At 35.6% G+C, this 60,948-nt stretch overlaps 1 protein-coding gene and 1 long non-coding RNA gene across 3 annotated transcripts; one reads left to right on the forward strand and one right to left on the reverse strand.

The window, feature by feature from the left end:
- Positions 1-12,116: 12,116 nt before the first annotated feature.
- LOC128868084 (calmodulin) lies at positions 12,117-43,892 on the forward strand. Of its 2 annotated transcripts, XM_054109816.1 has the most exons (5): positions 12,117-12,252; positions 13,007-13,144; positions 24,206-24,380; positions 35,825-36,067; positions 43,101-43,892. In XM_054109816.1, the coding sequence occupies exons 2-5, from the start codon at positions 13,142-13,144 to the stop codon at positions 43,127-43,129; spliced, it is 450 nt and encodes a 149-aa protein (XP_053965791.1). In that variant the 5' UTR covers positions 12,117-12,252; positions 13,007-13,141; the 3' UTR covers positions 43,130-43,892. The 2 variants fall into 2 exon arrangements, with proteins under 2 accessions (XP_053965791.1, XP_053965792.1); XM_054109817.1 differs by lacking the exons at positions 12,117-12,252; positions 13,007-13,144 and adding an exon at positions 23,341-23,364.
- LOC128868085 (uncharacterized) lies at positions 24,323-30,898 on the reverse strand. Its single transcript, XR_008455059.1, has 3 exons — positions 30,681-30,898; positions 26,219-26,528; positions 24,323-24,411 (listed from the first exon to the last, which is right to left on the reverse strand). It is a non-coding gene; the product is annotated as an uncharacterized LOC128868085 (long non-coding RNA).
- Positions 43,893-60,948: the final 17,056 nt, after the last annotated feature.

The following is a 60,948-nucleotide window of genomic DNA, read 5'->3' on the forward strand; positions in this document are numbered from 1 at the left end:
AATTAAACCAAAGTTATACACATTGTTAAGTAGGTATTGAAGATGATTTCCGTATAGTTTGAATACGTATTGGTAGATAGGGTTTCGAGATATAGGTCAAAACGTGGACCCGGGTAACCTTCGGACGTGTATGTACAATATGGGTATCAAATGGAAGCTGTTGGTGAATGCTTTAGTTCAGAGTATTTCCATCCGCTCCGTGACTAGGGTCTCGAGATAGAGACCAAAACGTGGACCCTAGAATGTGTTTGTACAATATGGATATCAAATGAAAGCTGTTGATAAGTGCTTTAATACGGGGTAATTTTCATACCTATTGATGACTAGGGTCTCGAAATATATGCCAAAACGTGGACCCACCGTGTCTGCACCGAATTAAACCAAAGTTATACACATTGTTAAGTAGGTATTGAAGATGATTTCCGTATAGTTTGAATACGTATTGGTAGATAGGGTTTCGAGATATAGGTCAAAACGTGGACCCGGGTAACCTTCGGACGTGTATGTACAATATGGGTATCAAATGGAAGCTGTTGGTGAATGCTTTAGTTCAGAGTATTTCCATCCGCTCCGTGACTAGGGTCTCGAGATAGAGACCAAAACGTGGACCCTAGAATGTGTTTGTACAATATGGGTATCAAATGAAAGCTGTTGATAAGTGCTTTAATACGGGGTAATTTTCATACCTATTGATGACTAGGGTCTGGAAATATATGCCAAAACGTGGACCCGCCGTGTCTTTGCACCGAATTAAACCAAACTTACACACATTGTTAAGTAGGTATTGAAGATGGTTTCCGTATAGTTTGGATACCTATTGGTAGATAGGGTCCCGAGATATAGGTCAAAACGTGGACCCGGGTAACCTTCGGATGTGTATGTACAATATGGGTATCAAATGGAAGCTGTTGGTGAATGCTTTAGTTCAGAGTATTTCCATCCGCTCCGTGACTAGGGTCTCGAGATAGAGACCAAAACGTGGAGCCTAGAATGTGTTTGTACAATATGGATATCAAATTGAAGCTGTTGGTGAATGCCTTAGTACAGAGTATTTTTCATACCGCTACGTGACTGGGGTCTCGAGATATAGGTCAAAACGTGGACCCGGGTAACCTTTGGTTGTGTATGTACAATATGGGTATCAAATGAAAGCTGTTGGTGAATGCTTTATTACAGAGTATTTTTCATGCCGCTCCGTGACTGGGGTCTCGAGATATGGGTCAAAACGTGGACCCGGGTAACCTTTGGTTGTGTATGTACAATATGGGTATCAAATGAAAGCTGTTGGTGAATGCTTTATTACAGAGTATTTTTCATGCCGCTCCGTGACTGGGGCTCGAGATATAGGTCAAAACGTGGACCCGGGTAACCTTTGGTTGTGTATGTACAATATGAGTATCAAATGAAAGCTGTTGATAAGTGCTTTAATACGGGGTAATTTTCATACCTATTGATGACTAGGGTCTCGAAATATATGCCAAAACGTGGACCCGCCGTGTCTTTGCACCGAATTAAACCAAACTTACGCACATTGTTAAGTAAGTATTGAAAATGGGTTTCGTAAAGTTTGGTTGTAATTCGGACCACTGGCAACGGGTACAGCGTTCTTTTGAACCAGCCATAATGTCGCTTACTTTTTTAACGCTTGGGGCGGAATTGAACTGTCAAATTGACAGTGTGAGTTACAATGTGTCAATATTTCTTTCTGATTTGGATGCCATAAGGAAAAAACGTAAGTGCAACATGTAAAAATTGTTTGTGAATTTTTTTGGAGTAGATTTTGGAACAGTGAATAATTTCTTACGAAATTTGAGAATTTTATGTGAAATCCGAATGAAATTATGTGTTCGTGGAAAAAACAATTTTTTTCGTTTTTTTTTTTTGAAAAATATAAATGGATAATGGTTAAAAAAGCTCCAATGCTTAATAAAACATATAAATTGAAACGAAAAATTCATGGATGATCAGGAAAAAAGACGATTGTTTGTTAGTTATTCATATGCGTTGATTTGAAATTTAAAAACAATCTTCTTTTTTCCTGATTTTCAATTTATATTTTATATTTACTCAAAAACAAATAGAAAAACAAAAAATATTGTTTATGCCAAAGCGCTTGAATAAAGAATAAAGAAATAAATAATATGAAAACCATATATTTTCTGTTCTAAACCATATCTATTCTATTTTAGTGTGCCCAGCGAAGGGGGCCGGGTTTGCTAGTGTATTTATATATTTATATATATGTATGTATATATAAATATATATATAAATAATATAGGATTATATTTCCATTTCACCAAAAATTCGCCAATTTATCACATACATATATATGTATATATGTATTTGGCGAATTTTTGGTGAAATGGAAATATAATCCTACTAATATTATAAATGTAAAAGTTTGTATGTTTGTGTTTGTGAGTTTGGATGTTTGTGACGCAATCACGCGAAAACGACAGAACGGATTTGCATGAAATTTTGCATACAGTTAGTTTATGACCTGGATTGGAAAATATACTTTGTTAAGAAAGTTGCCAGCTGTTAAAAAATTAACTCTTAACGGTCGAGAGCTTTCTTTTGTAATACTCTCCCATAAGACGACGAAAAATTAGGTGAAATTCTAAAACGCTTAAAAGGATGAAAACTTAAACTAAATTTAAACTGATTTATTTAGATATGAATTCACTATATTGTCAGTGTATGATCAACAAATCAAGGATGTACAAAGTTGCAATATTTGTTAAAGAAAACTACAGCGATGATAAATAAATGAAATGAAAACTGATTTCTTTTCATGTCCCCGCATTGGGGCCTTCCGGTTTCTATCGCATGAGGATCACGAGTATGTTCCCGTAATAAGTTCAGTCAAATATTGTAATATAGATGTAAAAGAGCTTTATTTCGAAAATATTTTTGAAGAGGGCTGCCAGCTGTGTGAAAAGTTAAGTTAAAGGTAAATTAATAAAATAAAAGAAATATAGTAATATAGTAATATGACTAGCAAAGGACAGATATATTAAAAACCTGAATTTCGAATACATTTTTAAATGGGGTTGACACCTGTTTACAAAATTAATTTCAATAAACTAAACTATTAAAGAAATACAGTGTGGTTCTCAAATGCAAAAAATTAAGAAAATTTATTTTAGAAAATATTTTTGTAGATGGTTACCACCTGTTTAAGTTAACCCTATTCAATTTAATAAATAAGTCAACTGGAATATCTACTACTGTATGAGAGCAAAAAGAAAGAGGTATAAAAATGAAATAAAAAGTAATATATTTTTGAGTAGGGTTACCAACTGTTTAAAAAATGAATTTAAATAAAATAAACTATTCAAGTAATACAGTATGGCTGTCAAATGAAAGAAATTTAAAAAGCTTATTTTGGTAAATATTTTTGGAGATTGTTGCCACCTGTTTGAGTTAACCCTATCCAACTTAGTAAACATGTCCGCGGAAATACTAGCATACGGGTGCAAAAAGAGAGAGGTATGAAAATGAAATGAAAATTGATAGTGTTGCCACTTGCTAAAATAATCTAAATTCAGTGAAATGAGCTTGCTATTGAATTCAAATAGAAATTAATTATCCGTTTGCGTTATTCTTATACAGCTCGCAATTTACATAATTTACACGTATTGGTTGAAGACTAGAGTCGGTAAAAAAATATTACTATTAAATTCGAAGGTCACCAAAATTATGACTTGAAATCTGTTTTTTCTCATTTCCAATTTTAACCCATTATAGCTTTCAATGTTGAATTGTTAGTTTTCTCAATATCAGTGTATAACAAAAACATAAGAATGGCATAAACAAGATTGAGCTCATCAAAGAGTACGTGACGTCACATTGGTGCAGTTGTGTAGTGTTGCCAACCCTTTGGTTAAATATTTTTTGAAGGGTGAGACAGAAGGGGGAAAAATCACAACGAATTTCGCATGCAATTTACGCCGCCTATTTGCCAGTATTCTATAAATAATGTCATTGTCATCCCTACTGTTCCACAGAAGTATTTTACTCTTAAGAAAGTACAAAACTCAATCTACAAACCAACGATCATAATAAAAAACGATTTCGTTTAGTTAAACAATTTTTAAGTTACAGTTTAAGAGTCTATGAATTTAGTGAAAATGAAAATGTTACTCATTCAAAAATTGTTGGAAATCTTTATTTTCATCTTTACGCGCTCCATTGCTTGTTTGTTTGTGTACTGCAGCTGTCTAGTTCTTCTTCTTCTTAATTGGCGCGAGTTTAACAAAGGGCGCTAGTCGTTTCTTTCTCGTGGTAACCGGCGCCAATTGGACACACCAAGTGAAGCCAAGTCCTTCTCCACCTGATTTTTCCAACGCAGAGGAGGCCTTCCTCTTCCTCTGCTACCACCAGCTGGTACCGCATCGAATACTTTCAAAGCCGGAGCGTTTGTATACATTCGGACGACATGACCCAGCCAACGTTGCCATTGGATCTTTATTCGCTGGGCTATATCTATGTCGTCGTAAATCTCATTCAGCTCATCGTTCCATCGCCTGCGATATTCGCCGTTGCCAACGTGCAAAGGTACAAAAATCTTACGCATAATCTTTCTCTCAAACACTCCAAGCTTCTGCGCCATACGTTAGGATGGGAATGATGAGAGTCTTGTAGAGGGTTAGTTTTGTTCGTCGAGAGAGGACTTTACTGCTCAGCTGCCTACTTAGTCCAAAGTAGCACTTCCTCGCAAGAGAGATTCTACGTTGGATTTCCAGGCTCACATTGTTGCTGGTTCCTAAATAGACGAAGCCTTTTACAACCTCGAAATTATAACTGTCAACAGTGACGTGGGTGCCGATACGCGACTGCGCCGCTGTTTGTTTGAAGACAGGTGTCTAGTTCATTGACACATATGATTGACGTACGACTACATTTATTTGCAAAAATTATAAATTACCCGATTATTTGTACCACTAACAATCAATTTGCATGACTAAACCTTTTGTAGTTGTAAAAAAATAACCGTACTAAAAGACCTAAAAATACGGGCATCCCGGAATACCGGGATTGACATCGTTAGTACCGAAAAATACATTATATTATTAATTATTTCGAATATCGTCATTCATTTACAGTTGCCAAAAGATCAAAACCCCTAGCTCATAATGGGGTACTTTAACAGCAAATATCGTCGTACAACAAATATTTTTTATATTTGCTTTGTTGTGCCGCTGTGAGCAGGAGAAGCGGCTTAACTTAAGCTGGTAAAGTACAAGCGATTGTGCAAGAAATGCAAATGCCAGTGCACATGGACCTTTATTTATATAAATATATAAATATGTGTATATGTAAATAAAAGCAGATAAACTTAGTTTTATGTATGTGTGCGTGTATGTATGCACATATGCTGGCCTCCTTAAATATACACCACTAAGCTAATATGCACACACATTCACATACACACAAATATGCTTATTTCCCTTTCCATGCACCTACATACAAACATATGCATGCAGTAAAAATACACACAAACGCACACGTGCACTTGTTGTATAACCTGCTGCGATGTTTATGGAGGAAAGATGTTAAGAAAATCTACGCTAATTCGCAATGCGCAACTACAAACAGTGGCAGTTGGCTCATAAGTAACCTCGTCGGTGCACGGCGAGAATGAATGTTCGGTAAGTGAATGAATGAATGAATGAATGCAGCAACAGCAAAATCAGCAGTAGCTCAGCATAATGCGGCAAAAACTGTGTCCGCCCCGCGCAACTACATGTGCTCTTGTTTGTTCGTATGTTTGTGTGTAGGTATATTTACCTATGTACCCATTCTTTTAGCGCTTGCGACAGTGCGATGATGTGGAATTGCAACAAAATTTAATAAAAAACGCAAGAACACTTTTAGCTGCAGGAGAAGCAATTGCTGTAGCAGCAGCAGCAGCAGCAGCGATGCCAACTAAACCAGAAAAAAATTATAAAAACAAAAAGAGAAATAACACCAACACCAACAGTTATTTCAAGAACACATTAAGAGCCCTTCGCATTGGACTGACTGCGTCGTTGCGCTTCCACTTCCACTTTGCTTACTGGCTTTCGCATTGGTTTGGTTTGGTTTGGTTTGGCTTGACTTGGCTTGGCTTTGGCTTTGCAGTGTTTTGCCTCGCTCTGTGTTGTGCTGCGCTGCGCTTTGTCTTAAGCTTTGCCGCATTGTCATCGGGTGACAACTGCAATGTGGCAAAAGAAAACCAGAAACCAAAGGAAAACATGTAAAAAAAGAACTAAAGAAACCGAGTGGGAAGAAGGAGGGGGAAAAACGCAAGCCAGCAAGCAAGTAAGCAAACAAGGCGTAAAAAAGAAAATGTCTCGCCTGAGTTGAATATTTGCACTGCCGCATAACCGCTGCATTGCAACAACCACAGGCATAACTCAAAGCGCCAACGCCAGCTAACTGATCAACCAGCCAACCAGTCGACCAGTCAACCAATCAATGTGCCACGCATTTATGCATTGGCAAGTCATATTAACTCTTTAGCGCAACAATTGAATACTCGCATGACGCGCCATGTCCATATCGCTGCGTTATTTGCAACCGACTCGGCAGTCGCCGCAGTAGGGCTACGTCTGATGAATGCGGTGGTGCTGCAAAATGGTGGTGGCAGAGAAGTGGATTTTGAAGGGAAATGCGTTGTCGTGTTGCGGCTGTTACTGTTACTACTGAATTGTATGTGTGTGTATTCGTGTGTATGTGTGTAGATGCTAAAAACAAGTGGGCAATAACAGCAATGCGCCATTTTTCGCGTCCAACAGCTACCGCGCTTCCAATTCAGGCGCAGTACTTTGGCCTTAACGACACAAAACATTGCGGACAATTATGAGGCGTCGCACTTGCAGGCCGCGTCGCACATGACCGTTTATTGTAGAACGCAAATCCTGACATGATGGCCAAATATTAAATCCATACTGAAGTTAAACAATCAGCTCATAAAAAAACTGCTGAGAAACTTATTGAAATCTGCTTCTCTTAGTTCAAAATAAGTAGTTGCAGGAGCCCTTTTGCCTGCTGAACCTATAATTTTCTTAGCCTTATTTAGCTATCAATATCTTAGCTTCAATGCACCAGTTACGCCAATTTTCAGCAAATTCACTTTGTTGTTGCAGCAGTATAAACATTCCCCATAATGATCTCAAGGTCAAGCCTTATATGATCCAAAAGACGCATGATCTCACACCAAAGCAGCAACAAGTCAGACTTGAGAGAGCAAAGAAGTTGCTTCGCTTGGGCGAAAGCGGTTCATTTCCGAACATTGCGTTCTCTGACTAGAGAATTTTCCGAATTGAGCAATTCATAAACTCCCAAAACGATAGGGTTTATTTGATCAACCGTTCATACGAGAATTTTAGTCATCAATTGGCCACCGGGAGGCAGCACCCGCCACAGGTAATGGTTTGGGCCGCTGTAACCGCAGATGGGCGCTCTCCAATCGTTTTGATCGGGCCTGGCGTCAAGGTAAACGCGAAAAATTATCGGGAAAGTATTCTGGAAGTTGCTTTGAAGCCATGGGCAGACAAACATTTCGGTGGCAGACCATGGACGTTTCAACAGGACTCGGCACCGTCTCACAAAGCTCGAGTGAACCAAGAATGGCTAAAAAGCAACGTTCCGAACTTCATAACGTCCACGCAATGGCTCTCAAATTCAGAAGACGCGAATCCGATGTATTATTCTATTTGGGCCATTTTGGAGAGCAAGGTCCGAGCTAAAAGATTCACCAGTCTCGAGGCGCTGAAAAAAGCCATTGTCCGCGAGTGGGCTAAATTACCTGCAAGTCACATTCGGCCAGCTTGCGATTCGTTTCTGGACCGTCTCAAGGCCATAGTCAAGGCAAAAGCTGGTCATATCGAGCAAAATTAAATTGATTCTTAATTTTGCCTTATTTCCACACATTTCTTACTTTGAATAATAATAATTTTCCAAACAAAATCTGTAGCCTTTTTAATTGGTTACACTTTGAGTGCCGGACCCTGAGTGCGTTCCGTGGGAACGCTTACTGGCAAATTGACTTTCTTCTCATCTGCTTAGTTCATTTCTGCAGACTACAGCTAAGTTTTAGATCAGACAAGGTTGGAATCCCTTCCCAATTTCTAAGTTCATCTCTAAGTACAACTGTACTCGCACGTTTCCATCAGTGTAAAAAAATCATAGTCGGTTTTAAATACATTTCCTTTAGAGTAAAAATTTTACTCCTAGTTTATTCAGAGAACTCACGAACTTAGTGCGATCTTCTTTTCTAATTCACTGCCGCAGTAATAGTCCAAGTGATTTTGGTCGAGCTCAACAAAGCGGAGGATGCAGTGTGAAAAGTTGTCTAAAATAGCTCGCGCATCTTTTCGGGGCCGACGAAGTGCAACCTTTAAAGGTGATGGCCACCTTGTCGTTATGCTTACGGTAGACCAGAGCTTACTCACCCCAGTGGTGAAGTTGCAGGTCCTCAGATGCTCAGCCCATTTGGTCCGCTCGTTTTGATTTACCAGTTGCCGGATCTCCGAATTGAGATCCCTTATGCGGTGATCCCCGGGATCGACCTGGCGTAGATAGTCACGCTTGTTTGCTAAACTGGCTTCTTCGGCTGGGAATTGACTTTTCTTGCATGCTGCTGCCTCATTATAGTAAATTCGGTGGCACTGTTCCAATTACAGGTTGAATAACAAACTGCTAAGCCATCCCGTTGAAGAATATGCCGCAGCCTGCTATACTTTTGTAATTGTTCGTGACAGAGTTGTTGTTCTTCTTGTAACTTTATACGAGACATTTCACATATATTTTTTGGGAATTCTGCCGAAGTGACAGTTTATGAGCGAATTCATGTCCGGGTCGTTATGATAACGCAGAACCGATTGTTTGAGGAACAAAGTCAAGCGTGTTCAGAACTGTATCGGCTGTCAACAACACGTTACCTGTATAGTCGTCAATTCACCTTGAAGGCTACCACAATGGACGTGTATGCAGAACGAATCCTTTGATCTTAACTGTTCTGAATAAACTCCGAGCATGCATTTTAAAACTGGTTCTGAATTTAAACAATTTATGAATAACAAAGGCCTTCAAAGCGAAACTTTCTGAAATATAATAAATTAGTTCAAAATAAATTTCTAATCTCAATGTGCACCATAAAAGACAAATATTTTAAAATTATTACTTTTCGATAACTTTTCAAGATAATCTTATCAATTTTATTATTACTACATAGCTGCCTATACAAGCACACGGAACAATGTATGACCCTTTATATGTGTGCAGTCAAGTGTATCAATTGCTTGTTTGCAAATTTCCACTATAAAGATCTAAGTTTACATTGTATATGTATGTATGTATGTATGTATGTATGTAACTGCACACGTAGTTATTAATATGTGCGGAATGTTTCTGCTACATTGCTACAATATTTTAATAGTTAAAGATCTGAGTCGATAACCATAGCCATTTTTATTACACTATGCTACATACGTGTGCGTATATGTATGTGTGTGCTAATATATGTATGTATGTATATAGATTTATAATAGTAGATGCCCGGCGCTATAGCCGAGTGGTTCTGTGCGTGATTACCATTCGATTTGCTTGCGTTTGAATGCCCACTTTGGGCATGAAACAGTAAACGACCGACAATGGTAGGCAATGCAAACCTCCGATTGCATTTCTGGCATGTCAAAAGCGTATTATACAAATCACCTGCAATAGGGTGTGGTTAGAGGGGTGGTCAAACACTATAATTCTTGTTGGCGTGCTTTTGATGCAATTTTCGAATATTTTTCTAGTTCAACGTCATTACTTCACATATCTTTGATGTTTTCTTTTAAGATTGCTTTTGTGGGTTTTCGGAATTGGTAAGCTTTGCTTTTAAAATGAGCTCAACAATTTTCAATAGGATTCAAATTCGGAGCATTGCCGCGCCAAAGCAATACATCGATACTCAATTAATTCAAGGTATTCATGCTTCGCTTTGTGTAATTGATGTCGTATGTACTGTAAAAATGGGATTATATTAGCATTTTTGTGCATTTGTGCATTTTTGGGCGCCCACGAAACCAACCATATTCGTAGAAACGAGTACATAACGTTGTGATAGATATTTCTTTGCAGAAGTCCCTAATTTCCTTCAAACATTTTTTCATATGACGCCTTTCGCCTTTGCAAGGAATTCAGATTTATTAAATGACCTTCTCTTTGCGTGCTCTTTGTAACACCCCGCTAGTTCTTTTGCTCAGCCATATTTTGTCACTGAATTTTCTGCACTTCGTTGAATTTTGAAATCCCGCTACAAGCATTCGTTATAACAGGACTTCGCCTCTCTAAATAATGCTGCTATTTGTTTTGTTTTTAGAAATGCTCTTAGGTATACGAATTTAAGATGCTTAAACAAACAGTCATCAGTCATTAGTAGAAACGGCTCTCGTAAAGCTGTTCATCTCTCCTGTCGCATTTGTCTGTATTGGCATTATGCTGTTAAAAATGTGCTTAGTATCTGTGACATTCTCTTGTACAAATTGGCTTGGACGCAGTTATCCTTAGAACTTTGATAGGTGACTATTCACAACAAAACAAATTTTTTATAGGCGAAGGTCCGTCATGTCCGCAAATTCTCGAGCTTCAAACAATGTTTGGGGACTGCAGCTTTGGTATCAGTCCTTGGCAGAATATACATCACTGCCTTTGCGATAATGTAGATAATACTGTTTTGGAAACATCAAATCCTTTACAAATCTATCGCCAGAAAGAGACAGTTGTAAAGTTTGTGGCTGGTTTGGGTGCAGACCGTCTCTATCTTGCAATGACCCAGCCCTATAGTTCTGGAATACGAGATTTAACTTCCTACATTCTACTATTGCCTCCACAATACGTAGCAAAGTGCATAAATCTGTATGTAGAACCGAAACCGGAAACGGAAGCACAAACCATTATTTTCAGATTCAGGCCACATGCGCACTTATACACACATACATACGCATCAGCAAACATGTGCATAGTTTTTTTACTCAAAATCCCCAAATTCGACTTTGTACTTGTATATACAGAAATATATATACTATGTACATATAGACGCGACTTTACACACTCGTGCATGTACACACATACATAGATATGCATGTATGTGCAAAATAAATTCTAATAAGATTTCCTATGCTAAGCTGCTCACTAATAACTCGCTTACGCATTAACACATCCTTATCCATCTTCTCCAACTTGTTAAAGCTGCATGCTCTTTCCACCTAATCTTGCGCCTTCCAGAACATTTACACATGGCCAGCAAGAGGAAGCAAAAGGCATTGAGAAAATGCAAACTTCGTGAGTTGGCAGCGCTGTAAATCTCATTTTGCAGAAATGCAGAATGCGAACAAGCACTTAACATGTACATATGTACATACCTACATACATGTACTTATGTAAGTATACATTTATATGGAATGTAACACCGTTTAGAGGGGGTCGGGCCAGTACACGATGAATGCCACAGCGGTGTAACAACAATTTCGCTAAAGTTAAAGCGAATAATGCGAATTGAACATAATAGTCTTTGCTACGAACCATTCAAGCATTAAAATGTACGAACAATAAAAAACGAAAAGAAAATAAAACATACCCGAAGCAGTACTGCAATGCGTTTGAGGCGAACGAATTTGGCGATCTGGGTGGAAGTAAATAACCACGTTAGCATTGTACGATAGGTGCGAGAGCCGAGCGGCTACCCGCAGCAGAGACTCAAATGAAGAGAGCGTAACTTAACGAAAGTTAGGGAAATCGACAGAGAGCAGATACCAAACAGAATGAGTAGAAAATAAACGAACCGCAGCAGAGCAAAATTAGTGGCGGCGAATTGTGCGAAAAGTAAATGTTGAAACGGTAAATAAAGAAGAAGCAGACGAATGCGCACTTGAATCAATAATCAGCACGAAGAATGAGAAAATAACAAGAGGCCATCAAAAAGCAGAGCGAAAACAGGCAGGAAAATGGGAAAATGACAATAGACCGAAATGAGGCAGCAGCGATGGGAGCACAAGCGCAGAGCCGTAAAAGCGCAGAGAACCAAGCTAACAAGCGTTTGGAAGAATTTTGTGTAGCTGTAAAGTGACTTGGCGTAGCCAACCGCTAGCGCAGTTGCAATTGAGTTGTTAACCGTGTCGGACTTAAAAATTAAATAGTCTCGTCTGTTTTATAAATACAAGAAAGTATTGAGCCAAAAAAGTCAAAAAGCTGCCAGGAATATTAATTAGGCAACGGGTATAATTTCTTTCTTCTCACTTTTTTAAAGTCCTAATATTATACCAAATTAATTTTTTTCTCAAGTTTTGGTTTTAAAAATCACAAATAAAAGTATTAGATAAAAAGTTTTCAAGTTAAACCAAAACGAGCAAAAAAATTTGAAAATTTGAACTGGAACATACGCGAATTCGCCCTCGCCCCAACTTTTGGCTCGACTCGTGTTCAGTGCTGCGAGTACGTGTGAATGTGTTGATGTGGCTAGGTGGCTGACAAAAGCAAATTTGCTGTAAAATTTTAAACAAACAAGCAAAAACAAAAAAAAGGGAATTAAAGAATCGGGGTTTGAGTTACCGCAAATTATACGTAAGACACGATTAGCCGCGAGTTGTAGTAGCTTTAGATGTTTAGCAAACGCCCATATACCAATTGAGATATTTCGAAGGAACTCGACTCTGTTTCCGGCACATGTTTTTCCAGCAAAAAAAAAAAAAATACTAAACAGTGTTTTTATCATAATACATGTACTGCCAGATTCTTTATGCACTAAATAAATTTTGAAAATTTTAGAAAAGAGGGGTAACTGTTCAACTTAAAACGTGATATTAATTGTTAAAGTAAAAGAAAAATGTATTAAAACTACAAAAGTAATATGTACAAATATTTATGCGAACGCTACGCAATGTTTTAAATAAAAATAAATATTGTAAAAAAATGCGAAAACAACTCGAAAAAGTATGATTCTCCAGATCTTGTATTGGTTTTGATTTTCCAGGCAAAGGATAACCAGTTAGAAACCACCCCAACAGCAGTAGCAGCGGTAACAGCGACAGGAGAAATCAGCAGAATAAGCAGATAATTAATTTTAACTTTCCACCTTTAACCAACTAACAAAAACACAACAGCAGAAATGGTAAATACATATTTTTATTATTTTCGAGTAATAAACTTTGAAATTTTTTAAAATAGCACATCATCAAAAGTCGGTAATAGGTTCCGTCATACACTTTTTTATTTCTGTACTACTTTCTTGGATCAAGTTATCGGGTTTCGATGTAGGGAATTTGGGATGATTAGATTTTTATAAATTATTTAATGAGTAGATTACTCATTATTTGCACTAGTTAATTACTCATATTCTAATTATCCAATATTTCAATTTAATTTTTAAATACGAAAATGTCAAATTCTGTTGTGTAAGAATCAAACAACAGTTGACAGCTGTGCAAATTACAAAGAGCCTATGCAAAGTCAGCACGGCTAACTGAATAGCGTTATAAATGAAATTCATTTCACTTTCTTTTATCTACATACATATATGCCCAATTGTTTAAATTCGCCAAAACGCGAAAAAAGTTTTTGACTCATCAATATAATTGTTTTTATGTTCTAGGCTATTGTACTTTTTGTGCAAATGTTTCTTTTTTCATTATTAAAAGTATTGTTTCTTTTTCATTAATTAGTAAGTATTCTAATTCTTTCTAAAAAAATTCAATTAAATAAAAATTTTACTACAATTTTTTTTATATTTCTATGAGTGTTTTCTTAATTAGCCTCTTCAAAAAATTATAAATTTTAATTATTCATTTAGTCAATTATTTCAACTACATATGTACGTACATGTGTTTGGCATACATGTTTTTAAATCATTTTATCGCCTCTTACTTTATTAACAGCAACTTGTTCAATATATTTTTGCGGACATGTGGTCTACATACAAATGTATATTATGTTTACTGTTAGCATTACTAAAAAGTGTTTGCATGACGGCTATGTGACTGTATGGCTAGAGCTAACGGCGCGAAGAAAATTTAATGTGTCATCCACTATAACGTTTCATTTTTGGCTGCAAGTGTGAAATGTGTCAGCAGCGCGATAAATAACAAAACGCAAACGTTTACATTATGCAGCCTAGAGTGCGCAAAAATATGTTCTGGCCGAAATATAATTTAATAACTGTAAAAAGATATTCGAGTGCATATCTGCCAACACATTTATTTATATAAATCTATGGTAGATCCCTATACATATTTTTTGGTATAAGTGAAAGAGTACTATATTCAGTGTTATTATAATTGATAGTAATTTTACTCAAGTAGGGTATTTTTACTTTGCTACCTGCTTATTTCTGTGCTGAGTTCATTGCACGTTTTTGTTTATCAGAAATTGTGTGTCAAAAGCACTAGAAATGATTTAATAAAATTTCCACGTCGTATAACGTCAAGCAGTTAGTTAAGGAATAAGATAACTGTTTAAACGAACTATTTTAAAGAAGTTTCCCTCAGTTCTAACGCCTAGAAGTTGTATTTAGTGTGCCTACCGTTGAATGGCCTCATTCTAAAAAAAAAAATGATAGTTGCGCCAACTGAAAACAATCGATAATATTCCTGTTATCGTGGTTGCTATAGACATGTAAAATTTCATTTCGTACTAATATTTTCACTCAATTTGCTATAACTAAAATTATTGCTCTTATTTCAGTAGTTTTTATTATAACTTATCTGGTTAACCATTCGAGTTAAGTGATAAAAGAAAATCAAACCCGCGCTGGATACAGTGAGGACTGATTATTTTTAGTAAAATTAACGTTGTTTGAATATTTGTAACGGCCATTTAAAGTAATTAACTTTTTTTTATGGAAAGATTACTACTTTTCAGGCAATTTGGAATTTATAGACGGAGTAGCTTGCCAGACAAGTCAGTTAAATCCACCCCTCTGTAATCTCGGTACATTTTTATTATCTATCCCTTGATAAAAAACCACTCATCACAATGGTATCTCGCGGTCGCCACCGCTTTTTTTTTGTGCCAACCGTTCTCTCATATTTTTCATTGCACGCTTTATTTTCGCTTAACTACTCTCGTTTCTCTCGCGCTCACTGCTAACCGTTTCACACACATTTGCTTGTCAGTTGGGTATTTTGTTGCTCCCGTGTTTTCGCCACTTTGGTATGGATAAAGCGCTTTTCGGCTTTTCTGCTTTTGCAATGTTTCCATCTTGCCAACTGTCCAACTGGCTCATTGTGGTTGGTTTTGTTGGCCGTGCAACAGGGGCTATTGTCATGTGTCTTTAGTGTATACTTTCTGTTTTCTCTGCCTGGGTTTGTTTGTTTGCTATTGCTCCCGTGCATTCATGTAGATATGTACATATATATGTGAATTTGCTTTCGCTACGATGCGCATGTTCTTAGTACATCCGTTTCATTCACCTCGTTCGCTTTTGAACCGTTGCCTACCGCTACTTTGCCGCATTGCGGTTATCGCCGTCTGCGGCTATTTCAACATTTTTCGCTTTATGTCGACGGCAACAACGCAACGGCTGATATTACCGGCGAGCAAATTTCATTGTGCTTATTTCGTTGTTGTATATTAGTTGTTGCTGTTCATCATTAGGAAAATGATGAAGGGGAATAAAATGTTAAAAGGGGCGCAAGGAGAGTGAAAGGTCTACAAATCTAACGGACGGACAGACAGTCAGTCAGTTTGTCGCATGTTTGTTGTTGTAGAAATAAAAAAGGGTGTTGCAAAGAACGAATGAAGGAAACCAGTGATGAAGTACGTCGGTTACGTTTAAAATGTAAAGTAAACATTATTTACAAAATATGTATGTACATATGTATGTATATACGAAAGGTAGAGATGACAAATGGTGATAAATACTACTGTGCTAAATAGGACATGAGTGTATGCCAATTTTTTCGATGAACCAATTGGAAGCGACAACAAAATAAGAATAATGAATGGAAAAATTGAAATCCAAATGCGGAGTTTACGCGGCTTCTCGTTTATGTAAATAGATATGTAGTATATAAGCGCGCATAAACGTTTTTTTGCTTTTATTTTGTTTTACATACATACATATGTATGTATGTAACATTTTTTTTTTTTTTTCATATTTATAACGTAACTTTTCGCTTTTATTATCAACTATTTTTCGCAATTTACAAGTTGGCATTATTACTTACATTTGGCGTAATTACTTCGCACTACTTCGTTTAAATTTTTTAGTTTGGCAGAGTTGTAATCGGATATCTGTAAATAGTTCACGGAAGTGAATTCAGGGTGGAAATGTGCGTAAACTTGCCATTAGGTTAGAGCGTAGTGGGTTTATTATTTGCTTTGCCTCGGCCCTTAATTGAAATTTAATATAAATATTTTAGGTCACTTCATCTTGTTACAATATTCGCGATATTTTTCATGCAAAATTTTTCCCTTAAAATTTAAAAAAAAATATTGTACATACATATGTATTTCATTGTAAAACAAAAACCTTATAAAACAAAATTTCAGACTTTGTACAAAATTCACAAATCTACCGGTTAAAAAAAATTACATATGTATACATATATAAATTTATCTGGAAACTGATTCCAGTATACGCATAATTTTATTTTATGTTTTTGCTGGAATTGTCCTTTTTTTCTTATTATAAAAAATTCTTAGTACGCCAGGTATTAAATATTGTTAAAAAAACAACCCTGTATTTCTTCTATCGTACCCGTATCCTTCTGGCTGTTATGGTACGGTTAAACATTCAGCTGAGTCGAAAAAAATACTAAATTACCTAAAAGTTAGAATTGTGTGAATGGGAACCATTTAAGTTTTTATAAGGATTTGTGAATTAAATAGCCGTATTTTTCCCCCAAAAACGCGATGTAGACGACTTTACAGATATGTAAATGAAAACTGCTTTGCTATAAATGACACTCTTGAAATTAAATTAAAAACAAACATTTATGTATATACATATGTACATATGCAGCTGTAAATAAATACATACGTATGTGCACGCAACGAAGACGCAACGCCCACCACAAATCTGTTGGTTGGCTGGCAGGTGGCGTGCTTCTGGTGAAAGTGCTCGTGAGGGTGCTGACACTTGATTTCTTGATTTGGTGCAGTGGCATTTCTACTTTGGTAGATTATTAATATAGCATTGTATGTAGGTACTAACGTTTCTCTGCCTTTACGCTACAATTGATTCTATGTACCTCTTAACAATTTATTTATACATATTACAGTTGGAATGTAACGTAAAAAAAATGTCAACGACTTTTAAAGCTCTGCAACCCAGCAAGTCTTTATCTGCCTGCTATTTACGCTTCGTATATGTATGTATGTATGTACATATGCAGACATTAGGTACTTATGACAACTTGAAGCTTTTAATGCTGATAATGTGGCTTTCAAAAGTTATATAAATATGTACATAAATACGTAAGCAAAAATACATAATGCAGGAGAAAATAAACCCAAAAGTGATATATGCCATAGCTGTTCGCTGATAAGACGGATATTTGAAATTGGAATGCAAATAACAACGTTCAGGCTTTAATTGGCATAATTGAATTTTTTGGCAGTCCGCTGATAAGATAACAGTCACATATTGACCACTTTTGAAAGCGTTGGGCGGCCATTTGTAACTGGGAATTCGTATTCAGTAAACATTATTACCCAATTGCTAAATTCAAATGAACGTATGTATTATGAACATATGTGCTCGAATGTTTATCATTTTATATGCTGTTCATAAATAAGTCTGGTATCGCTGGGGAAATACAACTTTTTGTTACAGCACCCACCAGCTACAAAGTTTTAGTTCATGTTACCAAGTCGTCGTCTACCTTACAATATCGCAGTATAAAACATTGCACAAGCAGTGTCAGCTGCTTTTGTGCTGTTCACAAACAAATGAAGAAGAAAATACAGCTGCTTTCTGAGTATTTTAAATATCCCTGACGAATGTGCGTATGTATTTGAATACTTTGTGGAGATGGGTTACACAAATGACTTAGAAGTGCGTACAAATTAAAGCAAATAATTGTATTTTACTGTTGTAATTACTAAAAACCAACTATTTTTATGAACTTGTTGCAAAATCTATTAGAAACACAAAAATTGGTAAAAAAAAGCAGGCAAAAGCAATTTTTTTATTATTCGCTATGAACTTGACAAATAGTCGGCTGTATATAAGCTTATGAATACATATGTATACATACATGTATCTGCAGATATAATCGCACATACATACATATGTATGTATGTATATGCATGTGGTAGATATCTTTTTGTGCGCTTTTATGAATAAGCCACATGCATACATATTTATGAGTCATGAATGAATGGCGGTTACCGATGTCAAGATCGCCTTAGCTAGCAGCAGAACATTTCAATTTTGCCGGCTGCCTTTTGTTGTTGCCTATTATTTTTTATGCGCTTTGTGTAGATCTACTTGTTTGACAACATTTAGGAAATTTGTATGTGTGTGTGTGGAGACATGTGGAGACATTATTATATTGATCCCTATTTATATACCACATACATACATATGAAGAGTTTTATCTACCCATGAATCATTGGGTTTTTGAGGGCATGGCACGTGACGTAAGCTAGCATTTACATATATGTACATACATATGCATTTTTGTATAAGTTTGGATGTATTGAAAATCTCAAAAGTCTACTTACATATACATATGTATGTATGTATAGGTATGCATGTACATATGTACATATATTTATTTTGCTTTACATAAAATATTAATATATAGAGTAGAATGGGGTAAGATAGGTCATTTTATTTTGGAGAGCTCTTGCTATGGTGTTTTTGCATTGATTTTGAAAAATAAGCAAGATTTTGAAAGGTTATTTATCTGCTAACATTTTGGTTATACTGACTTATGTTTGGCTAAATATTTTGGAAGCTGCATTCAATAAGACAAAGGTACTTTTTTTCGATATTTTTAAAATCGGGGGGCACGATAGGTCACTAATTGTGAGGGGAAAATAACAATGTACATGGCTTGGAAAGTAACGTTTTAACTTTTATTTATAGAGTATGAACACTGCACATGTTATAAAAGTTAGGAATTTTTCTTTAATTCATCACGCGAGCACGTGATGTTTCGAACGGAATTTTAAATTGTTTAGAGGCTGATCGAACACTAGCGCCATCTCGGACTTCCGCGATTGCGTTTTTTACGTCCTCTTCACTTCGTTTCGACGTTTTTCGCACATAATTACGCACCATTTTGCTGCAAAAACATTTAAAATTTATTTTATTCAATTAAAAGTAGTGACCTATAATGCCCCCAGACGGCTGACCTATAGTGCCCCCAAGCACATGTTTTATGTTAGTGTCGATATTTTTTTTTTAAAACAAAAATATCAAAAAACTAACACATTATTCGTGTTCAGCATTATTTTCTACGTAAAATAAAACTCACCTGACAAGTATTTACATACATTAAATGCACTGCACCGTAGAATAAAAAAAATGCTATGTCGGAGAAAAGCTCACAAAAAACTAAACGACGCCAGAACTAGGATAACTAATCAATGGTGACGGCCGAAATGACAGTCGCGAACGTTGTTCCCCACCAGGTATTCAATTCACATAAGACGAGTGACCTCTGCAAAAACAGTGCGACGAAAACCCCACCTACCTATTGTGCCCCCATACCTATCTTACCCCATTCTACTCTACAGCTAATTTCCAACCTAACCACCTTAAACCTAGAACTCCATACCAAGCGATCCGATACTATATGGCTTTCCTCGTTTTATTCTGCATTTATTCAGATTCGTCTGACACTTTGAAAAGCCAATTATTGTAATTTTTTTTGTTTTTTTTTTTTGCCAGGGTCTCATTAAAAAAATTAAATACCTTGTGAATACCTTAACCGTCCATTGGGCACTCGGGTCTGACCAGATTGGCTTTTCGATTTTGGACATGAATTTATATTTTTTTCTAATATAGCTAACGACTTGAGCTTTCAGGTAGCTTCCTAAAATATAATTTTCTATCAATTTATGGATATAAATTCTTAAAAAGGATCCTCGAACAGAACGAAAAAAGGCCAGACCCGGGTGCCCAATCGAAATTTTAAAAAGGGTGTCTACCAAAGGGTTAAAACTTCACATAATCGGGGTTTATTTCTTTACAATATGTGGATGAATGTATGTTGTATGTTAATTGTAGTAGAAAATTGAAAAGTAAAAATTAGGCTAAGCGCCTAAGGTTGATTTTGTGAGGAGAAGTCAAAGGCATTTTAAGAAAATCTTAAGAATGTATTTCAAGTCCCATAATGAAATATCAGGCTGGAAAGAAATTATAGGCTTGGCACAATGGGTGTGGCGTATAAAACGTACCTGTGGTTGTACAATGAAAGTATTGTCGCATATAAAAAAAACAGTTGTTCTTGTGAAAGTAAATATGTATTGTATGCAAGGCGCATTTATTAAAGGTGGTAGCACTAGACCAACAACAATATTTTGTACGTTTGATTGTCAAAACAAAGTATTGGAAAAGTAGAAAACAAAAAATGAATTCGCCTTGTTTCATTCTGTCCTGACAGCCACATGGACAGGGGAAAGAAAAAAAAAAACAAATCAACTGATTCGCCGATACCACCTTTAATAGATTCCCCGTGATTGTATGTCATTCTGAATAAAGATTCTTTGCTAAATTAAAAAGCGTTTTTAAAAATGGAATCTATTGAAATAAGAATAATAATTTTAATGCTTATTGAAGCAGAAAAGTGTTTTATTAGAATTTATGGTATTCGTAGATGGTGGATGTTTTAGATATGGGAGTTTTTCAGGGCCAATTTTGGGCTAACTGAAGAATTCAAAAACAAGTTTATTGCATAGACATAAGGCGGCGTTAATCGGTATACGGGATGGTTAAACCTGATTAAAATGTACTGTGGCAGACGGTTGTTACGTGGATTAGTGAACAGCTGTCGTGTTTATTGGATAGTTTTGTCAGTAAAAAATGGATCGCAGGTGACAAATACCGGTATTAGATGCCCTGATACTAAAAAATAATTATTTATTAAAAAAAATCTTAAATTGCATTATCTCTAACTGCTCCAAATATTAAAACAGAAAATATAATTTCGAATGTGTAAGTGCAAATTAGTATTGCATCCAGTTTTTCTTGTTGTCTTTAAAAGTTTCATTTTTTTTCAAACACAATAGAAAATAATTGCTATTTTTCGACAAGGTTGTCATCGCAAATTCCTCTAATACATTTTTTTCTTTCGCCGTGTCCATGTGGCTGTCAGCCCAGAATGAAACAAGGTGAATTCATTCTTTGTTTTCTTCTTTGCCAATACTTTGCTTTGACAATCAAGCGTTCAAAACATTGTTGTTGGTCTAGTGCTAACACCTTTAACGAATACGCCTTGGAAAAAGTAAAAATATTTATTTCACTGGCACTCTTACTTGACTCCAAGGCAGGTGATGTCTCTAGAGCGGCTGATTTTGTTTTTTCTTGCGAATTGATATTTTGAATGTCAAAGTGACCTTCTTCTATGTTGCTGCTTTATTTGTTTGTGTACAATCTGAAAGAAATTTTGACATTCAAAAACCCAAATTGCAAAGACAAAATACATTTAAGTGTTTTCTTTTCTCTAATGTTGTGTGAATTCGTCTTCAATCTACTCATTAAAATCTAATTAAGCTCTTAATCTGACTTTTGGCAAATGGACCTAATTAGCGTTTTTTTAAATAAATATAATTGTTTAATGAAGCGCCTGTAATAAGTATGCTTGTTTTTGTCTAATCGACCATGGCAGTCGTTCAAATGTCGTTTGTTTGTTTCCAACTTCTCGACTGAGATATAATTTAATTGTAGGTACTGCGGTAAAAAGAACGTTTCAGTCAGGGAAAACTGCGAATAACAAATTTGAACAGCAGCTTGACCTAAACCATTGAATCTTGTGTTCATTATCATTTTATAAGTTCCATCCAGACTAATTTTTATTTTATTGTATGTGCTTCGAGGGGGCCGATCATGAATAAAGTATTTCCACACATGCGCACTCTACATACAAATATGTATGCGCATGTGCATGTACATGGTTATTGTTTCTATGCTACATGTTAAAAGAGATTCGTTAAATTTCCTTTAAAGTTATGTATTGAAATAACATTACACGCATACCCAAATGTGGGCGTGTGGGCTGTATGTACAACATACATACATATTTGAATATGATTAACTTCTCAGTTACTCGTTCTACATTCATGCATGCATTCATATGTATGTATCATACATTGGTATTCACAACTCCACAGCCGGTTGCCTCATCCGTTGACGTCAGCCAGTGTGTGTTGTTGTTGCTTTCAAAAGCGCTAAGCGGAAACCCAACACCAATTGGCGTATAGAGTTTCAGCAAATAATAAGTATCTGTTTCAAATTTTTTCACCCATTTATTTTGTGCTTATTTGCATTGCACATATTTTGTTTCGTATACTTATTTATACATTTATTTTATTTCTTTATTTGCTTATATTATATTTACTTACATATATTTGACGTTAGTCGCCATATTCAGATTGTCTTCTACCTGTAAAACTCCATTCTTTGTTTTTTTTTTTTCGTTTATGTATTCACATTGATTTACATATCCACTCGCTCTCAGTATTGAGCACATTTTCTTCTCGTCATCGAGAGCTTGAGTGCAAAGCTTGGTTCACTGCGCTGCAAGCATCAAATTTGTCAGCAATTTCTAGAGTTTTCACAGTTGTCAATCAGTCAGTCTGCTGCAGTAAATATCGTAAAATAGGCATATAAGTGAAGATTAAAAAGAAAGCTTTGCCTAAGAGATATTACCGATAAACGCACACACTTATTTAAATAGCACGCGCAACGGAAGTGCTATCTGGAAGAAAATAAAAAATAAATAAAACAAAATAATATATTCATTGTGGCATATCAAAGATAACAAATTATCGCCGCATAGCCCTTGAACTCGCTGCTGCCGTTGCAAGCGTTGTGTGTGAGAAGAGTGCAGTGGTTAGGCGTGAGAGTGGCGGCGAAAAAGCTTTTTAAACTAAATCGTCAAGTTTGACGAAAATTCTAATTAGTAGTTTACTTTCATAGCCGCTTTGACGTACTTGGAACAGTTGATTTTCCATAGCAACATTTCCACTATAGATCTACGAAATAGAAAGCATAAAAGCGTATTTTTTAAAGAATATACACGAAGGCAATTAAATAAAATACGTATTATATTTTGAAACATTTATCGCTCGGTGTGTGCTTTTGCAATACATAGTTGCATATAGTATAAATTCATAAAACACGGGATTCGATAATTGATATTATTTTTATTTTTTACGATGGTAAGTGTTTTTTCATTATTGCATTGCTTCAAACATTTGCAAGTTCTCAGCCGACAATAAAAATATAAAACTTTCGTTAGTCGCGCAGTTGGTATAGGAATTTCTGCAGTCATGAAGTAAACTATTTACTTCTTATCAGCATTGTTTTTCGGTAATCTTAATTTAAGCATTCGAAATAACAAACATTGACGCTGTTTTTATTTTTTATTATACTGCTGAGTCCTCCACTGACGTTAGCTAGTAGGTGTTTTTGTTATTTAGTGTCGAGGGTTTGTCGTCAGCAATTCTAAGCTTAGATTAAGCTCATTTTATAAAATGTGGACAGTGAAGAAGTAGTCATTTGCTAGTAGTAGATTCTTAATCTACTGTAAGGCACGTATTTAAACTAAAGTTATTGTAAGATTTACATAATTATTTGTGATTTAGTGCCAAGGCTATAAGTAATTATGTGCGCAATGAATGTGATAACCAGTAGTAGGAATTTACTTTGAAATGAAGCCATAAAATGAATTGTTGTTGATTAATATCGAAAATGTGTTGAAATCGCCTGAAAGGGTCGAATTTCAGTAAATTGTTTGATGTACCCGTAAATGCAAGCTCTCAATTTCCCATTCAACAGGAAATATTACGTATTGATACTGAATACCCACAAACTACGAGTATTAGATTTCGTTCAGTTCTCTTAAGCCAATAATACATTTGCCTTATAGTTTATTTTAAAAGTAAAAGTTCTTATTATATATTCACTTTAAGAGAAACAAGTTTTTATTTAAAATATAGATACATTTGTGCAAATATGTGCAATTAATTTTTGAACTTATTTTTTCTTTCCTTTTTCCAGGCTGACCAACTGACAGAAGAACAAATCGCTGAATTCAAAGAGGCATTCTCGCTCTTCGATAAAGATGGTGATGGCACTATCACGACAAAAGAATTGGGCACAGTGATGCGATCACTGGGACAGAATCCAACAGAAGCCGAACTGCAAGACATGATAAATGAAGTCGATGCTGACGGTGAGTGTTGAAAACAAATAAAATTTAAATGCTAAAAATAAAATAAAATGAAATGGAGTGAAATGAAATGAGACAAAAAATTAAAAAAAAAAACAATACTCGTTATATAAAATTCAATAAATAATAAAAAAATATTATAAAATTAAATAAAAAAAAGATAAAAAAAAAAAATTAGGACTAAGTGAAACAGCATATGAAATAATTTTAATTTGATTAAAATAAACATAACAATTTAATCAGTTTATAGTTATATGCATAACTCTGAAATAAAATAAAATAATAAAAAAAATAATAATAAAATATATAGGATAAAAAGCAATAAAACGAATGGATTAAAATAAACTAAAAAATAAAATACAATAAAACGAATGAATTAAAAAAAACTAATAGAAAAAAAATATATGAAAATAACCTAAAAAAATTACTATATAAAATTTAATTATTGAAAAAATTGCGTTTGTTTTAGAAGTTTATTTTTCTGGCTCGGATTTAAATCCGGCCAAGAACCGTTACTTCCGCTGTATTCCCAAAAAAATGTTGGCGAATGTTTTATGCTGCTACAACAACAGTTTGTGAGCTGAATAGCTGGGTTGCGCTCAAAAGTCTTACACCAGAACAACTCGAATTGTGCAAATTTATTTCTAATCGTGATTCAGTTCGCACAACTTAACGTGAATCACGTCCAAAGGTTTTGATTTAAGCGCTAGTCGAATCAGGGACCCAATTAATAAAGAGCGTTATAAACACATGATTACTAATCTTTTCATTCCCCAGTCGAATGACGTGGACAATGTGGACGACCTGTCCCAGCGAATAGTTTAAGGACGCACTATCTCAGAATTTGATTGAATAACGTCCCATGTATGATAGAAAAAATTCTAATAGGTTTGAATATTTGCGTATTGCTATTGCTGTCAACTCGTTCCGCTTAAAGAAGAAAATAACTCCTGGCAAGCTTTTTTCGCGGGCTTAAATCGCTTAACATTTTTATAAATGTAAACACATTTTTTAAACAGAATAAATAACTGATTGGTACGTATACTTCTGCTAAGTATTTGGCCAAGCTCATCCTCCTATTTGTGGTGTGCGTCTTGATGTTCCACAAATGGAGGGACCTACAGTTGTTTCCCGACTCTGAATGGCAAATGGTTTTTATGAGGAGCTTTTTCATGACAGAAATACATTCGAAGGTTTGCCATTGCCTGTCGAGGGGCGACGTTATAACCTTAAAAAACTGTACAATTTTAGTTGATGATATTCACTCCGGTTGGCTTCAAGGTTGGCAAAATATATTTATATACTAAATCTATTGTTTGTTTCAGACCAATAGTTTCTTAAAAAATATGAATAGTATTGAGCTCTAAATCTATTTTCATTCCTTACGACGCAGAATTCATTATTCATTGCTATTTACATATGCTCTTATTTCCACTAAGTAATTTAATTAATCTTGAATTCCTGTTCGTTACTAAAATAAGGCGTTTCTATGGCTTCTTAGCACATAAATAAGGATTCGAAGTGGAAGGTTAAAAAATGGACAGTGAGCAATAAATTCATTGCGTAGGAGGAGCAGCACGCGCTTTTATACATCATTTGGTAGGAAAAAAAAACAGAAAAGCTATGGAAAAACAAGAAAAAAATTGGAAAAAACAAAGAAAATAAAGATGAAAAGAAAACAAAATCGAAAGATTAGAGAAATACTAAAAGAAAAATAAATAAAATATACACAAAAATTAAAAAAAAAATTAGATCCTAGAAAAGAAATCCAACATACAAAAAAACTTTAATTCACACTTGTTTCGTCGTGCTCTATTATATGTATATGTATAGGTACATACCTCGGTCGGCCGGCAATTCTTTGCTGCATTTGCTTTGCTGAAATGAATTTTGCGTTGAACTGAGTAACATCATCTTTCCAAGCATCCACATATTTACATAGGCATATACATATGTATAAATGCATGAATATTTTCATATGGCGTACGGCCAAGTTAAGAATAGCATACTAAGAATTTTAATCATGAAATAAAATATCAGTTTATTTCTCCCTCATACTCAGCGGTATGTTTGACTTGCCATTGCCGCCTCGTTACCGTTTTTTATTGTTTCATCTTATTTTTTGCGGTGTTTGTCAAGCTGTCTAAATGTCTGGTATATCTCTTAAAGTTATATTATGCGAAGTAAATATACATATGTACATAGATGCATATATATGTATGTATGTGTGAAAGAAAAAAATGAATAACAAAAAACAAGCGAAGAGCAGCAGCAAACAGGAATAAACGTAAAATTGAACGTAGCAACAAGAATAAAATAAAGAAAATAGAAAGAAAAAAACATATTCAAGTAGCGGAAAAACACTAGATTATTCGCAAGTGCAGCCAGCCAGAATGCTTGTGGGAAAGTGGATGGCGGGCGAGCGCCAAGTGCCGACAAGTAGGTACTAAGTAGTTGTTCGTAATCTAATCGTATCTACTAAATTCCAACCAGCTAAGCACCTTAATATTGCCATTTTGCAATTTCTCAACAGTTTTCTGCCATTGCCTTGCCGCCTCACCCAAGTGTGTCGCTTGTCATTCGATCGCTGCCGAGGACGAGTGCCCTTTCGACCAAGGGAATATCACAATTGTACTGCAGAGCCGCGCCCCTTTATCAACCAACATGCAACTCCAAGAATTTGTGGTGTATATATGAGTGTGGCGTGTATATAAACATGTATGTACGTATGTGTTATTACACCTGCGACTTACTTCTTGTTGCTGCGAAACATTTTGTACTTGTCGATGCGGTTTTCTTTCGCTGGACACTTGTGCTCTCGCCAACGTCTGCGATGACGCTGGCGGCAGTGGCATCTTGCAGATTGTGGCGCATGTTATAAATATTTTTGCAATTTTTACCATTTCCACTTCACATTCTTTCGCTTGGTTCAATGTAGATTACATTGCCATGTTTCATGTTTCGTTTATTTTCTTTAATATCAACGCTTTATGTTGTTGCGCTGCTCTTCATTGTCCCCATTCGTCATTAGCTACATTTTAGTCTCGTTTCCATGTCGCCGCATTACCCGGGATTTTGCTGCTGCTTTACGTGCAGAAGCAGCACATGCGCAGTGTCGCTGCAGGAACGAATATTCCTTATGTAGCAGCCAAGCAGAGTGCCTCTGGTTGGTGAAAGTCACAACAGCGAGTTCCAAAATACCTTGTCGGCGGTGGCGCTACATCACCATGACATGGCAAAAATTGTGTAAAACAACTAAATAAGCCTTTTCGAATTGGTACGTGCATACATACATATGTTTTTGCGTTTATATGTTGCAGTTTACTGCTGCTATACTAAATGAGTCCTTGCAGTGCTTTCTCCTTCTTGTGCTCTCTGCTCTGCTCTTCTCAGTGAAAGCGTTGCTTTGGTGTCTCTACTTTCCCGACAGCTTTTAGAAGCAGAAAGAGTTAAATTTAGGTGGTCTGAAAAATTGTATATTTAACAGAGGTGAAGTTTATTTGAACCTGTATATCTGAAATGTGTCGAGTGGATAGCTTAAGCAGCGATAACGATACATCATTTTTTACTTGTAATCTAAGTCCACAAATAAAGCCTTTCAAAGCTAAAAAAAATCTCCACAAAAGCAAGTCTGTAATGAATTTGAATTTTTTTTTTTCAAAATAGCGTTTCCAATAAATTTATAAGCAAAAGCTAAGATTTTATTATGTTGTATCCAACCTTTCCCTCATTGTTTTGAAACTTCGCAAAAGAACGGTTGTGTTTTCCTTGAAATGTTTTTTTTTTGGTCTTAAGCTTGTTTTGTTAGTTATTCTATTTGTAGGCACATTAGATTAGCCTATGCGTATATGGCTTCCAAGTGGCGAGCAAATACATATGCAGACATACAAGGTGGCGCAAAATTAATCACTATATTTTGCTTTTGAATAATTTTTTACTAAATAAAAAAATATGATTGACGTACGTCACCATTTGCAAAACTTATAAATCCTCCGAAAGGGTGATTAATCTTCTATAATATATCTGGTGTGCGATATATTGGGAAGATTTGACAATTTATCCAATTTGAACTATTCTGTTTTATAAAGATTAAACAGTTAAACTATATACATAAATCAGAGTGAGCTTCACACATTGTGCTAAATAAAAAAAAATTAAAAAATGTTCATCAAATTTTAAACTTTTTATTCAGAATTGAAAAAAAAAATGGGTGTATGCTGCCTAACATAGCCCATTTATTTCTAGTATAATAAAGAGGAAAAGAGGTGGGGCTAAACATTTTAATTGAGTTATGATAGTTTTTTTTATATTTTTTTTTTATTATTTTTTATTTATTTTTGTATATTTAATTATTTATTTATTTTTTAATTATTTATATTATTACTTTTTTTAATTATTTATTTATTATGTTTTTAATATTTATTTTTTTTTAATTATTATTTTTTAATTATTTATTTATTTACAATTGTTTTGGATTTGTTTTAATTAACTTTTTTTATATATATTTTTTTCATTGTTTTTACATTTTTTTTTTATATTTTTTAAATTTAATTTTTTATTTATTTTTACTTTTTTTTTAAGTTATTTTATTTTTTTTTCATATATATATATTTATATTTATATTTCTAATTTTTTTAATTTATTTTTTATGTTTTTATTTTATTTTTATATATATATTTTTTTATATTTTTCATTTTGTTTTATATTTTTTATTTTTTTTATATTGTATTTTTTATTTTATTTTTTTTATATTTTGTATTTGTTTTATATATTGTATTTTTTTTATTTTTTATATATTTTTTAATATTTTTTTTATATTTTTTATATATTTTTTTATTTTTTTGTATTTTTTTGTTTTTTTTATATTTTTTATTTTTGTTTTATTTTTTGTAGACGTTGGTAGGTCATTTTCTTCCACTTAACGAACTTTGGGCATCGTTTTGCTATCTGAATATGATCCAAATTAAACTGAAGTTGATCCATAAATAGTTCCTAAGTTCGATGTTTGACTACATCACTGCTTGGTATTTATGAACTCATTTCTGAGTCATTCTTACATAGCATTCAGAAGTACCCCGAGGCTGCTTACAAGCTTGCCAATTTGCGGCCCATAATTCACATCTAAGCTTTACTGCTCAATTTACAGATGCTGAGGGCACTGATCGATAGTTATTAAAGTCGGCCGAAATTCATAATGTGTTTTCCTAGCAGGAAATCTGCATGAAGTGCTCCATTATCGTTCCCACGTCATCCCGTTTGGCGTTATCTGAACGACCGGGATTTATATCCGGCCAAGGATTGTAACTCTAGCAGCATTCCCCGTACATGTTTATGCTACTACAACAACAATATCAGCAACAAGTGCTTCATTATTCTATTTGTGTCATGAGGATAAACGACGTGAAGAATTAAAATGAAACCCCCTTTTTCTGGAACCAAATGCGGTTTTTTAATTTCCTAATATACCTTTGAATGAGTCTATAGTAAATGCCCGTTATATGGAATTCGTTATTAACATCACTGATTTTCTATATAACCGCTCTGGAATTCATGACTCCATATGTCAGCGTGAATAATTTATGCAAAACTATTCAAATGTAAGCACTCAACTGCCAATTAAGTAGCACTCACTCACTACACTAGCAAAGTAATTTCTAATGTTGGTGTTTTTAATTTGCAATTATTTTTTCCTGCTACGAGAGTACAAAGTTTTAACAATGCATGTAATTTCGTTAAGGAAATTGCCATTTTCCCTCAGCGCATTTTTGCTACTCATTACACGCGCTGTGGGTGGCTATTAAATTGGCCATGACCTCATACTTCTACCTGCCTGCTGTTTTCACTGCTGCTACTGCTCCAATTAGCTGCTGCTGCCACCGCCACCCCTATTTAATTTAGTTGTATTTTTTTCTCTTAACAGTTTTTGCTACAACAAAATAAATATTTATCCAGCAGTGAAACGGGTAAGTAAAACAAAAAAAAAGCGGGTGTGTGTTGTGATGCGGGCAAGTAAGCGGAGGTGTTGTGTTGTAGCAGTGGAGCGTGTTTAGTGCGAGCAAAAAAAAAATTATTTCGAAGAAAAATTCTCTATGTGGTATGTCCATGTGTTAGTTAGTATGGCAAATTATTGCCTTACATTAAATACCGGCTAAAACGCGCAGACACCTGTAAAAATTAGTGACGGGAGAGAAAGTAGCTGGCACGCGCTGAATTTGAAAATGTTTAACAGAAAAGATGGGTTGAAGGCATAAATATATTATACACACATACATACATACCATATACATACTATATGCTAGCTACCTGTACATTTTACTGCAATGTTTGTATATAAATAAATATGTATCTATCTGTGCCTCCTGTTTGTTAGCTTTGCACGTTGCTCTTTAAGGTAGTTTATAAAATATTTGCGAGTAAAAATAAAGAGTGATAAGTATTTGCGCCTAACTCTTCTGCTACAAAAGCATATATTTATTTTCGTGATTTTTTAGAAATTCCTCCCGCGCACTTCTACGTACACACACAGCACAGCGCAAATACAAAACTGGCACTGGGATGGTGGATTGTTGTATGGACGGTAATGAATTGCGCGTACCAAAAATAATTGTTACCAAAAGAATTTCAAAAATATTTAAGAAAAAATAATTTCACAAATGAAATTGAGAAAAAAGAGCAATGGCATAAAATACAACAACAATTAAGAAAATATTTATAAAGTTATAGGAAGGTAAGCAAGAGCGCAAGAAAGCCAACACCTGCAGGAAAATCCACCAGCACCGAACTCTGGTGTGTTTGTGGTGAATTTGAAACTAGGGCTAGTTCGAATTTTTCATATCTTTTAAATATAGTAAAGGCGAATTTAACTACATCGCCATGCCCCAGAAAAAGTCAATTGTTCAAGAGCTGCATTCCTTTTTCTAGAGTTCAAAACTATTGCCATCTGCATCGCTTTTTTGAGTTTTCGTGGCCAGTATTAAATTCTATACATTTTCTGTGCGTGACAAAACTGCGACCGAGGTTGCGGTTGTTGTTGTTGTACGAATAGTAACAGCATAAACCTTTCTCATAAATCTTTGTGGAATGCTGTTGAAATGGTCGGTTATAAATTCGGGTCGTACCGATAACATAGAGCCGATTGTTTGCGGTCTGGTCGCGATAGATTAGAGCTTTGGAATTATACTACATTGGAGGGTTTGAAGATAAATATAACTGCTTATGCAGCAAAGTGGTTGGAAATTCACAAACTAGCGCTATATGGTTCTGAACTAAACATTTTTTTTTAACTAGTTCAGGCTTTCCCTGCAGGGCAGGCAAACCAGCAGCCGCAGCAGCAGGCACTAATGTAGACAAGCGGCGCAAATGAGGATTTCCCACAACAAAAATTTGACTTTTGCTTTAAATATATTTTGCTTACATACGTACATATCAGCATACACACATCTGTGGCACGTACTACATGAAGACAGCAAATCGATTTTCGACTAGTGTTTGGTGTGTTTGTGTGAGTTCCTCTATGGCGTGGACCCCGGCGGCGCCTTTTTGCACAGTATATGTGTTAGTGGTAGCGGCGGCGACGGTTAAGCAGCAGCCAAAAAGTGAGGGGGCGTTGGAGAGGAGGGGGAGGGGGAGCGAATGGGGTGATGTTCGACAGATTGCTGCATAGACGGCCGATAGACTGGCGGTGTTGATGGACCAATAGCTTTTGAACTGCTGTGAAAATTAATTTCATATAGTATGTCACGATTTCAGTAAGATATTCAACACCGAATAATATTGCAAGTCCCGAATGTTCGGGACTTTAAAATGCCAATGTGGACGCGGGATTTTTCGGGACGAATTTAAATTTTTATTTGCATGGCAGTTTGGCGTGTTGTTTGCTCGTTAAACGAATCGCGTATTGCCCAACATATAAAAAGGGGGGGAGTCGAGGCATATGAGTGCCTGTGATTAGGTATCCACCTGGGATTAGAGATGCCTAACCCGCTATTAGATGCCCTTGTGCTCATACAATAGCAAAGTTTCATTTCTATCAAAGTTTTGCATTTTTCAATCAAACGCACCTGAGTGCTCTACAAAAACAAAACACATACCGCCCTTTTTAAACCTCACCACACACTGCAAGTGTTGCTTAATTTTTTGTTAATTTCCATTGATTTATTTGTTTTATATACTAACATACCTACATACATACGTACATGCATATGTATAATAGTATAAATATTTTTTTTATTTTTAAAATTTTACCCAAATACTCGGCATTCGCATTCGCTGTTTTGCTATCTAATTTTAACACAGCACTGCTGTTGTTTTTGTGTTATTTATAGCAGTGCGACGTACTCTCATCAAACAACTGCAATTTTTTGGTAGCGTCGTATGTGCCATTCGGGTATACACATACATACATATGCACACTTCTCTACATTTGTATAAATTCTTATTTTTCATTTGTGCAAAAACGTCGCACAGTAAATCAGCGTCGTCAGCGTCAGCGTTCCTTATTTGTTGGCGTCTGTTCCTAAGGCGTTTTTCGCGATGTAAAATTCCTCAGTTTATGGGGAATACGATGGTTGGTGGCTGGTTTTAGTAGTGGTGCCCGATGTCTACTCGTTGATGTTTTTGATTCTATGGCGACGAAGGGTTGCAGGCGGTGCATTTCGTATGTCGTTTGGGGAAAGCCGCTGTGGTCACAAGACTTCCTTGTTCGGCTGCAATCCCCTTCTATTAATTTTCTGTCATTCAAGCATTCAATTGGACAAAGTTTTTTTCGTTGCTATTTGGTAGAATAGAAATAATGCTAATGACAGGCTGCTAAAATTAACATCAAGAAGAAATGCGATGTAAATTTATTTATAAGAAAGTGGTTGTTTCGAAAATAAATAAATTCAATACTCGTGCTTAATTATTATTATATTATATTAGTATTTAATGCTGAATTGGGGCGAAAGATGAAAAAATAAATAATTATAAAAAATGTTTTATACTTTAATTTTAAGTTTAATTGCCAAAAATGTATTTTTTCCAATTAGATTAGACTAAAACATCTACCAAAGGGCGGCGTTGCGGTGCCGCTATGCAAGTCTGTCATTGTTAAAAACAATCTGGCTTGAAAATAATATTCTTGTGTCAGCTTCTCCAAACGCAGATTCAACCGAATTGAATACAGATTTCATTCTAAGAGAGAGAGAGAGAGTTGTACAGCGCAAGTATCGGTGAATAGCGAATAAGGCGGGGTGGTATATGTATTTATTGGTAATATTACTATAATGACCGCTGTAGCTGAATGGATTGATGCGTGACTACCATTCGGAAGTGCACAGGCTCGAAACCTTTTGCATACAGCATTAAGTGATAGAAAAATTTCTTCTAATAGCGGTCGCCCCTCGCCAGGCAAGGGCAAACCTCCGAGTGTAAATCTGCCTTCAAAAAGCTCCTCATAAAAAACCAGCTGCCATTCAGAAGCGGTTTAAAACTGCGCCCCTCTATTTATGGAACAACATCAAGACGCACGTCAAAAATAGAAGGAAGAGCTCGCTAACCGCTAATTATTACTGAGATGGTGCTCTATACTTGACTAAAAACGCCTTTTCAGACAATGCCGAAAGTGTCGGCGTAACATTCTGTTTTTTTTTTATTATTTCACGTATAACTGAATCGAATTGATTTTAATGTGAATGTTTGAAGTTGATTTAAAAATTCGACTCGCTGATTCCAGCTTTGTTAGATCTCGATGAAATTGGGTTCTTCGAGTATATCCCCTATTTTAGAATTTAATATTTTCTTCATAAAATAAAAAAGCAACTAACCTTGCGAACAAAGGCTATAACTACGCTGATTTGTTTATGGAAGCGAGAAAATACCACATCCGAAAGAGAAAGAGCTTCATGTTAAGGGGTTATACGCAGTTATGAAGCAAATAAAAGACGGGTTGTCAAGGATTTATCCTGAAGAAACTTCAGAATATTTTAATTTGAAAATGTTTGGCGGTTATAAAAGCATCCTTCAAGAACGTAACAAAATTTTTTATTTATGAAAATGTTGATTATAGAGCGCGCTGCAGGCGATTTCTGGAACCTCCTTTAAAAAAAGACGATTTACGGTGTACATCGTAACTCAGGATTGGATTATCTGAAATCAAAAAACCAAACAAATTTTGTTAATATATTAGATTATCTAGTAATTAATCGTTCGGCTAATCAAAATAGTGAATTTTCACAAAATGGCAGCTTTTAAAAGAAATGATTTCGATTTTTACGTTAAAATTTGGCCGTAAATTGATTATAAAATGGAAAATAAGTATCAGATTTACAAAAGGAACGATTAATTACTAGAAAATGTATCTTTAAAGATTGAGTTAAAACGGTTGACCGATCAAACAAACCGTTTTCGAGATATCGTGTACACCGACTTGAAAAATGCCGTTTTGAAAAAAACACGTTTAAAGTTTCAATACCTACCTTAAAACGTGCCGAGGCATCTCTACATATTTAGGTATAACTCCGAAAGTATTGCTTAGATCTACTTCAAATTTCGTGCGTATACTTTTGAATATATGTACATTACAAAAATGCAATAAAAAAAAAGTTTTTGAAAGTCATAACTGCGTATAACCCCTTAAGCAGCTGATGGCCACTGGCTGGGAGTTTATTTGAGTTTAGTGGAAGAAAATTTGAGTAACTTTTGCAGGTAATTGTTAAAATAAACGTTACACTCTTGTGATCAAATTGAAAAGTGACTTTTTTTATAAATTTTACTATATTTCCAAATTTGCACGAAATTTGTTTTCTTTTCTGCAAAGTTTTTGGTAGAAACGCACTTGACCGCCGCCACAAAAAAATTTTCTTTGAAAAATTAATGCCCTGAATCAATTAACCAAACACTTTTAAATATAAATTAAGTAAAAAGAAATAATAATAAAAATACAAAAAAAAATAAAACAAATAAAAAAAAAATGAAATGAAAAAAAAAATCGAAACAAACAAAAAATAAGAAAAAAATAAAATAAAAATGAATAAAAAAAATAAACAAATAAAAAAAATAAAAAAAATTAAAAAAAATTAAAAAAAATTAAAAAATAATTCAAAAAAAAAATAAAAAAAAAATAATAAAGAATAATAAAAAAATCATAAATAAAAAAAAAAAAAATAAAAAAAAAAATAAATAAATAATATACAAAAAAAATAAAAATAAAATAAAAAAGAAAAATCCAGACATAACCAAGCGTCATCAAGCGACATCTGACTGAATTGAAGTCGAAATATCAGCAAATAAATAAAAGCAATAATTTAATTTAATAATGAAATTGAAAATAAACGTAGGTATAAAAGAATGCAAAAAATAATACATAAAACAAAATAAAAATACGTAAATTAAACTACAAAAACAAAATATTAAATTATAAAAAATAAACCCTAATTGTTTTTTTTTTAATTTTACTTTCCCTCCTCCAGGCAATGGCACCATAGACTTCCCCGAGTTCTTGACAATGATGGCACGCAAAATGAAGGATACCGATAGTGAAGAAGAGATCCGAGAAGCCTTTAGAGTATTCGACAAGGACGGCAATGGCTTCATTTCAGCGGCTGAATTGCGTCACGTCATGACAAACTTGGGTGAAAAGTTAACAGATGAGGAAGTGGATGAAATGATCCGGGAGGCTGATATCGATGGTGACGGTCAGGTCAATTATGAAGGTATGTACGCACGCCAAGCGCTCGAAAACTTTAATTTTCTACTATACACATACCACAAACAAAAAACATTTCACTTGGTGTTTTGCTAAAAAGAGTATCTAAATAATTTCGTTTTACATCTTCCCCCCAAACAGCGCTCGGGTGAGCAGCTGATAATGATGTGCGAGGGTGATGATGATAGAGTGGCATGAAAATGGAATTCGTGTTCTGCCATTTTTAATAACATGCTGCAGCTGTGTCGTTGATGTCGGTTGACATTTAACAAACTTGCTCGTTGGACAAAAACACAAAACAAAAAAATAAAATTGAATGCACGCAAATGAGTGGCATGGGCAAATGCTTTTCCACAAAATTGCAACATAATGCTGTGGCCACACCTGCGGCCAACAGTCGCGTTGAACACTTTATCATTTCGTTTTTATGCCGAAATTTGTGCGCCCGGTTATTTATTTAGGCGCACGTGCGTGTACACAACATCACACCTTTTTTATGTTACCTTTATTCTGCTTGAAATTCCGTCTTATCAGCCTATTTATTTTATCTGGCTTGTTGGTCGGTGTCCTTCACACAAAACTTTGCGGTGCTTTATCTGCGCCATATCTTTGTTGCCGCCAGCGCATGTGCGAGCCCGGCCACTGCACGAAATCTCATGCCATGCTGCAATCAAGTCCTCTTCAAACACTATGTCCAAAAATAAACAAAACCCATTTGCAAATGGTTTGCTAATCAAACACATGACCCACACAGGAGCATCAGTGCAGGCACGGCATTGTATAACCTAACGGTGGCGCTAGTAGCCTGCTATTACTCCCTGTAAAATTTGATATATTAGCTGGAAGTGGTTGGTCCTGTACATTCACCAGCTATCACTATATCGGCGCGTTTATTTACATTCACCAGGTGGGTGCAAACGTAAAACAATAGAACACGGTATCGCACTCACTCCTACCATGCCCAAAACGATCATTAGTTTGTATTAGCCTTGCCCGTCCATCAACCTTCATGTTTGTTCTTCATTTCTGTGTGGCGTTTGGCACGAGAATTGGCATAAAATAATTGATGATTGTCGTTAGAGTCTTCCATTTATATACATAATTACATGTGTGCATATGCGCCTGCACATACATATGTACACAACGGTAAATCTAAATTTTAACAACCGTGAGATTAGTTGGCTGGATGATCGGCGAAGTGAGTAAACCAAGTGTATATCGGTGTGTAGGAGGAGGCGGCTGTTGTGGGTAGCTGGTTATGGATTGGCATTAAACAACTTGTAAGACTATCCCGTTTCCCCTAACATACACAAACACACACAAACAAATGAGCTCGTAAATGCTTGTACTTTGTTTCCAAAGCAAATTTTATTAGGTCCTCTACGAATTTTTGGCACTGCGCCAAGTGTGGAAGGTTTGCTTTGTTCCTTACTTTATATCGCATAGATATATTTTAATTTATTGTAGATATGTTTTTTGTTTCGTTTTTGCCTTTTATTTGTTATTTTATGTTATTGTTGTACTATACGTGATCGTCGCGAATGCGAAAAATTCCGCGTAATTTACTTCTTATATTACCTCCGAGACACAGAAAAATTCAATGTTAATTGGTCACATTCGACACAATAGTTTCGCCTTTTGATATGCCCTCTAATTTTCTGACTTTTGTTTAATGTTTGTTGTTGCCACATTTTCCCAATCTCTGTTTATTGTCTTCTTCCACATGCTTAGACATACAATTGTGTTTTTTTCCTTTTTTTTTTTTTTTTTTTTTTTTTTTTTTTTTTTGAGTATTTCGGTTTTATTCCTCTTTTTGTTTTTTGGTTTAGTTTTTTCCCCTTTTTTTTTTGCTTTTCTTTTTCTTTTTTTTTCTTGCTGTTACTCATTGCTTACTTTTTGCGCGATCACACGCCATTGGGTGAGTTGAAGTCGCTTAATCAGGCGGTTGGGCTGTAATGTATGAGTAATTCGAGATAAATTCAATGTAAAGCGAAATTTCGTAGTTTCTAATAGTACAGATTTTAATTAGAGATCACGAGAGGCATGAATATAGAAACGTTAAACAATAAAAAAAAACAACAAAAAAAAAACAATAGAATACAGAATAGTTGATGAAAACTAAAGCGCACTGCTCTTAATTTATTTAATTTATTTTTTTGTGTCTAATTAGTAATCAACAATTAAATTCCGAAGTAAAAAACATTGTTTTTTATTGCGCTACACTTGCTTTTTTAAGTATTTTTTTTGCTTTAAAAATCTCGATCAAATATTACAGTGGACGATTTTGAGATTTCGAAGATAAAATTTGTTTTCGAAATTTTTGAATAAATGTGTTTTTTTCTGACCCTTAATAGTTATTTAATTGTCTATATATTTTTTTGGAATTTCAAGCAAAAAAAAGTTCGAAAATTGCGAAGATAAAATTTGTTTTCGAAAATTTCGAATAAATATAATTTTTTTCTTATATTTAATAGTTATTTAATTGTCTATGTATTTTTTTGGAATTTCAAGAAAAAAAAAATGTTCGAAAATTTCGAATAAATGTAGTGTTTATTTTCTGATATTTAATAGTTATTTAATTGTCTGTATAAAATATTTTTTCGAATTTCAAGCAAAAAAAAAAATGTTCGAAAATTTCGAAGATAAAATTTTGCTTTCGAAAATATCAGTGAAACATTATACTAGTGGTTTTGATAGTAAATTATTTATTACCATTCTCTTTAGCTCAAATGTAATTGAGCTTTCGATTTGGTGACGAGTCAAACGAGTACCCATGGCATATCCGTTCAGTCCCCTCAATCTTCTCTATTATATCAACAGCTCTGGCTGTAGATATCTGCCTGTTGGAGGTCTCATAATGGTATTAAAACGGCGCTTTATTGCTACTTGCCAGAGTGCCAGACTGGCACTTAAACCACATCACCTACCTACCTACCCATGGCATATCCGTTCAATGGGCATTGCTTGAACATTTTCGTGCATCACCTCGAGTATATTGAGCTTTTTCGAGTAATTCGGCCGAAACTTCGATAGTGTTGACTTGACTTTGCTGTCAGCCCTATTTTTAAGTTTTACAAATTTTATACACATCTTTGGAAAACTAAAGTAATGCTGACAAATAAAATTTACAATTTAGCTGCTCAAATTGTTCAAGAGTTCCGTAAATTTCCAACAAACATTTGAGCAGTTGAATAATGAACGAGTTTCGAATGAGTAACGAGCTACTCGCACTATTCGATGCTATTTTTTGAAATTTCGAAAAAAAAATGTCGGTTGCAAATCTCAACCGTAATTTAGTTGTCATTTTTAGAATGAATTGTAACAGTAGTTACACTGCTTACATTGAATTGAAAATTTCCTTCTATATATTTTTTCGAATTTGCGGAGTTCGAAATTCTGGTACAAATACTACAGCAGTAGTTTTGCAGTAAATTAGCAATTTTAATTGTGATTTTTTAGTTTATTATGATTTTCGCTTTTTAAAAAAAAAAAAAATCTAAAGTTTTGAACATAAAAAGCACTATTAATCAGGGGTTATATTTAAGTTCACCTTCCAACTTATTATATGTATTATAAGAAGTTTTTTTTTATAAAACTATATAATTATAATTGTAATTGCAATTTTTATACTGAATTTTAGAGTTCCAGATTTCTTCTTAAATTTTTGAAAATTCGAAGATACAATTTTACCTTCGCAAATCTGGAACAAATACTGGAATGGTGAATTTTGCAGTCAATGATTGATTGTAATTGTGATTTTGTATCATACATTTATTTTTCGAAATTCAGAAAAAAATGTCGAATGCGTAATCAACACAATGCAATTTACTAAATTATGATATTCATCGTCAACTGTGAGCTCCCTATACTTGGTATCCCAAGTGCATGTTTTTTTTTTTTTTTTTTTTTTTGATAAAACTTGAAAAATTTTCTTACTCAACATTGAGCCATTATCTTCAGCCTATCGGGATTTCTGTACGAGACTTTTATTGCTATGTAGGTGTTTAATTTTAATGCGAAATGTTTATCACAATGCCTAGTTTTAGTTTTATTATTCATGCTTCAAAAAATCCCGTGTGACTCACTTGAAATATTAGTTTCTTCTTATATAAATATTTAATTTCATTGTATTTATTGAGCGTTTTTTTGCTCCATGCTAGCGTGTGTAGGTGGCAATCTATTTTTCACACATGACTACCCTCTATGCAAACACATATTTTCCTCTTCTGGGTTTTATGTGCGGGCGTCATTAGAGCTTGAAATCTGTATTGAGAAAAAATACGCAAATCGCATGCCACCAATGCTAAAGACAAATGACGGCGTTGAAGTTGAGCTTTTGTTTGTAACGAAATTATTAAAAGATCTGATTGAATGTGATTTATTCATCGCCACTGGATGCACTGGTGCTCACATAATTAAGTCGCTTTTAATTTTTTGTAATAATTTTCATGCGAAATTTTTTTGGTAATTTTTTTATAAAAAAAAAGTTCTTTATACTATATGTCAAAAAATCATCCAATCAAAGTTTTGAATTTTGTACAAAATTCACAAAAATTTCAAAAAATCATCATCAATACTTTCAACTTTTTAAAAACATTCTGATATGTTTTTTTTTATTCAGAATTTATAAAAAATATAGTTCATTATATATTAAAAAGCTTTTAAATCAAAGTTTCGTACTTTGTACCAAATTCACAAAAATTTAACAAATTTCAAAAAATCATCAAAACTTTCAACTTTTTAATCAACATTTTAAAGAAACTCTGAGTACGTAGTTTATGGCCAACATTCCATATCAAAAACCTTTTAAATCAAAGTTTCGAACTTTGTACAAAATTCACAAAAAATTAACAAATTTCAAAAAATAATCATCAAAACTCTCAACTTTTTAATCAGAATTTTTAAAAAACTTCTGAGCACGCAGTTTTATTGCCTATTAAATTTTATTTTCCAAAGTGTAAGTTTGAAGGCAAGTACCATTTCAAGTAACTTATGTTTGGCATCACTATTTCCCCAAATACTTCAATATAAAGAGTTTTCCAATAGCAGGTGTTATCGGTGAATGGATTGCGCTTGCCGATAATTAACGATTTTTTATGGCCGGAATTGGATGGTATTGATCTGGACAACGTGTATTTTCAACAAGACGGCGCTACGTGCCACACAAGCAATGAAACCATTGATCTCTAACGGGAAAAGTTTCCGAACCGTGTTATCTCTCGAAGAAGTAATCACAATTGGCCACCGAGTTCTTGTGACCTTTTTCTTTGGGGCCACGTGAAAGAGAAGGTCTACGCCAGGGGTGGGCAAAAGCCGGCCCGCGGGCCGGATCCGGCCCTCTTGCTAATTTTATCCGGCCCGTTGAAAAATTCCGCCCATAAATTTTTTTAAACTCTTTTATGAGATTTTGTTGACATCAGCATTATTAGTGTGCGTACTGTATATATAATAGTCTTAATAAAATGGGCGGTCGGCTAACTACACTAGTGTGGACGATGTCGTGAGCTTGAAACAATCCTCGTGTGTTTCACACGGGTCGCTCGCGACGATCGCTCTCAGGGCGGTTTTTTCGTCAAACACAAAGGAGATCGCGCTAGGTTCGAAATGCCTGTGAGTACGGCATATGCCATATATGACTAGATGTGAAACTCTTTTTCTCGTGAGAGCGCTGAAAAATGTGCATTTTTTATAACATTTTCCAATATTGCCACACCGGTAGAAACATGAATTGGGTATTTTTGAATCAAAGGTCTGGAATTTTTAGTTTCCACACCACCATTGAGGTTAGTATTTAGTGTGCGGTTGCCCAATAGCCTTATATCACTCGTAAACACCTACATATACTAAAAATAAGCACAATCCGTACGAAATATGTACATAAATAAGCAAAAAATTGAAAAATTTATATGTAAATGAAATTATTTAAAACTGAAATACAAAAGTAATTTAATAGTAATAAAGTTATGAACCCGAAAAACATAAGTTATAATTAAAAACATGACTTATTGCGATTTTTTAATATAACACAGAAAGTGGGTAACAAAAAAAAATTCTCAAACAACGAACAGGATAAGTTAAAGCAGGTTACTTTTAATTTTTGTAAAATATCTCAAACACAAATTCAGTTCCCTTACCTACGCTTTTCAACCATAGTATATTTACGTACATACAAATTTACATAAACCAACACACAGTTTTCAAAAAAATTACATTATGTATTTACATAAGACTAATTAAAAGTAGAAGTCGAAAAGGATATAACGCAATATAAATGTTAAATTGTAATAACTATGTGTCAATATAAAATAATTTGTATCATTAAGACATAAATAAGTAACAAAATAAAATGTTTCATTGACTGGTTTATCTAATAGGCATTTATTTATAAAAATATTTCTTTAAAAATTACGTGACATATTTTATTCAAATTGAAATGATACTTAGTGTTTTTGTCAAAAAAAAATTGGCAGGGAAAAAACTCCATCCAAAACATCCGCTTGTGCAAAGCATATGCGGTATAGTCCTCCGGCCCGGGAGACATTTTGAAAATTTCATTTTGGCCCGCGCTTTAAAGTATTTGCCCACCCCTGGTCTACGCCAACAGCCGCTCAAAAACAGCCGATTCAAGATCCCAAACATGGAATTCGTGCGGCTATCGAGGGCATAGGGCAGCCACTTTGCAATTCGGTTATGGAAAGTTTCATGAAAAGGATATTGTCCTGTAAGCGTGGTCGTGGTGGTCATTTGCCTGATGTTATTATCCACTATTAACGGCATACCTTCCTCTTTACAATGAAATAAACATCCGATCATTTAATTATATTAAAAATTAGCATTTTTCTTTGAATATTAAAACAAACACCTCTGTTTGGAACACCCTATAAATACGTATATTTTTAAAAATTAAAAAAAAAAAAACAAATTTGTAAATTAATTATACACCAAGTGTCATGTTTTTGTTACTTGAACATTTTTAGATGACCCAACATTTTTAATTATTCAACTCATATTTTACTAACTCTCTTTTCCTCTCTTTTTAGAATTCGTGACTATGATGACATCGAAGTGAGCAGATAAATTACTTGTTTTTAAGCCTTTCTATGTTTTTAAGATGTTGACGAAGACTGTAGCTGTGCGCCACAACATCGCGCGACGCTGTTGCTATGGAAACCGTTGAAAAGAATATATATAAATCTTGAGAAAAAAGGAGAGAATTAAATTTATAAATAAACCTTTAAAAAAGAAAAAAGAAATATTATAATAAATTACACTTTAATATTTAAAATAAAGATAAAAAATAAAACTTACAACTCAATGTAATAATGATGATAAAGACATACATATGTACACCAAAATACACATACACACACACACACCTCACTCACACCCGTTCATACACACAAAAGCATACGCAACAAACGCAAACGCTAAGCAGCGATACATTTCCAATATGATCACATAACACCACCACAAACAACAACATCAACAACAACTAGTATATTTATTGTGTGCGTTTAGGCGCAAGTTCCATTTGTAACAAATGGTCCTCCTTGTAGAACGCGTGGCAGTGCCGCAATCGTATACTAATTGTGGAAATTGTGTTTGGAAAAAATGCAAAGCAAAAACAAAATACTGATGGCCGTTGATTATTCCACAAGAATATATGACACCATTATGAGATACATACATAGTTACATATATGTGCATGTAAGTCAAATAATGGAAACCATAGCATCATACAAACACAAAAAAGAGAACACAAATGCATTGAGAATTTGAAAAGCATGCGATAAAAAAAAACAAAGTAATGCAAAGGCAAAGAAAACTTTCAATGGTATAAAAATATGCAAAAGAGATTATAATAAACATATATTCCAGTAATGACACACAAGCAAAGCAAGAAAAAGAAAACAAAAGCAAAAAAACATACGCAAATGCAAATGCAACAACAAGAAACAAAAGCAAAATAAGCAACAGTTAATAAACACATACGTACATATATATAAATTACAAAAACAAAAAGCAAAAGTAAAAGTAAAAATATAAACTTATTAGCTATGGATAAGTAATGTAAAATCGATCAATCAACCGCAACAATGACAGGCGAACAAAACCGAACAAATACAAAAACAAAAACAAACATTACCTACTACAACCAAACCATACAGCAACAAACATTCAACCGTAACAACAAAAATAATATAACACATACTTATAACAAAAAAGAGTCTTATTAAATTGTATTTAAAGTTAAATATGAAAATGAAAGGAAGCTATTAAATTAGCAAATGGATTGAATGATGGATGTAGGCACAGGCACAGGCAGAGGCACAGTGCAGAAAAATATTTCGATGTGTTTGTAGAGCAGCATAAGCGGCATTGAAGCAACAATGAGTAGAAAGTAGAGAGACACAGTAGACAACAAAAGCAACATACCAAAACAGAAACAAAAATAAAAACACTTGAACTGCATTGTAAACTAAAACAACAACAGCTTATGGCAAATATTTCGAAAATCGGCAAATTGTCGCCTCTGCAGAAAACGAAAGCATGCATGCAAAATACAAAAACAACCAACAACAAACCACAAAATAAAGAAATGCAAGTAAAGCGACAAATGAGCAGCTAGCAGGAAATTTATGGAAAATTTAATAAAATATGTAAAAACAAAAACTGAAAGCGTTTAGTGTTGAAACTGTGTGTGTTCAGTGGTGGAGGTGTGGCAGTGAAAGGGGGATAAACGGGTAAAACGGATTTGAATAGCTAGCTAAGAGTAAAAACGAGTAAAAAAGCAATTAATTGGCATTGAGCTTAGCTTTAAGATTTAGGTGAGAGATCGAAGAAAGTTGAAGCGCAGAGCAGCTCTTGCTGCGGTTGGTGCATTTAAAATGTAAGCAATTTTTTTTTTAATAAATTTCTTTTTTTTTATTTATGTATAAAAAAAAATACTGAAACTTTGTGTGGGTGCTGTGGAGAGCAGCAGCTATGCTGTAGCATCAGAGTGGCACAATTTAATACATAAGTTTGAACATGAAGATCTTACTAAAGTGTAAAATATTGCTATAGCTCATTGTAGCGCCACACACACGCACACACACACACATCGAACTGCAATAACAATAACACACTGGACATAAGAACAAAACGATGGGGCAAATTGCGTTCTCCATTTACGGTTGTGGATGCGATATTTTCGTTTGAAATTTAATTAAAACATTTAAAATAAAAATGAAACGAAATCTAAAAAAATTTCTTAATTTAATTTTTAGAGCTTCCTCTCTGAACTTGTGCGACGTTCTATCTGAAAAAACTAAAGTTCAACAGTTTTTATTATATTTTTGAGCTTAATAGAGTAGAGAGTTTTAATTGAATTTCAAAATTTATTCATATAAAACTCGACTTTTGTCATGAACAAATTTTTATTTAGTTAGGTATTTGTTTTAGTTGTTAAACATTTTGATGAAAAAAAGGTTTTAATTTTCTAAATTTCTAAACTTATTTGAACATTTCAAGCATTTACGGTTTTCCATGAATTCGTAATAAAATAATGATTTTTTACCACTTTAATTTCTGTTTAAAGACATTTTTCCGCACCGTCGTTTTTCTTCTAAAATTTGTGTGCGCATATTTCTAATAGCATACAATCGGGGTGACTGCCACACGTACATAATTGGATTTAAATGAATTTTTACAGGTAGTTTATCAGCGTCATTTTCGTTACGTAGCGCATTGTCAAGGTTGCGTTGGTTGAAACGCCTAAATGCAGACTATTGCAAGCTCGGAAATTTATAAGTATTTTTTCAATTGAAATAAACTTAACTAAAATTTATGCTATTTTACATTTGTAGTGAGAATCCGGCAAACTTCCAAAATGGCACTGATATTTTTCAAAAACAAAAAAAAAAAATTAGGCAATGTGTACAGTATTTTTTCAAGTATTCACAATCAACAAACGCTTGCGCCTACGCTTGTGCTGCTCCTCTACAACGCATAGACTGTGGGACATGGACGCCGACTTGGACGACGATGACAGCCTGAACAACTACAACAATAATATGAAAAAAGCAACAACAACAACCACAACAAAAATATGTACATTTCCCATTGTACCTACAATATAAAAGAAATAAAAAACAAAAAATATGTAAAAGTATATACACACATACATGTATGTGAAATAAAAAAGGAAAAACAAAAACAAAAAATCAATGCAAGAAAATTTAATCAAATGTGTGCTTTAGACAGCCAGTCTCAGTACTACAGTCTTAGTCTGTCGACAGAAAAAAAAAACAAAAACAAAAAAAAAGATATGATAAATTAAAAATGAAAAATGAAAAAAAAAAAACAAAGTCTCAAGCAACAGCTGTCTGTCTTTGCGTCTAATTGCGTATTGTCTTTAAGCGATTTATTATAATTATTATTATGATTACGATTATTATTTACATACATTTATGATACATAACAAAAATGAATAGTTTGTTTAGATAAATGATAAATTGATGAAAATCGAAGAAAGTCAAGACTATTTGTACTTAATTGCTACATGCATACATATAAATAATTAATTATGCATTTGAAGTAAAGTGTGGTGGTGTAATGCTAACTTAAAAATACAGATATATACATATATGTATATTTAATTCAATTGAATTGATTAAACAACTGTAATGCTATTTCGAGAAAAGCAAAAGATTTTTCACTACAGCAAAAATGGAAATTGTTTGGTAATTTTGCAGAAAAAGCAGCGGGGCTCACGTTGAAAAGTGCGGAAAAGCGTCTAAGGAGGAGGAAAAGATACTAGATTTTGATGAGCGTCACATATAGCTTTAATAAAATACCTTTTACCGCAAACATGTGGATGAGGAAATTTGTTCATTTTATTGCGTATTGATGGAGCTTTTCGAAAACGCGTCACTCAGCAGCTGCTTTTTGGATTATTATAATTTAAAATGTCCAGAATAGTAAATATTAAAAATTCAAAATTCACTAAAGAAAGTTAACTTCAAATCGCCATATTTTTTTTTTAATGTCCCGAATAGTAAATATTGTTTTCCAGTAGTGAAAGTTCGAAATTCACTAAAGAAATCGCCATAATTTTTTTTCCTATTCACTTCATAAACCAGCTTCGTAATCTTGGTTTATCGGCAGGCTAATCACCTACCCTGGCAGAAATCAAAATAGATTAACGAAACCAACGCAAGACTAAGTTTTGTCGAGGCCCTATGCTTCCTAGAGGAGTGAACAAGGAAAAAAAAAGAAATCTTGATATCCAGCATCAGTTAACGGTTATTCGATTAGCAGAGTTTTAATTAAGCCCACATGACCAAATTACGGGCACTTGACTTGCATGAAACTGGATTCGAAAATTCAATTTAAGCTTAAGTTAACTGAACTGTTGAAATTTAATTTCAAATAAAGCATTTTGAGGATTTTCGAAAAGATTTCGAGAAATTTTCGAAAAGATTTTCAAACTGATTTTGAGAAATTTCGAAAATTCTCAAAATGCTGGTGAAATGTTGGAAAAATAATTAAACAAAATTAGGTCAAATCGGTATTTTACATGAACAAATTCCTATAAATTACAATGTAAAAACAAAAACAACAACAAAGAAAATGTTTCTAAACTTGTGTTGATTATGTTTTTGTAATTAATGTGGGAGAATGTTTCGTTCACATAGAATTCATGATTAAGTTGAATCAAAAAAACGAAAACTACAAGCAGGCATTCGCAATTTTCTTGTGACCAAGTAAATTATTTACAAGATTTTAAATCTGAAACCATAGCAAAATTTAATTAAAATGGTGATAATAAACAATTTCAATGACCTTTCAAACTTTCAAACCTTTCTAAGCTAAACTAAAAAGTTTAATTGTTGTTTTAACGGCATGTAACACTTCCCAACAAAAAATGTTAAGACATGCCTTCAGAGTGTCACACCTAGATGGCATATAAATCCAGGTCGCTCCAATAGCATTGGTAGAACAGTTGAAGAGACAACTAAAGGAGATCTTCCACATGCTCCCTTTGGCATGTCGGCGGCATTTTGTAATTTACACATGAAAAAAAAACATTGTATTTGCTTCCCGTGGCACTTCAGCTAAGACCCGCACGCATGAGCAAAAAGAACAAAAGAAAAAAATTCAAAGGTACGAAATAAATTTCCATTCTGCTGGTTTTCTTCTCAACCTAAAAAATATTTTTTTTAATGCCTAGCAGCTTTATCGAATTCGTCAGCAATGACAAACACATTTCTCTTACACTTGCGCTACGCCCTTCGAAAAAGGTATTTGTAGCAAATATAATATATATATATAAATATATTTAATAAAAAAGAAAAAAACTTCGAAAATTATAATTGTATGTATGTAATATGATGTAGCCTGTAACTGCATACTATTCCGTGAAAAGTAATGAAATAAAATTTAAGTAAAAATCAAGCACACATGAGCTAAATTCGAGAACATACACACACACATACTACGTATACACTTATACACGTGCGCACTCTAAGAACATACATACATATATATGTACGTACATAAGTTTACACGTGCTCACTAAAGTACGTATACAGTAAAAAATTGTGAAGTGTAGAATTTCAAAAAAGCAGCGAAACAGTTTGGGTTAATAAAATTCGGACTCTCTTTTAGTGTGAGACACAACATACATATGTGAGTGTGTAAATGGGCGCACGAGCGTGTTAATTGTTAATGTTGAATTTGTAAATGTACTTGAGATTCAATCAGCTGCTTTTTATTAAGGTTTTGTACATAGATATGTGCATATGTATATGTACAACTCAAATTCATTTGTATGTATTATTGTGCTTGTGTGCTCTTGAAAAGCGCTAAGCAGCAAAAAAGTATGTTTCTAGTGAAATAAATGCAAAAAAAATTGTAAACAAAACTCCAATTCCTCAATTCCGGCTTCCGTTTAGCTGGATTTTAACCGACTTGAGCGATTTGTAATGGCGTCTGTAGTAAAATGCTATGAAACAAACAAAAAATTTCGAAACAAAATTTTCCAGTTACACTCACAAAAACACATATTACAGTTTATATATAATTATAAATATTGTAAAATTTGCAAAAAAAAAAACTTTCTTTAAAATACACAAAAAGTTATTTAAAAACTGAGAAAAAACGGTTTGTAATCATTGGTGTTGGGCGGGCGAACATTTTTTTTCGTTACAAGTTATTGCGGGGGCCGTAGCCGAATGGGTTGGTGGGTGACTTTACCATTCGGGAGGCGTTGCGAAATACTCGTATAGCGAAAAATTTGCTAATAATAGGTTAGGTTAGTTTTAGTAGCCGCATCGCGCATAGAGACAGCGATGCCACTTAGACCACGATATGGGTCCGTTGTGGGCCGCAGGGGCTGGGCTACATTTCCCTTTCCATATTGAACCATCCTGAGCTTTTGACAAAGCGTAAAAGGTTGTCTATGCCTAAAGTGTATAGATTATCTACATATATTCGTTAAAAAGTAGGATCTTAAATATCGGTTCCTGCTTCTGGCTAGAGCTGGGCATGTGCAAAAAAGGTGTTTGTTTCCAACTCCTCATTTCTTCAGCTACGACAGAAATCATGGGTGTAAACGCCTAATCTACTTGCATGATTTCCTATGAGACAATGTCCTGTGAGTGCCCCTACTAAGGTCCTAATTTGAAGTCTACTCAATTTTATAATATTCTTGGGCAGACGTAAATTTAGCCTCGACCATGTTTGTCCAGCAATTTCACAGGTATTAGCACTAATCCATCTTTGATTTAGAGAACTGATTAGCGCGTCCTTAATAAGAAGCTTACACGCTGCGAGAGGTACCCCATAAAATTACTTATTTTTGGCATACAGGTACCTTCTTTTGCAAGTTGGTCAGCCCTACAGTTCCGTGGTATATCTTTGTGGCCCAGAACCCAGCTTAAGATAATACGATACTGCTTGGCCATTTCATTAAGAGATTGGCGACAATGTAAGACAGCCCTTGAGGCTTCATGAATCGCGTTTATTTCCGCTTGAAAAACACTACAGTGATCCGATAGTTTAAAGGATTCAGTGATAGAAAGCTCTTCGCAATATAACCCTGACCCTACACCGGTGTATATTTTAGATTCATCCGTGTAGATCTTAACGGGTGTGTTGGATGATGGATCTTCTTCAGGCCATTCTAGTCTAGAAGGGATTTTCATTAAGAAATTCCTTTCGAAGCAGAGAATAGGAGGATGATAATCACAATCACTAAGTACATCCCTATAGGAGTCTAAGATGGTTGAATGTCCATGTGTGACAGTTTTCCATTGTGAGGTCGCTCTGAGCCGTAAAGCGGAACAGGCCGCTGAGTATTTGCAGAAGAGATCTAGGGGTGTCTGATGTAATATGATATCCAAAGCCTTGGATGGCGTGGTTTTCATGACACCACATATTGCTAATTGCACTGATCTCTGCACCTTATTCAATAAATTAGAATAGGTTTTTTTCTGCATAGCACACCACCAGACAACATTTCTATATAAGAGAATTGATCTGACGACAGCAGTGTAAAGACAATGAGCAACCTTAGGTTTAATTCCCCAGGTCTTACCTAAAGCTCTCTTACAGGCATAAAACGCTAGGTTCACTATCCTTTGCTAATAATAAATGGCATATCTTTTATTTATCGCAGTACTGGATTCTAAATACAATAGGGAAAACAAATCGTGAAGCCCCACATGGCATTCAATGGCGGCCATTCCAAAAGCTTGGAGATGTAGATTATGCAGGCGACATTTGCTTCATGAGTCACATATTTGCTGGTATTCGATCAAAATTTGAAAAATGAATGGCAAATGCAGGAACTGAAAGTAAAGGCCGGAAAGTAAACAATATATACATATATTTATATATATATATAATTGGCGCGTATACCCTTTTTGGGTGTTTGGCCGAGCTCCTCCTCCTATTTGTGGTGTGCGCCTTCATGTTGTTAACCAAATGGAGGGACCTACAGTTTCAAGCCGACTCCGAACGGCAAATATTTTTATGAGGAGCTTTTTCATGGCAGAAATACACTCAGAGGTTTGCCATTGCCTGCCGAGGGGCGACTGCTATTAGAAAAATGTTTTTCTTAATTTTGGTGTTTCACCGATATTCGAACCAACGTTCTCTCTGTTAATTCCGCATGGTAATCACGCACCAACCCATTCGGCTACGGCAGCCGTTAGGAGGAAAGTAAACATTGCCTAACTTAATTAATTCGATGTGAGACTATCATTCCCAAACCCCGGTTGTGAAATCTGCTGATACGACTGTTGAAGTAGAAGATGTTAGTGAGTTTTGCTATCATCTGGTTACCATAATTGCCAAGAATGGAGGTACTGAAAGTGACTTATCCAACCGTATAGTCAAAGCCAGAACAAGTTTTTATAGACTGGGCAAAATTTGGGCTTCACGAAATATTAGGAGTCGTACCAAACTAAGAATTTTTAATTTGCGTGTAAAAACAGTCCTCTTGTGTGATTGTGAAACCTGGAAAGCCACTAACAGAATCTGCCAGAATATGTAAACCTTTGGAAACAAATTTCTTCGACGAATTGCCGAATTTTCTGGCCCAGAGTTATAACTAACGACAATTCACTAGCACTAACAACGTCGGAACCTGTTATTATCGAGATTAAACGCTGGAAAGGGCGTTGGATTGGGCACACTTTGCGAAAGGAAAATAATGAAATGGCACTCCAGGGGAGCCCCCAAGGTTCACGAAAGAGTGACCGACCCAGAATTACATGGATAAGAACGGTAGATGCTGAATCTCAACAAATTGGTAGCTGACCTTATATTCTAGGAATTAAACAAAATGGTGATGGATGGAATGCGACTATGCCGACTAGGAACGATACCAAAGTGTAACGTTACATTGATTTTTTTTTGTTTGTATTCAATTTATTGTCAAGGAAATAAAAAAATATAATTTTAAGAAACTTTGAATTGTTATCGAATTTTTAGAATTTTTTTAAATTTTTCCAACGAATTTTTATAAACTGCTAAACAAGGCGCATTCATTAAAGGTGGGAGCACTAGACCAACAACAATGTTTTGTACGTAGAAAAGAAAAAATGATCGTCTTGCTTCATTCTGTACTGACAGCCACATGGACACGGCAAAAGAAAAAAAAACAAATCAGCCGATTTACCGATACCACCTTTAATAGATTCGCCTTGACTGCAACCAACTTGTGTGAATTCTTCTTAGTTGTAGATATAATAGCTTGAATTTTGTTAAATTTACAAATTCATTTAATCAATAAATTAAATTGAAAAACTTTTCCTGCATTCGGATTTATATTTGGAATGGGTTTGGAATTTTAGATACATATCTACGACGTTAGTATCCAGTTTGTGTGGCATATTTAGTGCTACAAGGCATCTTTGCTGCATAGGCACATACCTTCAGCTCAGATATGAATGAATGAACGACAATTAGGTATGAACTTCGATCCCACTTTTGTGTAGTCTACTCATCACAGCACCTCATCCAAATACAGCCCTCTCAATAAACCTAAGATGGAGCTGGATTGGGCTGAGCGTATTTGCCTTTCTTCCGGACACATTAGGTCGAGATGTTTGATCCTTCGCCTCGCTCTAGTTACAAATTCGAGAAGAAAGTGTGTGTTGGAATTTCAGGGGATTGGTTACGGAAACGACAGGAGTCAGTGGACCATGTCTGTGTAGATGGAAACGTAATTGTTCCCACGATAGTCAGTTCTACGCTACCGAAATTACCTGGATTTATGACCGGCCAAGGACTGTCCCTCCAGCAGCATTCTGCGTTCATGTATGCAGAATGTTTATGTTGCTACAAGCAAAAAAACAAGAAAACAACAACATGACCGCGCAATGAGAATGCCAGTGAACCACATATGAGCCGGAAGCGATTGCATATGTACATATTCTTAGTAAATTTAATTTAATTCAGATATGTATGTATAAGGAGAAGATAAGAGAAAGCGAAGAGTTCTTTTGTTCTGCTAATGATATTTATTTTTTGATATATAATATGTGCTTATAATAAAAAGACAAGTTTCTTAAAAAGTTGCTTAGATATGTTTGGACTTGACTCACGACGCCACTTCCGATAGAGTTATTCATTTTGCGTCACATTGTGCACGTGCATGTAATTGGCGCGAACATACTTCGTTGAGTGTACAGCCTGGCTCTTCCGCCTACTTGCAATTTTCTGGAATTTGTTTCTCAAATGGAGGGACCTGCGCTCGGACGTTTGCTATAGCTTATCGGGAAGCGACCGCTATTAGAAAAAAATCTTGGGAGTTACCGTGGACCTTTTGCTCTCCTTCTCAGCGCATATAACCGCTCTTGCCACTAAAGTTCAAAATCGCAACAAGGCACTCAAATCGCAAAGACAAAGAAATGTTGCTACCGACATTTAAAGCTATAGGTCGGCGGGTTTTAAACTAGGCTGCGCCTGTCTGGCCGTCTGAAACCAGCTACAGACTTATGAAAACACTGCCATTAGGACTGCGACAGGATGTCTTCTGATGTCTCCACTACACCATCTATGTACATGGCGAGGTCCGTTTGCGCCCTGTCAAGGAGCGTAATAAACTGCTCAGCAAACAGTTCCTGTAAGGGTGTTGCTGCAGGTGTCACCCATGCAGACACCTGCTTGAGCCTGAGCCGCCTCCCAGGCATGTCCAGAGACACCTCCTCAACTGCGCAGGACAAAACAGACCGACAATTAACGACATTCATCGGGAGGCCCTTACCGCCTTCTTAAGCTCCCGACCCCCGAATGCCGTCATCGGAGTCCTACCACCACCCATTGCAGACGAAGAGCTCCAACTTCTCCGAAATCCCGCGTAACCTTGGCACAATTACATTCTGGATACTGTAGCAGGTTAAACTCCTACCTATCCAGAATCGACATACTAAACATATGTCCGGCATGTGAAGGCACCCCGTACGACAATAACCACCTTTTCACATGTCCCATCAAACCCACTCATCTAACACCTCTCTCCCTCTGGACCCAACTTGTCGAAACAGCAAGTTTTCTGGGCTTACCGTTAGATCAGCTAGACGAGGACGACCGTCGATTACACTACGTTGGCAGGGCAACGTTACTGCTACAGCAACAACAACAACCCGCAAGGGGTTTTGAACATGGGCAATACCGAATGGTAGTCACGCACAAACCTATTCGACTACGTAGCTGCAATCACTAAAGAGTGTACCAAAAAATCTTCTTAAAATATATTCGAATATGATCGACAGTTTGGAAATTACTTGTCTACATTAAGACCTTCAATACCATTCGATTGTCAAAGAATAACTAAAAACAAAGTCTAAAATAAACAGAATAAAGTAAATATAAAAAATAAGGTATTTACTTTCTTTGTTGTTCTGCAAACTGAGGGGAGTACGTGTGCCAATTCAGCTACACAAAAAAATTTTGCGAACAAAGATATAAATGATATGGAAATTATTAAATGTATGGGTGGTCTGGCTTTGGGCGTGGGTGACGGTAGACTACAGTGCCATGCATTTTGCCACGCACGAACATGAAGCCTCGTAGACTCACATATACATACATATATAAGTGTGTGTACATATATGTAACTAAATGCGAAAGCAATTTATGAACCGTAAAGTCGAGCAGAAACTATTACTCGCATAATTGATTTCGATGTAACAAACGATGTTAAATGTGTGTAATTGTGATGTGAAATACACGCACACGCTGTTTGGAAGACGTTTCAGTAACTAAGTAAATACGAAAAACAACAAAAAGTGGCATATATGGAGGTAAATCAGTTATTTAAATAAGCAAAACAAGTAAGTAGTAAATAAAGGGTGTGCTTTTCGACGTATAGTCTTTTCGATAGGAATATCTGTGAAGCCAGCTGTGCTAGTAAATATTCCATATTGTGTGAAAAAAGTGATTTTAATTCTTGCGATAGACTATCCAAAAGGGCAATCTTCTTCTTCTTGATTGGCGCGATAACCGCTTACGCGATTTTGGCCGAGTTAAACAAAGCGCGCCAGTCGTTTGTACTCATTCGAACGGCATGACCCAGCCAACGTAGCCGCTGGATCTTTATTTGCTGCGCTATGTCTATGTCGTCGTAAAGCTCATACATCTCAATGTTTTATCGCCTACGATATTCGCCGTCGCCAACGTGCAAAGGTCCAATAATCTTCCGCAGAATCTTTCTCTCATACAGTCCAAGCGTTCATCGGATGTTGTCATCGTCCAAGCTTATGCGCCATACGTTAGGATGGGCATTATGAGAGCCTTGTAGAGGGTTAGTTTTGTTCGTCGAGAGAGGACTTTACTACTCCGTTGTCTACTTAGCCCAAAGTAGCACTTGTTGTCAAGAGAGATTCTACTTTGGATTTCCAGACTGACAATGTTATCGGTGTTAATACTGGTTCCTAAATAAACGAAGTCTTTTACAACCTCGAAATTATAACTGTCTACAGTGACGTGGGTGCCGATACGCGAGGGCGCCGACTGTTTGTTTGAAGATAGGAGGCACTTCGGTTTGTCCTCGTTCACCACAAGACCCATTCGCTTTGCCTCTTTATCCAGTTTAGAGAAGGCAGAACTAACAGCGCGGTTGTTAAGGCCGATGATATCGATATCATCGGCATACGCCAACAATTGTACACTCTTATAAAATATTGTGCCTGAGCCATTAAGTTCTGCGGCTCGTACGATGCTCTCCAATATCAGGTTAAAGAAGTAACACGACAGCGAGTCACCCTGTCTGAAAACTCGTTTGGTATTGAACGGCTCGGAGAGGTCCTTCCCTATTCTGACGGCGCTGCTGGTGTTGAGCAACGTAATTTTGTATAGCCGTATTAGTTTTGCGGGGATACCAAATTCAGACATCGTGGCATATAGGTAACTCCTTTTCGTACTATCGAATGAAGTCGACGAAAAGATAGTGTGTGTCGATTCTCCTTTCATGGGTATTTTCCAAGACTCGGCGTATAGGTCTAAAGCCACACTGACAAGGACGAATAAGTTGGTTGAAGGTGGGCTTCACTCTTTCACACAAAACGCTCGCTAGAACCTTATGGGCGAAGAAGACTAATCCCGCGGTAATTGGCACAGATTTCAGTATCACTTTTCTTGTGGATTGGGTGGAGCGCACCTCATCCCATTATATTTTGATGCATGCACCTCGCTGACATGTTTGAATAGCTCAGCCAGCAGTCCGTCGGCTCCTGCGGCTTTGTTGTTCTTTAGCCGCGTTATCGTTATTCTCATCTCGTAATGGTCGAGTAGCGGAGCAACAGTCTCATCGTCAACGATTAGGGTATCGGGATCTTCACATTCTCTGTGACATGCGCAGCTGTCACTGTTTAACGAGTTCGAGAACTGTTCTCTCCATAATCTAAGGATGTACGTCATCAGATCGCTGTTTTTGTTCTTACAGGAAATCGCACCAGTCTTGAAACCTTCTGTAAGTCGCCGAATTTTCTGGTAGAATTTGCGGACGTGTTACCTGTTGGGCATCATCTCAACTTGCACTCACAGATTTTGGTCTCTCGCTTCTTCATTCTGATAATACGTCTCTCTTCCTTTTTCAGCTCTCAGTAGCGATCCCACATGGTTCGCATTGCGCTCGATCGTAGTGTGGCAAAGGCAATCATTACTAATAAATTTCTGGAAAAACAACGAATATCAGCAAACAATCAACGTTTTCTTCTAATATGGCTCCAGCTGAGTTTTTTCTCTCTTTCTAAAACACAAAATACAATTTCAAAGTACGCATTTTCAGTCGCTAGAAGGCCTGAAAGAGCTTTTGCGGCGAGAACTGAAGTCTCGTCCGATATTCCGTATGCGTTTGAAAAATATTTTAATAATTGAATGATTCGAAGGCCTAAGGCAGCTACATATTTTGATGGCGGTTTAATAAATTTGAGTGAATAATAAACATTTTGTGATTTATTGATCCCTGCTGCCTTAGCGGAAGCCTGTCCCATAAGAAGACTGAGGGGTAAACCCAAGCCTAAGTGGTGGACGGTTGAACTAAGCAAGCTTCAAAAAACAAGCTGAAGTGCTTTTAATAAGGCAAAGAAAACACGTCTCGCAGAAGATTGGAAAGATTATAAAGATGGTCTGAAAATCTACAAGAAGGAAATCAGGAAGGCCCAAAGGCAATCTTGGAAATCCTTTTGTGAAGAGGTTGAGGGGGCAACTGAGACCTCCAGACTTCGTAAGATCTTAGAGGGAAGCCCTCAAAATTGGGAACTGCTACAGAAAAGTGATGGTACGTTCACTACAACCAGTAAAGAGTCCTTAGAACTTTTACTCGACACTCATTTTCCAGGCTGCTCAGACATTACTGGGCATGATATGGAAGATACAGTACACTGTCGTGAAGTCAGAATAGATGCTATATCTGAGGATCGGCTCTTATGGGCGATTGAAAGTTTCAAACCCTTTAAATCACCGGGTCCAGATGGTATTTACCCAGTGGAACTGCAAAAGACCGCCGGATATCTAGCACACTGGCTGCTAGCAATCTTCAAAGGTTGCTTTCTCTACGGTTATATACCTCTTAAGTGGAGACAAGTCAAAATTGTTTTCATCCCAAAAGCGGGTAAAAACTCACATACCCATCCAAAAGACTTAAGACCGATATCTCTTTCTTCCTTCCTATTGAAAACTTTGGAGAGGTTGATAGAATTTCATTTAAGCCTAACTATAGATAGAAATCTTATCTCTACGTCACAACATGCCTACACGAAAGGGAAATCGGTAGAGACGGCTCTACATAACCTTATTTACACGGCAGAGAGTTCACTGCACAAACAGGAGTTTACTTTAGCCGCTTTCCTTGATATTGAAGGGGCCTTTAACAATGTCGAAGGGGGGGCAATTACTGCAGCACTCACTGATCTTGGGGTAGAACCGGGCTTGGTAGGCTTCATTGGCAAAATGCTAAATAGCAGAATCATTGAAGCGGAACTAGGAGAATCGGTGCTCAGGAGATTGGTAAGTAGAGGTACACCGCAAGGCGGAGTCCTCTCACCGTTTCTATGGAACGCAGTTGTAAATAAACTTCTGTTAATACTGGAATCGGTGGGCTGTAAGGTGATAGCTTACGCCGATGATGTTGTCATTGCTGTCTCTGGTAAATTTGTATCTACATTAAGAGACCTAATACAAAATGCTTTAGAAATACTTTCTAGGTGGGCAGGAAAGTGTGGTCTAGGAGTCAACCCAGACAAAACACAACTTATATTGTTCACTAGGAAACACAAAATCCCTCAACTAAGTCCAATTATGCTCAAGGGGGAAGCTCTTGTGATTTGGGAAGAAACCAAGTACTTGGGACTAATCATAGATAGGAAACTGACTTGGAAGTCAAACATCTTAGAAAGAGTCAGGAAAGCGAACCTAGCTTTTTATGCCTGTAAGAGAGCTTTAGGTAAGACCTGGGGAATTAAACCTAAGGTTGCTCATTGGCTTTACACTGCTGTCGTCAGACCCATTCTCCTATATGGAAATGTTGTCTGGTGGTGTGCTATGCAGAAAAAAACCTATTCTAATTTATTGAATAAGGTGCAGAGATCAGCGGAATTAGCAATATGTGGCGTCATGAAAACCACGCCATCCATGGCTTTGGATATCATACTACATCTGCCACCCTAGATCTCTTCTGCAAATACTTAGCGGCCTGCTCCGCTGTAAGGCTCAAAGCGAGCTCACAATGGAAGACTGTCACACAGGGACATTCGACCATCTTAGACCCCTACACGGATATACCCAGTGACTGCGATTATCATCCTCCCATTCTCTGCTTCGAAAGGAATTTCTTAATGAAAATCCCTTCTAGACTGGAATGGTTTGAAGAAGATCCAACACCCAACACACCCGTTAATATCTACACGGACAGGTCTAAAATGGATACCGGTGTAGGATCAGGGTTATATTGCGAAGAGCTTTCTATTAGTGAATCCTTTAAACTACCGGATCACTGTAGTGTTTTTCAAGCGGAAATAAACGCTATTCATAAGCCTTAAAATGGCTAAAGATAAACAGAATATCATCAACGGATATCTGCATTCTATCAGACAGCTAAGCTGCCCTACGAGCCCTGGATGCATTCCAAACAACATCAAGGAGTGTCTTACGTTGTCGCCAATCTCTAAATGAGATGGCCAAACAATATCGTATAATCTTGTGCTGGGTTCCAGGCCACAGAGATATACCAGGGAACTGTAGGGCAGACCAACTTGCAAGAGAAGGTACCTGTTTGCCAGACATAAGTTTTTTATGGAGATACCTCTCGCAACTTGTAAGCTTCTCATTAAGGACGCATTAATCAGGTCTACAAATCAGAGATGGATTAGCGTTAACACCTGTGAAATTGCTAGGCAAACATGGCCAAGGCTAAATTTACGTCTGTCCAAGAGCATTATAAAACTGAATAGACTTCAAATTAGGACCTTAGTAGGGGCCCTCACAGGACATTGTCTCATAGGAAATCATGCAAAGAGATTAGGCGTTTACACGCATGATTTCTGTCGTAGCTGCAGAAATGAGGAGGAGTTGGAAACAATTCAACACCTTTTTTGCACATGCCCAGCTCTAGCCAGAAGCAGGAACCGATTTTTAAAATCCTACTTCTTAACGAATATAGATAATCTATACATTTTAGGTATCAACAACCTTTTACGCTTTGTCAAAAGCTCAGGATGGTTTAATATGGAGAGGGAAATGTAGCTCAGCCCCCGCGGCTTCACAACGGACCCATTTCGTGGTCTAAGTGGCATCGTTGTCTCTATGTGCGATGCGGCTGCCAAACCTAACCTAACCTATTGATTCCTGAACCTTTTTCTTACAGAAAGTACATTCTTGACATTTCTGCTCTATATTTTATACCGTACTAGGAGAAGACTCACCCAAAATGAGATTGTCACTTACACTGTGATACCAAATGGGACGAAAAAAGAAAATAATGCGGTAAAGGAATTTTCGCGTGGTTGCTGCTCGTTGCATCCCAGACAATTTCAAAAACGCGCTGGAAACGCGACTGGGCAAAGTACTTCGAAAATTCAATTGGTTCAAACGAATGCGAAAGTATCATCATGGGGAATATCTACTTTGAAAAATAAAAATAAAATGAAATAAAACCTTTTCCAATTAACAATATTCATTTTTCTCTTGTAAGGACAAAAATATACGTAGCAACCCTGGTACCCTTGCCCGGCACTTGGTTTTTATGAGAAGAGTTTTCATGGAAGAAACTCACTCGGAGGTTTGACGAGCGACCGCTATTAGTGAATACTTTCCCTGATGTTTGTTGCTTCATTTTAATAGTGGACTTTCAATTCAGACCAACTCGTCTTCTCTAATTTGTGAGCAACTATTTGTCTTTGTTTGGTGTTACCAATCGGTGTTAGTTGGAGTCAAAGAAGAGAACTACTCGTATACATTTTTGAATTCTTCCAAAAATTCGTATACGGTTTGAGTGCCAGTTAAGAAAAATAAAAAGAAGGTATATGGAAAGCTAAATCCTGCATAAGTAAGCTCAACTACCTTTTTCAATCATACGGAAACCGGAAATCCTGCTGCTCGTCGTGGAGAAAGTTACTAAAAGCTTAACACCAGTTTCGCAATGGTATCAATCGTATTGATTCGTGCACTTAAGAAAGCTTCGACAAGTTTACCGGCATCCCAGCCCCAGCAACAGACAATGCCATACACGCATGTGCATGCTTCTTGCCCCGCGCACAACAAATCACCCTATACATGCTTACAACTGCCATAAACCGCAAATCCTCAATGAACTCCGCCGCTCGGCTGAACAACGTGCTACTCGCACACGATGTTGTTGCTGTACACATTGCTCGTGCCCCGTGTCTCGTGCCTGTC

Source organism: Anastrepha ludens, chromosome 6, assembly GCF_028408465.1.
Source record: "Anastrepha ludens isolate Willacy chromosome 6, idAnaLude1.1, whole genome shotgun sequence".
Taxonomy (NCBI): Eukaryota; Metazoa; Arthropoda; class Insecta; order Diptera; family Tephritidae; genus Anastrepha; species Anastrepha ludens.

What these genes read in the sequence shown, in the direction of transcription:
- LOC128868084 (XM_054109816.1), top strand. An exon ending in AAATGAAGTCGATGCTGACG is followed by an intron (nt 24,381 to 35,824) that starts GTGAGTGTTGAA and finishes TCCCTCCTCCAG; the next exon opens with GCAATGGCACCATAGACTTC. An exon ending in CGGTCAGGTCAATTATGAAG is followed by an intron (nt 36,068 to 43,100) that starts GTATGTACGCAC and finishes CTCTCTTTTTAG; the next exon opens with AATTCGTGACTATGATGACA.